At 37.5% G+C, this 72,089-nt stretch overlaps 3 protein-coding genes across 15 annotated transcripts; 1 reads left to right on the forward strand and 2 right to left on the reverse strand.

Moving 5' to 3' along the window:
• Positions 1-10,094: 10,094 nt before the first annotated feature.
• tfap2a (transcription factor AP-2 alpha) lies at positions 10,095-20,415 on the reverse strand. 5 transcript variants are annotated; one of them, XM_055181707.1, is made up of 7 exons: positions 20,338-20,415; positions 16,266-16,685; positions 15,297-15,348; positions 13,882-14,110; positions 13,657-13,775; positions 12,165-12,306; positions 10,095-11,521 (listed from the first exon to the last, which is right to left on the reverse strand). In XM_055181707.1, the coding sequence occupies exons 1-7, from the start codon at positions 20,398-20,400 to the stop codon at positions 11,233-11,235; spliced, it is 1,314 nt and encodes a 437-aa protein (XP_055037682.1). In that variant the 5' UTR covers positions 20,401-20,415; the 3' UTR covers positions 10,095-11,232. The 5 variants fall into 5 exon arrangements, with proteins under 5 accessions (XP_055037682.1, XP_055037684.1, XP_055037681.1 ...); XM_055181709.2 differs by lacking the exon at positions 20,338-20,415 and adding an exon at positions 18,703-18,850; XM_055181706.2 differs by lacking the exon at positions 20,338-20,415 and adding an exon at positions 17,774-18,106.
• A 2,824-nt stretch (positions 20,416-23,239) lies between these two features.
• On the forward strand, positions 23,240-24,644 carry tmem14ca (transmembrane protein 14Ca). Its single transcript, XM_055181712.2, has 5 exons — positions 23,240-23,353; positions 23,547-23,631; positions 24,063-24,164; positions 24,296-24,383; positions 24,480-24,644. The coding sequence occupies exons 2-5, from the start codon at positions 23,553-23,555 to the stop codon at positions 24,535-24,537; spliced, it is 327 nt and encodes a 108-aa protein (XP_055037687.1). The 5' UTR covers positions 23,240-23,353; positions 23,547-23,552; the 3' UTR covers positions 24,538-24,644.
• Positions 24,645-24,648: 4 nt separating this feature from the next.
• On the reverse strand, positions 24,649-55,670 carry mak (male germ cell-associated kinase). Of its 9 annotated transcripts, none has more exons than XM_055181698.2 (16): positions 55,548-55,670; positions 52,596-52,836; positions 46,847-46,901; positions 42,823-42,944; positions 41,890-41,972; positions 41,059-41,191; positions 40,204-40,375; positions 39,832-39,999; positions 39,434-39,694; positions 37,922-38,091; positions 37,564-37,706; positions 37,270-37,395; positions 31,544-31,612; positions 31,277-31,396; positions 26,672-26,767; positions 24,649-25,340 (listed from the first exon to the last, which is right to left on the reverse strand). In XM_055181698.2, the coding sequence occupies exons 2-16, from the start codon at positions 52,694-52,696 to the stop codon at positions 25,180-25,182; spliced, it is 1,980 nt and encodes a 659-aa protein (XP_055037673.1). In that variant the 5' UTR covers positions 52,697-52,836; positions 55,548-55,670; the 3' UTR covers positions 24,649-25,179. The 9 variants fall into 9 exon arrangements, with proteins under 9 accessions (XP_055037673.1, XP_055037672.1, XP_055037674.1 ...); XM_055181697.2 differs by having other exon boundaries at positions 55,422-55,600; XM_055181699.2 differs by lacking the exon at positions 41,890-41,972 and adding an exon at positions 42,606-42,685 and having other exon boundaries at positions 55,422-55,600.
• Between the last annotated feature and the right edge of the window lie 16,419 nt (positions 55,671-72,089).

The following is a 72,089-nucleotide window of genomic DNA, read 5'->3' on the forward strand; positions in this document are numbered from 1 at the left end:
CAACATATTCGTGCTATGGTAAATGAGTAGGTCAGTTAAAGGGCTTATGTGTGTGTGATTCTGGGAGTATTTGTATGATACATGTGTGCATTGCATGTGCATTTAGCACTTAAGAGTAGAGAAAGGGCCCTCATATGCAGGTTTCAGAATAGGTTAGTTAAACACCTGTTTGCACTGACTAAGAACAGCAGCAGTTAATGGCCGGTCATAAATCTATTGTGCTGTCACCAAGTTGCATTACCACATTTTTGGTGGCCTGGACTTTCAGTTCAGTCGAACAGTGTTTTGAATTAAGATCACTAGGGGAAAGGGTGTTTCAAGGACAGTTCGCTTACTAAATGACTGGTCAAAGGCCTTATTTAGAATTCAGATTCACATTTTTATTTAACATCTGTGTTTATTTGTGTCTTTGTGTGCCTACAGTTTGACTATTTGTGCTAGAAAAGAACTTAATCTGACAAAACCTCCTTGTGATAATGTTCTTACAGGGAATAATGACAAATAAAATAAATTAATGTACTTGTAAAGTTGCAGGGTAGGATATTAGTTATAATTCATTTGTAATTATTATTATTATTAGATCTTTTTGCCAGCCTTTTAACTATGCTATATGAGATTTGTTTTCTCTAATACTCTTATCTTGTATATCTATGTAGGCGATGTAATAAAAGTGTATTACATTTTTCTGTATTCATTCTCATTTGAATTTTTAACCCTTATTTCATGTGAGAAAACATTATTTCTCACATAAAAGTAAATTCAAATATTATACTGATTTGAATAACAAACATTAAACAGAACTGATATTGCTTTGGGGCTGGTTAAATTTGACTGCTTATATCCTATGTTAAACACATGTGTTTGCATTAACACTCTATGTTCTTTGTGGCTCTTAGTTCATGTTTGCACTCTACTAGCACCACTAAACGTTGGAAAAGTTCACATTTAGCAGGGATGTGCATTTGTAAACATGTACCGTTTTGTAAATACAGAAAAACATATAAACTTTGATGACTTATATTATACTAGAGTCATAATAAAAGTAAAAAAAATATTGATTGCATAAATGTAACTTTAAGGCTACTGCAAAACCATCGCAAACTCTGAAAAAGTCTTCTGCATTAGGTAAGAATTATTTTCGATTGAACGATTAAAAGATTTCTGCAATTGAATATTTGCACATGTGAGCCTGTAGGCTCCTTCTGTCTGTGTGTAAACACCAAAACTCCCCTTAAAGACTATTAAAAAAGGATCAAGTCCTCTCATGACTTCCTGTTTCAGTAGATAATTCATTATCAACATAGCAATGAATACTGAGCACTTCTGCTTTGTATTTCTATTTACAGTACATAATGCATTAATATAACATTACATTATGGAAAATATATACTATATTCTTATTGCTTGCATTCATTTTTTTCAGATTATCTGGATTTAACCTAATTGTGTGCTTAGATGTAGTATAATTTCTTTTTTTAAACAAATCATTTTAGACAGAAAGATACTGAACATCAAATTCAAAGAAATGTAGGCAAACAGTCTCAGTAAAAGAGCAATTTGAAACAGACGGCCCTCTCCATGTGGTTAACGCATAAACACAAAAATCAGCAGCATGCTCTCTTTTGTTTAGTTGTTTTCCAAGTCACACAAAAAAAATAGAAGGAGAGCATGGAGGGCGGTGGAGTAAAGCAACCTCAGATATGAAATCAGCTGTATACGGTCGCAAGACCTTTTGGGCCAAGCCCTTTAAAACTCACATTAAGGGCAGAGGTAAAAAACAGAGAGAAAATGGGAGGGGTTTAAGGGATGAGAGGATGCAGGGGCTGCACAGACTCTACCACATTCTCTGTCTGGTTAATGCGGGTAGGCTGTAATAAAAAGCCACCATGTGCCAATTGAGCTTCCACAATTAACAGATTAGGGTGATAAAGAGGTGCATGACTGCAAGGCAGGGCTGCCCCTAGGCCTTCAGGCATCATGGGTAGGGAGTGGGCTGCTCTCCTGATGAGGGGCCCAGATAATCTTCTCTCTCTCTCTCTCTCCATTCTTAACCTCTCTCCCCCTCACAACCTTGTGCCCTAGAGCACCTTGGCAAATACCTGCTCAATATTCAAGTGCGTTTAGGGTGAGTGGCATGTCTGTGAAGGAGAGATACAAAAGCCAGGCGGAAACAAAAAGCGTGACATCTGCTAAAATGATTGCGAGTAAATATGTTTGACAATTATTGTTTACAGTGACAGTGGTAACAGTTCACGAGATCCTACCACATTTCTGTTTGCATTGAGGCAGATGGGCCTACAGCGATTCATTAGCAGACTGTCAAAAGCTTCATTCCCAACTTACTTATTTCATGTGGATCTGTTCAACAGTGGGAGGAAGGAGCTTATTCTTGATAATGATTGCGATCAATTTGCCTGGTATAAATCAGTTGTTTGTCTGTCATTCGTTTATCTGTCCTTTTTAAATCTTTTATATGTTCTTTTCTTCCTCCCACTCTTTCAAGTCTGCAACTGTAAATATTTACTGTTCAGTGATGGTTCCTTGATTTTGTGTCTTTGGGCTGTAAGTTAGAATTTGCTTTTGTGTGACTGAAGAATGACTTTAACCTTCGAGAATACTTGGAGAGGGAAAGAGTCATGATGTTGTCCTGCGGGAAGCAACAGAATCTGTCAGCAACCAGAAATATTTTCCAAAATCATCCGTAATCAACCAAGGTTCTGGCTTGCAATGGAACGGTTAGACTGCCTTCCCTAGACTCTTTCACAGCTAAACCATCTCCACAAAGTACCGACTCCAGGGAGTTTGACTGCACCAAGATACTCTGCTGCTATGTGCTGTACTGTATCCTAAAAATATCCGATTATTATAAACAACATGGGCAGGTGCGTGAAGTTATGGAATGCTTGGCATGATCTACGATAGGATGGAGATATTTAGACTCAATTTTTAACATTAAGGACACAAATAGAGGCTAATGAATGAGTCGCTCTCCCCTTGAGTCTCCATCGCTGCTGAACTGATCCACTCAATCAAATGTGTTAAGTCATAATTAACCCCAGCTCCCGTTGCTCTAATTGAAGCCTATTAGATGGTGCGTGTGATAGCGGTACAAACAGAGACAGACAGCCGTTGGATTGGTAAGTAAAGTACTGTGACACCTCACACAGTGAGAAACCAACACTTAATTATCAATGAGCTTTTCCAGTTTTCAATTGCTCTTTCTTTCTCTATTGTTCTCTCTTTCTTGTTTCCCTGTTGTTCTCTTTTCTCTTTCTCTCTCTCTCGTGCTGCTCTCACGCTTCAGGTCCTCATTTCTTCCATAAAAGTAATGGACTCTTTTAATAAAACTTGTGTTAAACACAGTGCTCATGTTTTTCTGATAGGCCACCAAAAGTGGAGGATGAGATTTTTATTCTACATTTAATTTCAGAAAATCATCCAATGAAGCGCTTGGTAAGTAAGTTTAACTGTATGTTTTAGGGGAAAGTTAGTGACCATGTCAGAAGGATGAGTTACAAACCAAAATCGCATTGCTACAATCAACCAACTTTATAGGTGTTTGGTTGGATCCATGCAGAAGTTCCCATGTTTGGCACTTGTTGGCTGCTTTTTTACAATTACTATTTTAGTTTAGTAAATAAAACTCACATGTGTATTTGTCTACAAAACTAATTTTAAGCATAAGCTTTTGAATCCGGATTTTGAGACTGTAAAAAATTAAATTGTGTTATTTGAGTCTATACTTTTTATTGGTAGAATAAATATGGTATTTATGTCCATTTTAATCTGAAGTTGATTTAATGGAAAACTTAACTTTATCCATTTGACTGCATGTTTTAACAAGTGACATATGTCTGATGACAAATCTGATCAAATAGTGAACCAAAATTCGTCTGTCCTTACACGGACTTCCATATTTGTAGAATTTGTCTTTCTGGTGTTTCATGCTGTTAAGATGGTGCAATAGATGAGGTGTGAGTTAGATGAAAACACCTTGACTAAGGATTATTTCTTATAAACATCTTCTGTTTGTGCCCTAAACGAGTTCTGGCAAAATAGCAAGAATTAAGAGAAACAAGTTGACAAATAAAATTTATTTCAAATTGGCCAGTGCAATATTTCATAATAATAGTGAATCGTATATCGTAATGTGGTATATTATTACTACACTGCAGTAGTTTGGATTCTGTGTTTCTCTAGTAAATGATCCTAAGAGCCTGAAAATCCAATAGACAGCCCACTATCCTTACTCTCAGATGTCACATCCAACACAGATAAAGTGTTAGGCTGACTATGTCACTTATGATTCATCTACCCAGTTATTACGGCCTTGATTTCTGACTGGAACCTGGAACGTTATAAAAAGGCGTGATCAGCTGTTCTGCATGATGGGGACTGAAAATAATTGTATTGACAGTTAAACACCAGTTTTTATAGAGTACAAAGTATATAGCAGTGTCTCAAAAAATCAAAAAAAATCATACTCCATGTTGTCGCCAAATGTGGCCAGGGTCAATCAAACATGAAAAGAAAAGTTTGAAAAATGTTGCGGTAAACTTTTTTGAAACTGTGTTTTGCAGAAATGTTCTATATCTGCTTTCAAATTCATTGTAAAATTAGTGACATCCAAAAAAATTACAACAGCATTAGGGATTAGCACTTTAAATTAAAATAATGTTTGACAGGAGTGCATCCAGCCTTGGCAAAGTGTTTAAATATATTCAAGTCTCCTGATCAAGCTCTTTTCTTTGAGATGTTTGGTATGTTTAACCTGTTATGCCGACATCATGAAAAGGTTTTCATTTTGATCATGATATCTAATTTTACTATCCATGGCATTATCTTTAAAACACTTTACATAACACACACAAAAACCTATTTAGCTAAATTTGACTTATATTTTGCTGATTATATGCAAACCTAACAATTGGATTTTGGAGCTGCCTGTTTTGCATTTATGTTTCTTATTTCTTTTCTGTTAAAAGGTAAGTTTAGCCTTTCTGCAAATGCCATAATTACCTAATAACATAAATGCACATGTACCTGATGTGTAGCTACTTTCGACTCGCTTGACTGCATAGTATAAAATTCATTGGAGTTTTGATATATGTTCCTGATACTGGAAAATAAACTTGAATAACATTTTGATAAAATTATAGTATCAGCTGTTTGTGGCAAAAAATATATATATTTCAAACCACCATTTAGAAACTGATTAACATTTTATTTATTATCGTCGTTAATATTGACCAGTGTTCTTAGGACAAAAGAAAGTTTTTTTAATTTCCGGACGGTGCAAGCGGTCACATTTACATTTGGACACGTCATGATATTTAATAATTAATTAAATATACTAATAAGCGTATGCAGATTTTTTTCAATTACAATATACAAAACAGTGTTTTGAAAAATGTGTTACCTTTTTCTGAAACGTCTTTAGTATGCTGTTTAATCTGCGGCTGTATATATTTTGGCAATAACGGCTGTATTGTTAAATTGCATTTCTGTAGGTAAAACTTTATTTTTTTGTATAGTATTTATTTTGAAAATTTATTTTGGAATATATATATATATAACTTTTGAAAAACTATGAGAAATGAAACGTGTGAGGACATTCAAATCTTGCATTAATATCACAATAAGAATGTCTTTTCCACTTCAATATAAAATAGATTCACAATGTTTATACTGGACCACATCCTCCTTAATGTTTGTTTAAATAACCAAAATATTACCGCTAAAGGTACCATGAACCAAAGTGTGCCATAATGGAGTTGTGTGTATTGTGAAAAATGAAAAAGGGGACACAGGCGATCAGGCGAGCCTCTGTGTGTTTAAGTCGTTTATCAGGGTCGGGCACTGGCGCTGCCTGCAGCTATGAGTCGCCTGGAGGAAAATTCAGACCATGATCATCAAACTTCATCATAACAGCACAGCTGCTCTCTGATGGGACAGATAGTCACATGAAATAGTATTCTTTTCAGTGTGGAATTATCACGTCTATTAATTTAGTCTCACTTTTGCTTCTTTCCAAACAAATGGATCATTTAGCTGCAGAAATTTTTCATAATCGATTTGCATAAAAAAGTTAACCCACAGTAAACAAATTGCATTTAAACGCATTCCTCATTATCGTTGCATTTTTTGTTAAAGTCAAGCAACCAAAATTAGTTTTTACAGTCTGGTGTTGAAATGACCAACTTGTATGAAGAATGGCATGTTACTACAATATTGCTTTAACTATGTCGAGCTAAATCACAAGGAAATATCTCCATTCTATTTGCTATATGTAGTATGTCCAAATTCGTATAATTATTATATGGAATTAACAGTTTCTGTGAGTTTAGTTATTTTTGAAAAGTTATTTTAGTTATTAATAATAAAAATGCAACAGAAGGTTTATCATTGGTGTGTGTGTGTGTGTGTGTGTGTGTGTGTGTGTGTGTGTGTGTGTGTGTGTGTGTGTGTGTGTGTGCGTGCGTGCGTGCGTGCGTGCGTGCGTGCGTGCGTGCGTGCCTTGACACTTTTTTGTAGAAGAAATCATTGACGTTGAAATATTTAATAATTTACCGTTTAAGACACCAACAGGCACTAAATACACTGGAAACAAAAGAGACTCTGAAGATGAGCTCTTATTAAGACTATTGTTAAGATTGAAGACCGAGACTTCCCAGAGTTTTTACCATCCTCAAAGCTTAGGTTAATTAGTATATAGCTACTACAATCTTGGGTCAACCTGACAACTTTTGTAAACTTTAATCGGTTATGTGTAAATTATTCTTACTGCTAATTTTGTTTTTATTTTGCTGTCTCATACGCCATAGTAATTTTAGCTTTTAGTTCAACATTTCTCGGTACTGCCTCTGATGAAGTGCAGTGTACCAAGATTTGGCATTTGATAATTTACGGTGATGCTGGATAAATTGACACCATTGGCATTAGTTTGACAATGGATATAAAGGGAGATGAGCATCTCTACAAGCACACAACTCCAGCCGTTGAGCAAATAAATAAACATAAGAATAATCAGTCGATCATGAGACGACGGGTCCTTTCGGACGCAATGTGCTTGCTGTTGATGAAGCGTGAAGTGCATTGTTACATGTTCACATCATTGACGAGGTTCTGAGGTTTGATAAAAAGAGACAGCCCTCAAGAGCAGTTGATTGAAATGGCGTGTGCCTGGCTGACGGGAGCCAGAGCGGGACAAAGCCCTGCAAAAGCACGGCCACTCCAGCAATTATTCCTGCACGCTGAATTTGGATTAGTGCAATGGAAAGAAGCATATGTTTGGCCTGCGGCGACACTCCCCCCCCGGCTGGCTTCAGAGAATGAGAGAGAGAGAGAGAGAGAGAGAGAGAGAGAGAGACTAGAATATCAACTATTTCAGAAATAAGGGCGAAACATAACACAGTGGTGAGTCTTTATTTTGGGGTACATGCGATGCAAATATGCTAAGACCTTGGCTTGGACGGAAGTCAGCATGTGCAGCCTACAGTTCGCGCCATGTTTAATGAACAAACAAAAAAAGAAGTATTTGATATTCAATTGATGAGTTATGCGACATCCGAGTTCAGAAAATTCCACTTGATGTTTATTTTTTATTTTTCAGACCTTAGACCGTTCTTTATTCACTTATAGAAATAAAGAGAGAGAGAGAGAGAGAGAGAGAGAGAGAGAGAGAGAGAGTCCTAACTTTATATCTACACTTAAACATGTGCATTAAAAGTCCACCTATTTAGGATAATTTGTTTATTTAAAGTCACTTAACGTTATCTAATCGATTACCTGATGGCTCGGGTAATTTATGGGTGATTTGATGAAGCTTTTGACCTTTTTTGACATTAAGGAGGCCAGCTCTGTTTAGTCGGGTAGGGTCGGTTGTGCGGGTGACAGGAGGTGTGGTTACAGAGCGCAGCGCAATTAACCATTTTGCGCTCCATTGGAAACAATCGCGTAATTCGATTGTGAAGTTGTTGTCGTTTGTTACACGTTTGCGATATTTCCTTCCTAAAACATTACTGGCATTTATCAGAATGATAGAATGCATAATGCTATCAGGGCTAAATATATACAGTTATTTAATAACTTTGTAATGTTGAATTTATATGTTTTATATATTTATACGTTTTATTGATATTGTTGGTCAATTGATAGCATTTGTAATTATAGTAGTTTTCTTACACATCCACACAATGTGAAACCATTTAATTTTTACCTAAGGATTCATTTTCACTCATCTAATCTTTAAACATACATTGTTTTGGTGTAACTTGTAAGAATGAAACATAAATAAAACCAGTAAATTTATGTTACCATGTAGCAAGTTATTTGAAAAAACATTTTACACTTACCTAACATTCAGACATTGCAATAAATTTTATATATTCGTTATTTACAGACAACAGAGCCACTATATTACCCGATTATCACTTTAATAAAAGGCCGAGTTTCCCGATTCGTTTTCACATCAAATCAAAATCTCAGCATAAATCGATTATTCACCAATCCAGAAAAGTTGATTTCCCAAAACCACCAGATCGCTTGTGATTAAGTAAAACAAGTAAAACTGTGCACCCCCGTGCACAGGTGCTGAACTAAGGCCAAACAAGTTTGTCACACAAATGCCGCCAATGGTGCCAAAGAACTCATTGAAACATAAAATGCAGATTTTAGGTTAAACATTATTCGGTTTTACTACTTACTACTTCCACAAGGCATTATTTTGTTCTACTAAAATTGGAAATTGTAACATTTTAAAGAAAATTTTAAATATAAAATTAACAATTTAAATGAATTGTGACATGCGTGTTGTTTTCGTTATTTATAAATATATTGCTGTTTTTAATGGATTCGTCCCGCTCAAGCAAAAATTATTAGACCTCTAATACATTTGAAAAATAAAATTTGTGTTAATGACACACAGGCACGTGATGGAATTTCTAATTCTTATATGTACTATTAAACATGATTGTTTTCCCTTAAAATTCATGCCTTTTTTTCTGCCTGTACAGGAGGAGCAGTCGGGTATCCTTTTTAAAGAGAGCTATTGTGCCCGAGGTTAAAATCCCACACACAATCTGAGAAGCAGCCAACAAAAACAGTCTTGACAGACAATGCCTCGCTTCACCTGCTGCTGCACTGTGCATTGCAATTATGCCAAGGACATGTACAGTTAGGCTTCATTCATGCTATTTGAAAACAACTACATTTAAATCGAACAGACTCTCTAAGCAAAAAAATTTTTTTGAAAACGACTGGCCACTATAAAAAATATTATGCATGCAAATATTTCTGTAATGCTGTGACAGGCGTCGGTTGTTCTTGATCAGTATACAGCCAGCAAATCCAGTACGCTCCAATGGAGATTGATTTCCATGCGCGTGCTATCAATAAGCAATCAAAATGCAGTTGAATCTGAGTTATGCAATGAACAAAATAACCATACGTGTTCAGACACGGTAATATCGGCATGTATATTCAATGCATACTTAAACTGAATGAGTTAAAATGTGACCGGAATTGAAACACTAAAGTGGGATGCAAACATCAACTGTAAACATCAACTAGTGATATAGATTATAATAAAAATATGTTTCTGAACGTGGATGTATATTTGGGTCGCAATCCGAAAAACTAAGGTGGCGTCTATGAATAAAAGCATGGAAATAACAACTGCACTAACCTTCAGCTGGATTCTACATTTGACTGATTTTAAACAGCACTCTCGCTCGAGGGCTGAACTACACACATTCACTTCAAACACGAAAGAGAATTCATTGTTTTCTGTGTCATTTGGCTTGGCACAAAGCTCCCTGCCATATTTGAATGATCCTGTGCTCTGAACTAGGAGTTGAAAGTAAGTTTTTATATTATACTTGAGGGAAACAATGGGTTCAACTGCTTATTGCAAGGAGCAATCGTCAAGGGAGAGTTAAACTCAATTACAGTAACCGTGCTGAATAGAGAGTGAGAGAGAGAGAGAGAGAGAGAGAGAGAGAGAGAGAGAGAGAGAGAGAGAGAGAGAGAGAGAGAGAGAGAGAGAGAGAGAGAGAGAGAGACTCGGGCGCAAAAGTAATGAATAAAAATCGACATGAAGCGTATCAAATATTTATTTTTTTTCTGGGCAACAGAGAACTATAATACATCGACAGGCATGGGAGCTATTGCCAGCACAGGTTTATACAATACAGATAAAACCGCCTCCAATTTAGACAGTGGACATACAATATCGGATGGTCCCAAATGTTGTGAATTTATTCGAAAGTAATTCGTAAGACAATATCCATTTATTGCTCTTGTGGTGCTTTGAGGGAAGAACAAGAGGTGATTGGCACAACACATAAAAAGCTCGTATAAAAACAAGATAAAAACACAAAACTAGCATTTTAATGGTCTCTGTAACAACCTTTTCGTTCTAAAACCGAATGGCATAAGTATAATATATATAGAAGTTGATGTTTACTTATTTCAATTTGTTCACTTGCTTCAGTGTCGCCTCAACATGCTACAAGAGGGCTGAATTGAAATATCCCAGAGAAGAATACCCCAGACTTCTGTTTTCTAAGAATCATAAAACCACATGAAGAACTAAGGGAATATTCAAACCCACTAAAACAGGAGGCACCAGATAAATAAAAAAGAAATTTTAACAGACGTACCATATTTACAATTCCCATTAAATTACACATAAATAAATATATACATACATGAACACAGATTCCCTCATATAACAGTGAATCGTGTTAAAATTCAAAGTTCAAGTTGGTCGCTCAGAGTGAACTTGAAGTCATGGCGTAGAGCTGCAGGTTTGTTTTTATTTTAATTTTTTGTTTTGTTTTGCTTTTTGTCAAGTTTATTATTCACAATACTGATAAAAAAATCATCCTCTTTCAGCTTCTTGTCACATGGCTACAATCGTAAATCAGATATTGAAGGAAAACGCTGATTTTCAGTCCATTGAACTCATAGAAAGCAGAGTTCATGTGAACGTCCTGTTGTGGCGGGTGTGTACTCCTCTCCGTGCCACTATGATTTCATTTTGATTTAGAGAAAGGCATTTTCCACGAATCCCAAGGTGAACTGTTTAATTCTTTTTTATTAAAAAATAATAATAATAAACGCGTTCAAATGGTCAAGATCAGGAAGTGGCGCCTCAATCAGTCATCTTGTTCACTAGTGTGTTCGTTCTATGAATTTTGTCATTTCATTTAGGAATGTGGTGGTTAAACATCACTTTCTGTGTTTCTCATCTTTGTCCCCTGCTTTAGAGCCCGTCTCGTTGTGGCTGTTGGGGTTGTTGTTCAAGTACATTTTGTCCATGGCTTTAACAGCCTCCGTAAGATAGTTCTGCAACGCCGTGAGGGCCGCGCACATGGCAGGAGTCCCGAATCCGTGAGAAATAAGACTGAAGTGGGTCAAACAGCTCTGAATCCCGGGCTCGAGAATAGGTTGTGGACGTGAATTCCCCAAGGGCGAACGGTCTTGCGAGAGCAGGTCCGTGAACTCTTTGCAGATTTGTCTAAAAGGAGACACAATGCAGGATGCGTGTCAGGGTGAAGCTAATTACAGCTGAAGGTATGAAGTCAGAAATGTATTAGTAACACAATGTGCTCCTTATGTGTCCCATAATCAATAAGACACAAATTCCTTTTGACAGCAACTGACTTAGACAAGGCAGAATCACAGGAATGGGAAACATTTTATCAAATTGAAACGAGAATCGCGTAAGTCAGTTAACGTGATATGTTAATGTGTTTATTTTAAACGTTCTGTATTTTAAAAATTGAAATCTAAAGGTAGTGCATCTTCTATAGCCTACAGCTTTCGTTTGCTGAAAATCTAAGACGTTCAAAACATTGCCAATTAACAGGTTGGGAAAATAATGTCAGCCTTTAGACTTTGCTAATATTTTTTGTAATTCCATGTTGTCATATTACGGAAAACCACTTCATGAAGTAAATTCCAAAAAAGTCATCCTTATTTATTACTAGTTGCATAGATATTAGCACATGTAAAACCATTTGACAGCAATCTAATGGAAAAGAATTGGAAACAGAATGTTGGTATATAAACCACCTCGATTAACTGGTTCACATTGACGAAAATAAGAACTCGTAAATAGTGAAATTCGTTTGGACATTTATATTCAGAATTGCACTTACTTCGTTGCCAATAACATGTTTTTTCTTTGGACTTGTTCATTTGGGTCTGAATGCTGTCGGTTCACGTATTCAGCTACCGCCTTGGCTGGAAACTCAGTCTCACATACATAACCAAAATCTCTGGCCAGATGCACAGCTTCACCTAGGAGAAAATGAGAATCAGTGTGCGGCCTATTACTTAAATATACTGCCACCAAATGTAGAGCAATTTACATATTTTATCTTTTTATCTTTTTATCTATTAACAGGACACCGCTCTTTGTCAATTTCTGATATCGCAGCACCTTCATTTCATAATAGAAAATATAATTCTGTCAATACAGAATTGTATATTTCTGACATAAAAAAGAGTGAAAGATAATAACTGCAAATGATAATGACACCGTGCAAATGATTCGTGATCTTTATGAAGAAAGTTCTACATAGCTCTTTTAAAAACAGCAAAGAGAAATCCACCTTCTTATACGTTAGCTATGAAATTTAGGTTACTCCAACCAGGCCTATGTGTTGGTAGATTTTTCCCCAAGTCTTTGGTTTTAATTTCCTGAAACAGTTGGTTTTTACAGCGGGCCTTCCTGTCATAAGCACAGAGTCCGGAAGAACGCATGCGCCAATTAGCATCAAAGCACAACTGCACTAAACTGCTTTCCATAAAATGGAGCAGATCATAAACAATAACAGCACTTCAGAAAGCCAGTGTCCTCTAACTAAATCAGCGTTTGCTTGCGTGTCCGTCAACCACCCACCCCCCGCCCTTATCTCGCAGGAATCATACATTTCTTCAGGCTCATTACCATACAAGACTAAATTTCAATGAAGCACGATGAATATTACATTCAGTCTTCAGCGGCAATGATTAACAGGAACCAATGAACCGTCTCCAGCTTTCACCTTTAAAACCCACGGAACACCAAATACCACTGCACGGAATAATCACCTCCAACTTTGCAAGCAAAATGGATTTATTCAACAGCAACGAAATCTTCACAGTGCAAAATAATTAACTCATTTATTTTTTATAATTGGCTTTCAACTTACAGGTCAACTCCATCAATTCAGAAGGCATAAAATTGACACTGAATATAATAATAATAATAATAATAATAATAATAATAATAATAATAATAATAATAATAATAATAATAATAATAATAATAATAATAATAATGCTGTTAGGCTATACACCCTCTGGTAACTGCACAAAATTTTAAAACGCCATTGAGGCCATAAAAATCTATCTGAGAAATTAAAATGTATTATGCTTCTCACAGGTATTTAAAGGCCCCTGTAATCAAAATTCTTTAAGAACTGTATCTTTAGATTATATCCTGTAAAAACAGCCCTTTCCTATCCTTTATTCATTGTTGCTTGCAAGACAAACTCTCTATTTCACGGATGAATTCAAATCCTGATTTAGGATCCTGCTGTAGCGGCATTAAACACCTGCGTTATCATTAACCATACACCTACATATATTAGTCAAAAACTTCACCTTCCACCAGTGACGTCAGTAGGGTAACGTTGGCGGCCTTGCGTCTTCCTGCAGGTAGATTTAATCCGATTTTGTCCAATTTCTCCCTTAAGGATCTTCCACCATTCTTGGATTTTGCTCTTTAGAGGTAATAACAAAAATTTTACTACACACACACACACACACACACACGAAAACGCTTATCAAGATGTAATTATTGGTCTATGTAATGAAAGTTCTGCTCACCTTCTCAAGACCCCACCAAGCAGAGAGGCGTTTAGGCATTCAGGCGGAGAGAGGCGTCTCTGAACCTCCGCTACTGTGACCTTGTACTTTGATGTTGAGCTGAGAAGTGAGAGACGACCCGGGACCGAACAAAACACTTCGTTTGGGTTTACCACACCGCCAAAAAGCCCATCCTTATTTATCTGTATGGCAGAGACGTTGCTGTTGTTCTTGGATATGGAAACAGGACCTAGGGGAAAAAACATAATTAGGTCCCTCATTCCAGTCTACAGCACCAACCAAATGGAAAAAAGATGAATTGTTATGCTGCAGACAGCTATTGAGTAAGATGAAACATATGCGCTTATATGCACATCATCTCGCACGCCTATTCTGAATCAAAGGCAATATGGTCTTATCAAAATGGAATGAAAATAGATACCACAGCAATAGCTTTTCATTCAGCTCATGAATGTAACTGCTGAATATGCCCCGAGTAATAAAGTGGCCTAGACATCAAATATTTCACATTATCACATGGTTACTCCGAACTCAGAGATGGTGACAGCTGAACATGCATGGCATTGCCTATCGTTCAGCACTGACAGCACAGTGCAGCAGTCAATGAATTGCGAAACTCGTGTATAATATGCTGGAACTTAAAACAGACAATGAATAAGGAGAATCAATTCACAATACACTGGTAAATGTAGATTTGCCGAGTGCATGAAATGACTATCACAAAGATTCATATAAACAAACACACAAGCGTACATTATATTGCGTACAAATAAATGTTAAGGCCTTAATCCTGCTGCAGTGCCTGTTGTTTCTTTATGTGCTAACCGGAAACAAAAGCGCAAGCACTTCTGGATGGATCAGTAGCCTAGTGACAATAATAGCTCAAGGGAGACTAATAGAGACAATAGGACATAAACAAATTTGTGAGATTGCAATTATCACGTGTAGCCTATGTTCAAGGAGCATATATGTAGATTTATACACGGTGCGACAAATTTAACTTCAAAGACGCAAAAATCTCATTTTACAACAGCTGAAAAAAACAATTCGATCTCACCACGTTCTTCTACATCCCTCTTTAATCAAATAGCCTACATTCTAGACAAAACAAAAGGGGATTTCGATAAAAAAGATTTCTATAAAAACATGCAAAATAATTCTTGCACTATAGGCTATTATCGTCCCTTCCGCGTTTCTCACTTCTTAGGCTGTATCATATAAGGTAACCATTTTAAATTTAGTCTGAGACAAGCTTCGATTAAACAAACACCATCGCATTAACACATCGTTACCTATAGAGCCCGATGTGGAAACTTGGTAAAATTGTTATCTTCAATCAATCACAAGGCTTATAAAATTTACCATGAACAAGTAGACTTTACAAGCAGAGGGTTCTAGTGGAATAAATGTCTTACCTTTCTTGATTACAGTTTGGTCTGGGATGTGAATTCCTTGATCTTCAACATGCTGCAAAGATTAAACAGCCAATAATTAATGAAATCTAGTACATGAAGACTGAAGACCTTGGGCCCTGTATCTGGTTTATTTTTTATTTATTTTATTAACAAAATAAAATGCTCACACCCTGCATAAAAATTTTAAGATTACTTATGGAAACCGTCACTCGTAAACATAATAATCAAATAATTAAATGTTGTACTTATACATTTTAATAATATAATTGATTACAAATTATTCCAAATAATAAAACAACAAATACATTTTGTTGTGGAACATTTTGTCTTATGTATTGTTCTCACTGATATACTATAATGTTCTGCGATTTATGTAGCAGGCAGACTACAATTATATTACTGGCAAAATAAGAGGGAAATACAGAAATTTAGTAAAAATTAAATAAAGACAACATTCATCTAAAAGCTTAAGTACTCTATTATTTTTCTGTTACTGGGGTAAAAAAATAATTAATACACAAAAAAATTTGTATATAGCAAAAAAATCTAAATGTAATGTGTATGTATTTTTCTATATACATACATATCTACATACGATATAAAAATGTTCATCAAGACTAGCATGGATAAAAATGTTAATGATGGAACATAAATTAGCGGAATCTGCAAAATTCAATTCAAGATATTATGCTAAAATTTTGTAAAAACTGCTGATCATTCGCATAAGCTTTTTTCTTAATTCAGCGAAATTTCTTTTTACCAGTCAGAAATAAAATGTTGTGCTTTTATTTACCGAAATATTCAGCAAAAAAAAAAACTACCTAAATAAAATACATTAAATATGTGACTCCAGTATTTAATTAACCAAGATAATTGTATTACTATTTTAGTTGCTGTGACTATTTAATGTCACGTCTGTGTATAATATTTATCTTTATTTTCATTCATTTTTAAAAAATTCCTCTTTACCTGGACATCTTCTAAAGAGTGAGGTATTCCATGTATAGGGATTGAATCCGTGAGTCCGGTCTCAATACCGTGACCCGACGGCAGCAGCACTTCTCGGCGGTACTCTCGGCACAGCTGATGCGGTAACCCGCGGTGCTGGTGCAAAAGGCTGCTCTCCTGACTCTGCCGCTGGCCGGGCCATCCCGGGTGCTGTGGCTGCGGTTGTGCGTGCAGAGAGTTGATAGAGTACGGGTCGTTAACGTGAGAGTAAGGGTCCTGAGATTGTGGGTAAATGGGCTGGTAAGGTGGCGGAAAGTATGGCGGCTGGAAGTCTGAGTTGGGCGTGTGAGAGAGTGGAGGAGCGCTGGTGTACGGCGACTGACCCACGCTGCCCAACTGGGGTAACCGAGCTGTGCCATTGCTGGTGCCGTCGTGGCGATCCTTGGGAAAAAGAAAGATACATCATTTAAGTGCTGTTTACTTTTTTCTTTCGTTTCTTTCTCTCTTATTCCCTTTTAAAACAAAACTAGAAACAATATGTCACCGCACTTGACGGAAATAGTTATTTAAATAGATATTTCAACATATTTTTTATTTGGCTAACAATAATAATTAGAGTTACAAGAAAAGCTTATAATACAAGTTATTACAATTTAAAAATACAAATAAACATATAGCTATTGTTTTAGCAGTAAAATATCCTACTGAAAGTCGAAGAAAATAACCAGTGCTCACATCAAGTATAAAGTCTTTGTAATAGCCTTTGATGCTACCAAGAACAGCTTGCATGATGGTACAGACAAATGACAGGATAAAAGCAAACAATCGTAGAGTAATTGTTGAACGCAGTCCTCAGTTCTTTACCCCCAATAGTCACTCACCATCGCGGAAAAACTGTGCACTAACATCTGCGAAGATTCCCGGGGATTTCAAAAGACAGGAATTTCGAAAGAACAAAACGAAAACGAACGAGTAAATGAAATAAAACAAATGATAACTGCAGGACAACGTGTCTGTGGTCAGTGTTCAAATAAAGCGATAATCCATCAGAATCTAGGTAAATTCCAACTGTTCTTCATCAGCTCTTTAAATGCAGTGCTTTTCTCTAAAGTTTCTTAGATCCCTTTTGGCGTCTTCTGGCTCTGTCAGTGAGCTGTTCCCTCGCTTGAGCTCATGTTAGCACATATCTGCCTGTTCCTCTGCACTCCTAATAGTAGATATTCATGACTATTAATATTACACGAATACTTAATAAGGAAAGAATGGTCGGAAATCGAGCGTGAAGCGAGGAAGCAACTCAAGGCAGACTGCACTAAATGACGTCCATTGAATGAGGAATCAGTATATCTAATCAGAGATGAGGAGAGAGTGAGTGGGAGAGAGAGAGAAAGAGAGAGACAAAAAGAGGGACATTCTCCTGCCTCTGACGAATCAGAAAGGGGGGGGGGTTGAAAGGTTCGAGGGCAAGCAAAAGTGAAAGAAAAGCAGAATGAAAGGGGGAAGAACACAAGCAAGAAAACAATGTGCACCTCTGATTCTGTTGAAAATCCAGCAAACGCTGAGGGCATCTGGACCGGCACATTTTTACTGATCAATGGATGCTCGTCTTCCTTATTGTTTTTTATATTAGTCTTCGACTGTTCGTAATCCATGGCCCACAAAAATCCTTCAGCACGAATTTAGTCGCAGGAACGAAACATCAACACACTCCGATGCAGCTCAACTCATCGCCGAAGCGAATATTCAACAAACTTTAGGCGTTTCCACTTTTCGTATACATACGTTTGTCTCAACCAAACGCGATTATTATATTTATTTCGATCGATGCGAAAGAAAACCATAATGAGATGGGAAGTCTAGAGGTCTTTCCTGCTAATAGGGTGTGCAATCTTCAGAAACACGCGAAAACACGTTTTACTGGCTTCGCCACTCCGAAACTAGTCGCTTTTTATTGCATTCGCCACAAAGAAATCAGACAGAATATTAGAAAATTATGAAGAAGATTTACAAGGATTTTTAAAACTATATTTATATTAATTTAACAACTGTAATCTATTTTTTTTCCCAAAAATGTTTACCAATCCTGCGGTTTTTGTAACCTACTTTTTGTCTTTAAAAACAATAATTTCGATATTAGAACATTTAACTTCGAAAGGAAATCAACGCGTTAAGGTTTATTATTATTATTATTTTATTAATATTCTTATTATTATCATAATTATTATACTATTATAAGTATATAAATAGTTTAAATTATAGGCATGATTGAAAAACTTTAATGTGTTTTAAAGCATGCATTACTGCAGATATTTTCCCACTTGTGCTAAATTAAACAGTGCACACAGCAAAATACTCTAAAATTTATAATAATAAAAGTTGACTGCGGGAAAGTTTTACCGTGCGGAAATTTGGTAAATATCATGCAAATTTTGTATTAAAATGTGGTTAATCGGCTTACCTCGCAGTCTTCATATTTAATATTATCAGTTAACTTCCAAAGCATTTTCATTGGTTGTGTGTAGAGTGAAGTACGCCTTCCTTTGAGTTTGACACAGTGCAGAGGGCTTGAGCTGCGCGCTCAGATCTCCCTCTAATGGTGGAAGAGAGAGGCTCGCGAGCTACTGTAATAACCCTCATTAGCATATCAAGAGACCAAAGCCAATGAATATACACAGGTAGAAACTGCAAACAGAATTCCAGTAAGAATACTTTTACTGGGTTTCATTTGCATTTCAAAAGGTGACAGCAAAAACATGGATTCATAAGGCGTCTGGTAAAACTTCTATGTATTTTTCAAAATTAGTTTGATTTACGTAAAAAAAATCAGGCCAAGATAGTATGCAATAAATATCTGAGCCATTGAACCTATCTGACGGAGGCTGGATATTTATCATAGGTGTCACTCTTTAGTGCACGCGCTTTTAAAACTGTCGTAAACATATTAAATAATATAAAACCAATACAACAAGAAACAAAAGTGTCTGTATTTCGTTGGGCACTGTATCAAGTTTCAAGACTATTGTAAACTGTTGTCTTAGTCCTATGGTGTAACTGGGCCTGCAAAACACTTACAATACTGTTATGCAAACATAGTCGATTCTACAGTAGACATACAGCTCTATTTAGACCGTGTAACGGCGCAATTTGATAAATGTAAATAATTAACACAACAACACGGCTTGTTAAATGTGAATAAGGTCAAGAGACAGGTCGCGGGGTCTAAGGCGTTGTCCCACTCTTAACTCCATTACCATTTTTGGTGGGGTGAATCCAGTTGTCATTAATGAGAGGCCGAAAGAAACTAAGACACAAAGACGATTAAAACAAGCAGAGAACCGCGCAATAGAAGTGGATGGGTGTGTTGCTTTTTGTGTGTTTCTTATTGATTGGGGTCCTCATTGAAACTATTTGCAAAAAAGGAAAACTTGTTTTCATGTCTGACACTTTACAGTGGGAAAATGAGCGTTAAATTGTGTTAACAGCATATTTACGCACGAATCACATCTAACACTTTGTAGAAATTGAATAGCGTTAATTTTAGAAAATAAACAATTTCTGTTTGGAAGCTGTTCTCCTTTATGTTTAACCTAATGAAGCATAATGTAATACCTTACAGAAAAGACACGGCTTATCATATTACATACATAAACATTTTTAAGACGATTTAATACATATCTCTTTCTTGGTAATGTAAAACTCGCTAAGATTTACGTAGGCCAGGCCTGCACAGAATTAGTAAATTTAGTAAAACTTCCCTAACACCCAGTATTTGTTAAAATAAATAAATAACAACAACGATTTATCCGTTCAGTTACCTCGAGGATGCTATATTTTAGACAAATCTGTTCACGACAATATTTTTACCTGTTGTTTCGCAATTGCCTGAACTGTAAAATTAATGTCACTTTTTCACAATCCCAAACACAAACCATGGTGTACAGTCATTACAACCAATTTTACTTCATTTTAACATATACCTTTATTGTTTAAAAAACTTTGTTAAAATGTTCCGTAAAAATAAAGAAATTAATGCAAAAGTAAATGCGTTCTCTATCACCCTCATAGCCTATACATTATAAGGAAGGGAACGTACCTGCCAGTCTCCCATTCTGCCTATAAGTGACATTTTCGTGTCTTCTTTCTGAATATGGTACATCACACAGTGTTATCTCATTGGGTCTACTGTCCCTAAGCAATATTCCACTTTACCTGAACCAAATCTATTCACCTGGCCATAAAAACGGAGCGCCAACTCACTGCGCATGCGCACTGTTACGGGCATGTGCAAGACAGGGCAGCGGGACACCTTAAAAAAGTAAAAATAAATGTTGGGATTCGTACTACAGAAGCGTAAAATTACCAGAACGCTTTTAGATTATGTAGAAAAAAATGCAACGAATCAACCATTTTTTTTTTGTTAAAAGCTGTGATGTTTTACGTTTTAAATTGAATATTTAAAATAATTCACTGTTATATTTAAATATGTGCTAATGTGTCGTATTAAAGCACTTATAAGTTAAAACTCATTTGACTCACAATGGCCAAAGATTTTTTATTTATGAGTATCATCATGTGTATCATTCTTTTCTAACACAGAGCTCCTGTGACGTGAGAGTGGTTGTGTGTGTGTGTGTGTGTGTGTGTGTGTGTGTGTGCGTGTGTGTGTCAACGACCATCTTTAACAGTTAAAAAGTAAAAATGTGCAGATCAGTAAAACAGAGATTTTGGTGCTGCTACCACACACAAGCACACGCACGCACACACGCACACATTTTTATTTTATAAATAATAAAAAACTAATATATTTACTATGTTTTTACAAATAGCTTACATATTTAGAAAACTAGAAGCGCGCGTACATAAAATATTAATTGGTTAACATTTTTACAATTGGTTATTTTCATGTCTTTAGATTTCCCCACCAATTTAAATGATGCTCCAAAAATGCTTCATAAACACACACAAATACAGAACTGACAGTTAAAATATAAGATATGGTAAAAAGAAAACATGTCGAGAGCATTTTAATTGAGAACATTTTAAGAAAGTAATCTGTGTTATTATTATTAATACTAATAATAATGCACACACGTCACTGATGCATATTAACAGAACATCATATACTTAAATGATCTAATGTACTTTGCAGCTTCATTAAAATTATGGGGAAAAGTTATTTTTTTATTTTACTTACTTAGGGCACCAGTGAGTTCTTGGCTAGACGTTGACATAACTAACCTGTACTTAACCTATATTTGCTTTTTGAGCTTAAGCGTGAAATGTGTGAGACCTTTCCTTGGGAATATGATCAAATATATTCTTTCTCCGACTAACCTGCTGTTCTCTGGTGCCCCCTTTTGAACAAAAAATATGCTCTCTTGTACAAAAGCCAAGTAAGCCTCTTTCTACCAGCTGTAATTCCTAACCTTTGGACACTTCATTTAACGATTTATGTCACTCATTTATATGATCTCCAAAAATAAATAAATAAAAAAACAAATAAAATTGATTAGCCTACATTTTGCTCGCTTTTGTGAGTATACTGATTTAGCATTAACAATGTGATGAACATCTATTAGGTCTATTATTGCATACTTAAGAGGCTACAGACAAATATTCGCCCATGCCAGAATACATTATTAACCATGATGCTTTACACTGAACGTACATTTAGCAAAGAACCTGGTGAGGAAAGACGACAAATGGAATTTAACTTATTTGGTAATCTGGCTCCATCTAACGATGGCATTTTGAACTGCAGAATCTATATTAATTTTCATGAATAACATGCATATCCTAAATTACAAAGGTGTATAGGCTACTTCTATTTTAAAAGTTACATACATTTTTTAACGTTAATAAAACAGACCTTAATAAAAATAAGACCTGTCTTGCTTACCCTAGTAGAGCTGAAAATGTAGTAACTAGTTAAAACACATTGCTTAAACTCCTAAACTAATAACTTCGCTCCTTGTACGAAATTGTGTTTAATATTTTTAGTACCTAGATAACAAAGTTTGTGGCATATCATAGTTTTTAATGGCTATAGAATAGCTAAATTTATATTTCTTCATAGTCGCCAGTTGTGATGCTCTGTAATTAACAATTAAACCAATAAAAATAAAAATAAAACATAGATTTATATTCAAAACAAACATTTTTGTTTGTTTGTTTTAACGCTAGACAAAATGTACTCTAAATAAACTCCATTTCCCATAATAAAACTCGCAACGTCGCACGTTGTGCGTGCCTTTTCTGTGGAGTTTGAATAGAGCGTATGCATTGACGTCACTTTTCCACGTGACCACGCGAGAGCTTGCCCGGTTGAGTGGCAAATGGTTCAACAAAATGGCTGGTTTTCATAGCGGCTGCTGCGAAAATTCCAGTAAAACTGACTATTATCAGCTTAAATTGAATTTATGAACGAGGTGGACAACACTTCGTTACATTAGTTACATTTTCCAAGCATATGTGCTTTATTAGGGTGTTTGTATTGGGAAAAATATTACTTCACTACATTCTAAAGCATATAATCATACTGTGTATTCTTTAATATAGCATATTAAAATGTATTTAATACATAATTACTTAAAATTTTGTATTTTTACTTGAGTACAAGTACGTTGTACTTAAATATTAAATGTAAAACAACAACTTATATTTATGAAATGTAATAGAGTAAAAATTATGATAATATGCTTTGGAATGTAGTGTTTAAAAAAACTCTGCTTGATAGTGACCCTAGCAACTTATCAACCCACCTGTGGTCTGTGGACGTTGGAATGAACGATAAATTTACTCCTCCTTTCGGTGTTTCTTGGCAGTCTGTAAAACGATAGCTCCGAATTACTGTTAATCTGTTAGTACAGTCTATACAGCACAACAGCTTTTTCTCATTTAGACACGTTTTCCCCGTGTCTTCGCAGATTTCACACTGTACACAAATGCTGCCGCTCTGTCTTTTGCCACTCAGTGGGTGTAACCGCAGTCATTTTCGCTGAAGGTGACGTAACGTGCATACCCTATATCTATGGTTTGAATTATTGTGACGTCATAAACAACTTACGAGCACGCACAGCAGGAGCAAGGACATCGTCCACAGTCAGCGAGTATGAACATTTTCGCATTTTAGTTAATCGCGTTGTAGTTTATCACTGCGTGTAACTGTTTGTTGGTCTGGTTGGCTATACTCGTGTCCTTACAAATTTGGTGAAACATGTCGAAACCATTTATATTCTATACACTCTCCGTAAGCTATCAGTCAATGTTTGTTTGTGTTTCAATGTTTATGTATGTGAGTAGGTATTGATGATGGCTGTAGATTGGGCTGGATATGGATATGCCGCATTGGTGGCATCTGGAGGAGTTATGGGATATGTCAAAGCAGGTAAGTGCATGTAGCTTGAACCAGGACAGGCTAAAAGTATTCTGACTTTGATAGACCTCTGTTGATAGAAAATGTCTGAATTTTGCAGTTTTTTTGTTGCTGATTTGCAGTTCAACATCACGAGAGCTATCCGCTAAATCTGTTCTTTCAAATGTTCTAAATCAGGACCTTTACCCTATTTGTCTAAACCCTCGTTGTCCCAACAATTTAGAAATCACCTTAAAGGAACAAACAAAAAAATTGTGTTATAGCTTGATTTGCAATGCATGTACAATAATGTGTCATGTACACAAAAGTTTTTTTTTTGTGTGCGTTTAAACAGGGCAGATTTGATATTCTCCTTGCTTGCTGTTGCTATGTATCCAATATTTAGCAAATGAGGCCCATTTTATAACAAAATTGTAGTTACTTGATTTGTTTTATTCGTCCAGGCAGTGTTCCATCCCTGGTTGCAGGGTTGCTGTTTGGTGGTTTGGCTGGGTTTGGGGCCTACCAGACATCACAAGATAACCAAAATATTTGGGTGTCTTTAGGTTTGCAGTTTTCCACATATTGTCATGATACAATTATTGTTGAATTAAGCGGCAGTAATGTGTTTTATACTTACTAAAAGCAAAGACTAAGAAGGATTACACAGGTCTAACTGAACATCACTTTTTCTCAGCCACTTCCGGGACACTTGCTGCTGTAATGGGAAAGAGATTCTACAGTTCACGCAAAATCATGCCAGCTGGTCTTATTGCTGGATTGAGGTAACATTTGTGCATTTAGTTTTATTTACGTTCTGAAGGTTTAGTTCAACAAAGAATTTAATTGCTGTCATTCTTTACCCTCATGTCGCTTTGTAGTATCCTGATGGTGGCCAAGCTTGGAGCCGGGATGCTACAGAAACCACAGCAATCATGATACATAAAATCATGTTCTGCTTTTCATTAAATGTATATGCCTTTCTTACAGATATGGTATTTTGTATAAAATGTACAAAATAAAGTATTTCTTGTACGTATCAACAACCAATTACAAAATATTTTTTAATTTCAGCTAAGTTAAACCCATTTACAGTCACTAGTATCTACATATGTTCAAGTGACAGTTTACATGACAGTTCTTTGGATACAGAAAAAACTGGTAGAAGGCTGTTTAATAATACATGAAAATATAAAAAATAACCTTGCAGGAAGAATCAAAATGTACATTTGAAATTTAGAAAGAAAAATAATTATAAACTGCATACTTAAAAATGCCAAAAAAGTTTATATTACAAAAATATTTGGGTGCATATACTGTAGTCTACCTATTACATTGTAAAAGAGAAGAACATGGAATGCAGGCATTAGATGCATTGACGGAACAAGAATGAACCGTGAAGAGTGAATTTTTTTTGTCAACATTTCACAATCCATTTGAGCGGCCATGAGCCTGAAGTTTAGAGGTGGTGTGGACCTATCCTAGCTGCTTCTCTCCAGAACATCATGATATAAGCAGCCAATGTATTTATTCAGTATTCACGAGTGTTGAATGGGCCTCAGTCCTCATGGCGTGGAAGCTCTATCGGTGACTTCCATATTTTGCAGCCCAGTCGACCCGTCCATGCACTGACTGAACCGGTGCGGCACGAGAGACAAGATTGGCAGAGTTTTTGCCCAGAGCTGAGTAAATCGATCCTTTGAGTTGGGTTCTGTCAGCTCTCCTTTTCCATCCATCATAATCTGTGAAGACAAACAGTATCTCACACTCTGGCAAACTCACAGAAGCTGAAAGTTGCTTTTGATGAAATTACATAATAAAGATACTGGGTCCAAAATGAACACTTGCAAATGTGAATAAAAGAGCTTTTATAAAAAAAATGCAAATAAATAACCTTTTACAGTTGGCCTGAAATTGAAACATAATATATAATGAGTAAGGTAAGAATTCAGATCAAACTAAAAAAAGCATCGGACAACACCCTCATGTCTTCTAATTCAATTCGAGTTCATTTCTGTGGTGCTTTTTCAGAATGGTGCATTGTTGCAAAGCAACTTTACAGTAAATGCATACAAGTAAAGACAGTACAGACAAAGAAAAAATGAAGATATATAGTTCACATATACTCTGAAAATAATTGTCTGTAGGTTTATATTCGAGCCGTTATATTTATAATGCCATTTATATATTTATATTTAAGCATGTATGCGTATGATTTGTTTTAATAAAATGAATATTAGCAATACTAACTGTACAATTAGTGACTTTAATATAGTGGGAAATTTTGGGAAATCAGACAGTGGGCTTGTTCGGCTTCGTGCGGCGCCGCGGGGGCCGGCGGCCGGATGGCGTCAAAGTTCCGCGGGAGCAATTTTAAAGCAAACTCCTCTGTATGATTTCGTGAATCGCTCTTGCGGTACCTTGACGCCATCCGGCTGTCGATTCTTGCGGCGCCGCATGAAGTCGAACAAGCCTAGTAAGCTATCCTAGTGATAGCCTAGTGATAGTACTGTTTGTCATTAATGTGCCAAGTAAAAATAATTACATAGTCACAGGGACAAACATATTTTAATTAAAAATGTTGCATTATTTTTGATCAGTTTACCTGTCATTAGCAGGTGTTATGTTGGACCATGTAAAGAGATACTAGCCGTTTCTCAATGTCAAGGATATTTCCTTGGCAGGACTAGTCCTTACGAGTCACTTCCTTCAGAGGCTAGGCGAGGCTCCTCTTAAGCATTCGGAGAACATGTTAAATGGAACAGGCTAGCAAGTGCACGTCATTGCATCATTGAAAGGTGTGCTTTCGGTGCTGCGCGCATAGGATTGTGGGTGATTTCAGCGCGTGAAGAGCGCGAAGGATACACATATGCATCCTTTCCTGTATATGGGATATTTCTCGAACGAAGGACTCAGTCCTTGGCTGAAATTTCAAGGATCCTCGACATTGGAACAGTCCTTCGACGGATGTTGATGACGTAGCATCCTCGAAATTCTGGCTTCCGAGGATCCTTCCTTGACATTGAGAAACGGCTACTGGCTAAGATAGACTGCTACTAATCTGAAGTTTTACCTTCAGAGCTTTCAGTGAGCGAAACTGAAGAGGAAGGTTTGGACTTTGTAGATTTAGCTTTGCCAGCTTTAGAATCAGCAGTGGCAGAGAGATCAACTAAAAGCAAATATAAATTATTTGTTGACAGGCAGACATGGAAGGAAGGAAAAATGAATGAACAGAAAAGAGACATCATCTCAATTTACTAAGCTGAGAGCTTTAGCAACAGAAAGAAGTTTATGATGGTGTAAGAAAGTAAAGTAATAACAAAAGTGATTTGGCATACAGAATGCAAAAAAGATGCGTTTTTAATAGAAATGTTATTAATAATATTATAAAATTATTCTCAATCAGCTCCATAGGTCGTGAATCAGTATATTGTGTGTGTGGGTTCAGGTACTGGTAAGAACACTAACTACATATTGGGACACTGGTGACTTATTTTCCAGTGACGTGACTACAACTACTTGAATATCACTACTGATTTATCAACAACAGGCAGAAACGGTATCTTTCTAAACAAGAGAGCTAACTGAGACGCACCCAAAGTGATAAACCATCAGAAGAACTGGTCTCTGTTTAAAAAGTCTGCTTACTATATGTAAACATCAAGGCCTGCATTCATTTTTTAGTCTTCCAGCCACTTTTGCTTTCCAAAGCCATAAAGAATATTCACTAGTCGCAATTTTGTTCTTAGGAAATTACATTTTATATAATTAAAGCTGCTGTGAAGAACCTTTAAAGCACCTTTATTTTTAAGAGTGAGTGTCCTGCAAAACTATAAAAATATTTCATCCCTGCGGCACCCTATAACAATACACATAGCGTGTTAAACAATGCGAAAGAAAAAATATGGTATAGAAAAATCACAAACTAAAAGTCCATGATATTCCAGAAATTCCATCACCCGCGGGAACCCTGTGTATAATACTTATAAGTGACCATCGTAATATTAGACACCAAAACCAAAGTGCAGGCAAAAATGAATATCTAACTTTTATCTTTGTCTGTCATGGAGTATATCTGTATGCTTTCATACGTTTTTCAAAAGTACAAAAAGCAGACTGACTGCCATTGTCTTTCTTTCGGATGTGTAAACGATATCCACAGTGACTCACAAAAGTAAAGGAAAACAACAAAGCCCGAATACACCACATGAAATTCATTCTGCCCAAATAGCTAGTGAAAGTGACTGTGTTACACACGCCATAGCTAACACCCACCCGCATTTGGCAGGTATTGGCTGGCATTAGCTCTGGTAAAGATTGTTATTAATAAAAGCAAACTAACAAAATAAAAACTTGCCCAAAAAAAGTATCTGCCCAAAAATTGTGTGCACTGTGCTAAACTCTACTGGAATAAATTTGAGTAAGTCCCTAGCAAACTTCACATGATGGGTGCTATGTGTATGAAAGGCAGGCTTGCCATTTATGCGATGTGTTAAATTCAGTCACTTATGTTAAAGTCCCACTGTGGTGATAATCAAGTTTTGATAACTGCTGAATGTAGCATCTATTTATAAATATATGGTCTAAGGTGGTGGACAAAAGAGAAGGGAGGGCTTAATTCACATATCTATCTATGGTCTGAGCTGTGTGACTGAGTAGAGATGGGGATATTATTAATTGATCTGCATACTACATGAGGGAAGGGTGTAGAGCAGTAATTCTCAAAGTGTGGTCCGCCAAACCCCCCTAGTGGTCCGCCAAAAGATGACCTAAACTAGGCAAGTGTTTATACAATCGTCACTTATAGTAGATTTTTAATGCACTTGCGAAACTGTGATATCAGTTCTTGCCTTTCTGTTTTAATAAAGTAAAAATGGATCGGTTGGCTAAACCAAAGAGGAGTCAAAATAAAAGATCAAGCGTCAACTGAAAGCAGCTAAAATCCACAGATCTATTAGTTTTGTAATGTACTAGTTTTTGTTTCATGTGTAAAATCCCTGTAATTTCAGTGATTTTGGACATTAAGGGGAATTTTTTTTTTAGTATTTTATTGTTACCATAGTTACAACCATAGACTTCATATACCCACCACCTCAGATTTAAATGAATGGCTCTTTGGAATGACATTAAGTGGAACCTAGGCTGTTATAGTATGTTTAATTGCATTTTTTTTTCACATGTGCAGTTTGTTGTTCATATTAAGCTGCAACTCATTTCACATTTACTTTTTCAAATGAAATAAAATTCATATAATAATTTCTGAAAATAGCATTGCATTTGTTTAAAAAAAAAGTTTTTGACTTGAAACAGTTGCGTATTAAACTTAAACTTAGCTTATCCTTCATATTTTGATGTTTTTTGGGGGAGTGCGCGGTATTTTTCACACAATTTACTTATCTGTATTAGAGATGCACCGATCCGATATTTTGGATCGGTATCGGGGCCGATCCGGCCTTTTTTGCTAAATCGGATATCGGACTAACAGGACCGATCCAGTTCCGATACTGCGTGTTACCCATGGTTGTTACTGACAAGCGATTAAAACATCAAAGTATTATAAAGGCACCATAAACGTTTTTATGCATTATAATCAAAGTCATCTTACACTCAATAGCTTCATGTGAAGGAACAAACGCACATTTAAAGATATTTAAGTTCACAGAAACATTGTAACTTGCTTGCAAACTGAGTTAATACACTGGTGAAGCGGACGGAAGAAACGCGTCATTTAACACACACACACACACACACACACACACACACACACACACACACACACACACACACACACACACACACACACACACACACACACACAGCATATGACTGTAGGCTTTATTAAAGATCTGATTTTAAGCTGTTTGATGGATGCAATTCAGTATGTGCTGAGCACACGATGCATCTAATCTCTTTGTGTTTAAACAGCTATGAACTTAACTTTCCACTGCGGAACCAGGATTCCCATGAGAGGATGCTTCTAAAGCATCAATGCTGCACCCAGGAAGCACAGGATTGCGCACTCAATATGATTTAGGCGCATCAAATCTGCACCCGGAATGTGCATAAAAGGTCCGGTTAAAGGCGGAGTCCACGATGTTTGAAAAACGCTTTGGAAAAGGAGACGGGCCGACTACCACAACACACTTATAGCCAATCAGCAGTAAGGAGCGTGTCTACTAACCGACATCCTTGCCGGGTTGCGTATGTGTGGGGCGGGTCTATCAACAGAAGGTCCAGATTCTCGTGGGGTAGGGGCGTGTTTGTTTAGGTGATTTCAAATATCAACATTGGCTTTTAAACATCGTGGACTCCGCCTTTAAGTGCATAATTCCCAAAATTACCATCTGCACACTAAAGCTTTTTACTGTGACATTTTGCGCAATTAAGGAAAATATATTTAGCATACTTATTTGATCAAACGTGCCTATTTAATTTTCTCCTAAACACTGCCATGGTTAATAATTACTAATGTTCTTGTAACTAGTAAATCATTTAAAATTATTGGTTTTAACATTTAAAATTATATTAGATTTATCAGAAAGCTGTGTGTGTGTGTGTACCTGGTAATTATCACGTTGTGGGGACCAATTGTCCCCACAAAGATAGGAATGCCAGTGTTTTTGTGACCTTGTGGGGACATTTTGATGTCCCCATGAGAAAACAAGCTTATAAATTCAACAAAATTATGTTTCTTGAAAATGTGAAGTAGGAAAAGGGTTTCTGTGAGAGTTAGGGTTAGGGAATGGGGTAGGTTAGGGGAATACAATATACAGTTTGTATGGTATAAAATGCATTACGTCTATGGAATGTCCCCACAGAACATGGAAACCAGAATGTGTGTGTGTGTGTGAATTCGGGTATCGGAATCGGATTGGAGATGGAAAAAGTGGTATCGGTGCATCCCAAATCTGTATAGCGCTGTTTTCACTGTCCTCAAAACAGGCTGATGTCTTCCTTGTTATGTGAAGTCCCTCCTTCAGAAATACGTAACAAGTTCTGATTGTGTAGTTTGTTTAGTGTGCTGTGATTCGATAGCAGCTTGGCTTAGCAGAGCCGTTTGAGCCAAAGCTGGTGACTGACGTATTCATGTGGGCAGAGTTTAGTCAACGAACTGTTTTACTGGCGTCATTAATGCAGGAAATAGAGGGCTGTAGTACAAACCGGCCGTTCGTTGTAGGCTTTTAAAGAGGAATTCTATTGAAGAAAATATATCGCCTGGCAGTGAACTTTGAGCTTTATCATTTTACAGGTATTATTTATGCTATTATAGCAACATTACACACTAACTAGGTTTTAAAAAATGGTATCAGGAAGAATGTGACCTTTAACAAACAAAAAAAAACTTTTACACATGCTAATATGATGCTCAAAGATGACTTTTAAGTTATCGACTATTATCGATTATAGGGGGACTTTGAGATGTTGCCTTAAAACAGGGGTGCCCAAGCTCAGTCCTGGAGGGCCAGTGTCCTGCGGAGTTTAGCTCCAATCCTAATCAAACACACCTGAAGCAACTAATTAAGGTCTTACCAAGCATACTAGAAACTGAGGACCGAGTTTGGTCACCCCTGCCTTAGAAGGTATCTGCTCATACTGACAATAGACAGCAAGACACCTCACTAGTGTTTGGACAGATGTGTAAATTCCTACATTTTAAATGGCAAAACTGAATTCTTACGTGCATGCTGGTTTTCGAGTGGGGTGAGTTGAATTCTTTGTCCTACTGATCCCACTTCTTTCTTCTGGAAAGATGGGATATATCGTCCAGATAGATTGTATGTGGTAGTTACAAAGTTTCCTGTAAAAACAAAACTTTTTTTATTACAATATAAACATCTGGTAGAAAATGTATCATTTTATTTTGTTCTTAAAGTGTCTTGTTGAACCAAACATATGCTCATTTTGGGAATAGTGAGAACAATGCAGAGAACAATGTTGTGTGTACCTTTAATCTGTTCACTTTTCTCTAGTGTTGTTTCTTTAGCTTTATCTGTGGCTTTACCACTGCTTTCCACTGAAAATATGTTAACAAATGAGGGAACAAGTGCATGTAGGGAGAAATAATTGACACTATTATTCCAGAAGTAAAATGCGACCTGGAGTAACATCAAATGTCAAGCATTACAAGCAGGACTGGACAAATAATGGATCTCGATGCATAGCCTGCGGTACAATACATTAAAGATATATATAAAACAGCTGCCGATGCGCTTTACCCCATTACGATGCATTGTGGTCCGATTTCAATTAGGCTGAACACAATGTCATTCATTGCAGTATGATGCAATGAAAACATATGATTTTTTTACATTTTGATTGGATTGAAAGGGGTGGTGTAGTCCTATCTGTGATCTGATTCCGATCATAAAATTCTGACTGTAAAAGATGGACGATGCCCGTTCGCTCTCTTCCATTGGTGAAAAGTAAAGCCGCTAGTGTCCCGATATTGCGCTGACATCTTGGGTCTTGAGTCTGCGCAGTAGCGATTTTGGGACTAGTCCTATATTAGGACCAGTCACTGGGGGGCGATGGAGGCGTTTTGGCTTCACTTTTTAGGACTTGGAATCAAGCATGCCGCACGATCAGCATGTAAATGCGTGAATCGTAGTATTTTTTCAATCGGATGCAAAAATGCATTGTGCACATGCGCAGAAGAATTGTGCTCAAGTTCACAATCTTATATTGACTTCTTATTTACGTATCACACAATTCTCATCACAGAAACATGCAATAGCACGCATTATTAAGGTAATGGGGTCACACACTGTACATTCTGCATCGTTCATGTGTACTTTCATAACATTAGGCTTGTGCCTTTGAAAATTGTGTTTTCATTGCCTATCACGAACCAACAACTTTCTCCTACTCAGCTTTGTACATACAGTTGAAACTAGATATTTATATACACTTCAGAAAAAAGCCATTTCGTCACATTCAGTTTGAATTTTGCCGCTCACCACCCCACTCGCAGGTCTCCACCCCCCAAGGAGCTAGAGAGAGCACACAGCAGTCAGTCACTTCGCTGATACCCTGCTGTTATCATGTCTCACTGAAATAACAGCGCTATTTGGATATTATGGATTATACTCCCACATACTTTTAAAAACAAAGTTTTAACGCGTGGTTATTGGAACCCGGAGTAATACGACGCAAATAGTCATCAGATTGTAGGCGATAAGACCTTCATGCGAAATCTGATGTAAACAACAGACTATGTATCTATCTTTCACGGATTATACGCATTTGTGGACAAAAATGGTCATTGGATGTATTTTATTGGACTTTCATGGATCATTCACACATCTGAAACAGACTGGATTCGATTCGCAATCGTTATATCAACACAAAAGGTAAGAAGTCACATTATATTATGCATGTTGTCATCTTCTGTCACAAAATACTACATTTATGATGCTAAAGCATCTGTATCTCAAAACAGATCATACATTGATGCTAATCCCATAAATTATACCTTTTAAATGTATAGTGATGTTAAAATTGGTTGTAAACAGTAGGCTATATAGATATTTTTGCAGGCTAGATAGTTTACAGCATGGTTTCGAAAGTTAAAAATTTTTTACGGCTTTATTTTACAATTCTACGAGAACTAAGTAATAGTGCTTTGCCAAACTAACCGAGACCGGGCCTTGCCACCCCGGCTTTTCTGACGAGGCTAACCCCCGAGCCTCTTATAACTTTACGGTCCGGACCTCCCGCTAGCTTCTAGCAATTAGTACGTGGTCCACAAGCAGTATACATCCCCCGCCGGGTCTTAATTTCTGTAATTTGCGAAAATAATGCGTTTGAAAATGTTTTATAACGGGAATATGTTAGTATTGTCCAGGGAAAACGAGTGTATTGTTGAGACTGCTACATCACAATTTACATGTCATGAGTTTCTTCTCCTGTAGTGTACTTATTAGTGATACTTTTCTGCATGATTTGTCTGTTGGCAACATAAACCGTTTGGTCTGTACTGCTCACGATATCACTATGCACGCGCACATGACGTTAGTAGTGGGGCGTGATAAAAGGAGCAGCAGCTCATAAATATGTAATGACTAGCTCAAAACGGCACAATCTGAAATGCCCTGAAACAGAGGCTCCTAGAGATGGGTAACAATCTTTTCCTACAAGCTATTTCGAGCAAACATCTTTTGAAACATGCTTTATGGAACTCATACACCTATTTAACTTGTGGAAAAGCAGTCATAAGATGGGCACTTTAAATCATGTAAACTGAGTTTATTCTGCTTAGACACAACTGACACGGAACCGAGTGGATATTAAACCACAAAACTGTATAACACTTGCATTAGATGCGAACGGCCCCTACGCTAATAGGATTTTGTTTCTCTTTCCCCGTCTCGTCCTCGATCCTGAGGACATTGAGACTAACAGAGCCAGTTCCTGCACTGAAAAAAATGATTCATTGAATTTAATCAATTTTTTTAAGGTAAGTGGTTGCAATCAATTTATTTAAGCTACATTTAAACAAAAAAGATTAGTAAAGTAAAATGAAATATAAAACTTTTGTTTAAATGTAGCTTAAATAAATTGATTGCAACCACTTACCTTAAAAAAAAATTGATTAAATTCAATGAATCATTTTTTTCAGTGTGCTGCTGTGAAGGTCATCACACCACTGATCTACTGGCCTTCCTGCAATGTGATGCCCAGCCGATGCCTGACCAACAATCACCAACGATCTATACCAAGAAAGTGACAAGATGAAAACCACTATTTTCTGTTACAAACTTTCACATAGCATCTTTAGGTTATAAAAACATAAAAAATTCAAATCCATATCTTGATTTTCAAAGATTTATTATAAAAACGAATGATTTTTTCCAGAAAATGCAATAAATTCATGACATCATCAAGTTTTTTTTTTTTCAAAATTCTATAAATCTATTCAATCAATGTATAAATGTGCATTCATTTTGCCATTTTATATTCATTTAGTTGAATAGTTGTACACACTGATTGAAAAAAATAAACATTAATGGCATTAATCAAAACACTTACTTTGTCATATTAGGAACACTGGCATTGCTGCGCGGTGATACTTGACGTCGTCGCTTATTACATTTTTCACAGCGATCAGCTGTGATTCTCATTGACTTTGAGTAAAATTATGGAAAGTTTTTCATAATATCCCCTGGGGTAAATGTGTTAGCACGAGAGAAGCTATATGCTGTCGGGAACACAAGCGATCGTCTCCCGAGTGCCTGTCGCGTAAATTATTAGATGTTGATGGCTTACGTTTCTTTCCCGTCACAGAAAACCACAGGTTTATCAATGCTATTAAAGTATTATTTCATTTTTTGTTTGTTTGTTGATCACGAAGTACAAAGTAAATGAGGAAAATTTATAAAAATTGGATGTTATATATATATATATATACATACATATGAAGAGTTTGGTTCCAAAACGCAATAAATCCATTTTGACAAATTTTGGTAAAAACGTGTTTTCTATACCAAGAAAGTGACAAGATGAAAACAACTATTTTCTGTTACAAACTTTCACACAGCATCTTTAGGTTATAAAAACATAAAAAATTCAAATCCATAAGTTGATTTTCAAAGATTTATTATAAAAACGGATTATTTTTTCCACAAAATGCAATAAATCCATGACAAGTTTTTATTCAAAATGCTATAAATCTATTGAATCAATAGCCTATATAAATGTGCATTCATCTTTGCCATGTTATATTCATTTAGTTGACTAGTTGTACACACTAATTAAAAATATAAACATTAATGTTATTAATCAAAACACTTACTTTGTCATATTAAGAACACTGTCATTGCGGTTACTTGACGTCTTCGCTTAACGTCTTTCACAGAGATCAGCTGTAAAATGTTTTTGGTCCTGCTCGATTTTCGTTGACTTTGAGTAAAATAATGGAAAGTTTTTCATAAGATCCTCTGGGGTCAATGTGTTAGCATGAGAAGCTTGCTGTCGGGAGAACAAGCACCCGTCTCCCGAGTGCCTCTCAGGGAAAATATTAGATGCTGATGGCTTACGTTTCTTTCCCATCACAGAAAACCATCACAGGTTTAGCGATGCAATTAAAGTATTATTTTGTTTTGTTTGTTGATCACGTAGTACAAAGTAGATGAGGAAAACCAGGACTCCGTGGACTCAGCGCGTCCGCCATTGTTTGTTTACATTGCGTGAACGGTGGGCTGTATTATCAGAAATGGAGTTATTGCGTTCTGTAAAAAAGGGGAAGTGGCGTTTGTCGCATTTTGGGAAAAAAGGGAGAAAAGATGACAGAATAACACGGCGGATATTGGATTTTGCGTAAAATTAAGAATTTACTTTTAACTACTGACCTGATATAATGCTGATTTTGGCAGTAACTCATTTTTTTCAAAAATGGCGTTTATTGCGTTTTGGAACCAAACTCTTCATATATACATATATACATATATTAGTATTTCCTCTACAGAATCAGCTATGTCTGGCTCTCTCTCAAGGTTTTTTTTCCTAGGACTTTATCAACCCCTAGGGAGTCAGCTGACATTGGCTTAACTTAACACTCTTGTCTATACGTTGCATTATTACTACGCTCGCTAGTATGGTTTAAGCTGCTTCTTATGTTGTCCTTCGATTTTTCTGTGTGTTCTCATGTATTTATTAATGTAAAGCTGCTTTGAAACAATAAAACAATTGTGAAAAGTGCTATATAAATAAAAAAACGCGTCACAGACTTTATATGAGTTCACAAACAAAGATTCTTGGAAACCCAAGCAAAAAGCACATGCAGTAAAAGACAGAATATACTGTAATGCATGCACTGTAAAAGATTTTGCCACAAACTCAATTTTATGCTGATATCAGGAGACAGCATTTCACCTCCATGAGAAATCTCATCGCACAAGATCTCTCGAGGTTTCTTTTTTATTTCTATTTTTGATCTATAGAAGTTAAGGCATACCAGTTTATTGCATACTGTAGCAACTCAATAACAACCATAAATACAAGCTTAATTTAATCAAATAACTTTCAACCTAGTGATTTTCTAGTACCAAATTCACAATTTAGCATTACTTAAGGAGACGGTAAGACAGAGTGATGGGGGCTGGAATTGGAGCATGACTAGATCTTATATAAAAAAATTCCTGTTCAGTAGTGAATGGTCCTGTCTATACATTGCAATGGGCTAAATGCCACTGTTGAAATTAATTTCCTTCCAAAACAGCACAATTTATACATTATTTTAAACTTTTGACCCCCAAAGCATATATTCTGATTATAAGGAATGTTATAAATTATTAATGGTGGAAAATCGAATACATTTTCTAAAATGTGAATGTGTTTTGTAACCATAAGTCGGGTGGGTGGCGGGCAGATAATTTCATATTAACAGCAGATTTGAGTGATGATAGAACTGTTGTGTGCATCTCTAGACCATGCCCCAAACTCACACTGTAGGCTAAACTTGAAAGGGATGGGTGGGGTTGAGCAGGCTGCTCACTGTTTTTATAGTGCCTGAAATGCTCTTCTATAAATGGCTTACTAATAGTTGTATTTTGACAAATTATCTGAAACACTTCACTTTTAAGCACTTAAAATGGATTTGATATGAAATAAAAATCACAAAGAAAATAAGCAATGGGTACCAAAGGAGTTTCAGCATTGTTATGTTCTGCTCACCTGGAATAATTCTGGACATGGGTGCTCCTCCAATGGGTGCGAGGGGTTTGTGCATAACCGACGTGTCCCACAAGTCTTTATCCATCTCCTTGTTGCTCACTGATGATGTGTTTTTGCTTATTAAACCTGGGATTGATATAATTTTCATGAATGATCTCATAGCAATGTCATCATCATAGGAATGTATGTGATAAAAGATAACATTTCACACACAACTTGCTGTTTGTATACATGATGATATAGCTTACTCTTTTTCTAAAAACAACACAGCTGAAAAAGAAAGCTTGATCTTGCCTGGCAGGTATCTGGACTGCCGCAGATAATGTTCTTTGGCTAAGGAGGTGGTTAGTTGACAAGAGTCCGGCTGGTTCAGTTTGCTGGTGTTTGGTAGTTTAGTAACAGTGCTAAATGTGTAAATGGGTTTCTGGTCCCTGGGCCTAAAAAGGTTTCAGTAACAGAAGCGTACAATGTAAATTTTGCTTTTAAAATTGTGCAATAATGCAACACAACAGCTGTTTACAACCTAGCAAGCTGCCGGTTTGAATCCATTTATTTATTTCACTCATGCATATAGAGCAATATCTTTGTTGCTAGCTTTATTTTAGAATAGAGCTGAAGTTCTGAAAAAAGCTCTAAAATAAAGTGATCATACTGTGGAGGAGTTTTCTCATCAGGGGCTTTTTTGCTGGGTTTTTTTGAGATGGATACTGCCGTATCAGAGCAGTCAGACTCATCCCAGCTGTCAGAGGGTTTCATGTTGGTCTGTCCCCACCTTCTTCGTCCATTCTTTAACCCAATCAAGCTGTTCTCACCTCCGACCACCTTGTGTGAAGAACACAAAGTCTGCTGTAATCTGCTGTTATATTACATTACGCTGGGAATTGATTCAGAATATTTTTTGATTCCAAGGCACTGGGAATTGAGAGGCGATTCCATCAAAGCAAATTAATTCCTTTATAATAGCTTCTCTCTTAATGAGTTTCAAGTATTGTTTTATTAATATATTGGAATTCATCAAATCATGAAACTTGAATTCATCAAACTAGTATCACATATATTAATATCATTATACTAATATTATAGTTTATAATATTATATTATATTAATATTAGGGGGTTTAGTATTTACTGTATGTTTCTACAGTCTTTAGTGAAAAAAATATTGAAAAATAATTGATTGATTTTTAAAGAATCAACTCCTTTGATTCCAAAACTAGAAATAGAAATCTGAATTGATTCATGCATTTTTAGAATTAGTTTTAAAAAAGAGCGAATTGCATATTGAAAATATTTATTTATAATACTTTCACTTTAACAGTAAGTGCATTTAAAACTGTAACCCAGATGCCATGATGTAACAGTACTAATTCCACTGTAAATTTAAAGGACTGCTAACCTAGGTGTTTTCAGCAATATAAAAATAGTCTCTGGTATCATAGAATGTGTCTGTAAAATTTCAGCTCAAAATACACCACAGATCTACGATGCTGAACATGGCCATTTGAGGCTGCATTGAAAAATGCGCTGTTTTTGTGTGTGTTTCTTTAAATGCAAAGAAAGCTTCTGTTCCCCTTTCCCGTATGCAAAGTAGGGGGAAGAGTGCTTACACTTGTGCTTTGGACTACATCAAAACATGTGTCTCTGGCAGAAGGTTAAACTATGCACTCATAAGGTGGAGTCTGTGAGTGGTTATGGTTGGGACGTAATCAATGTGACATCACATTGATAGGGGATCCCCAACAGCCTGTTTTGTGTGACTGTTGCGGTTTAAAAGAGATTACACAAAGAAGAATAGATGGATGGTAAAATAAGTTATAAAAATCTTGGGAAAAAAGACAGCTTTCGTTGCTCTGAAGTGGTTGGGTCGTGTCTGCTCTCAACCCTAATACAACGCCCACTCGCGGGAAAGCTGCCGTTTCTCTTCAGAAAAAATTTCAAATTTGAATTTACAGGGACTTTAATAACCCTTCAATGAATTAGGCAAAAAAAACCCAAAAATCTTGATACTGGAAAATCTAATAATTTCCAACTATACAAAAAGTCACAAAATGAATATGTTGACAATAAGATGAAATTTATGGATTTTCTTTTAAAACAATGTAGCGCTATAGTGCAGCAATAAAAGGTAAAATGGCACAGAAAGCTCATTTTAGGTGGTTTTGTACCTTTTGTTTATATGGAGCGAGAGGGTCAGCTTGCCGCTCTGTCTGAGAAAGAGATTGAGGCAGAGGAATCTGCTGAAGTGGCTGATGGGAGCCTCTGCTCTGAGCTTTAGCCTGAGATGGGAGCACTGGTTCTGAAAAAGACTGCAGCTCTGATCTGTGTTCACTTGACCCTGCCGTCTTTATCTGAGTCTTCGGTGCATCAGGGGTCATGGGACGGGGGCCCAGAACCTGTCCGACTTGGAAGTATGGGTATCTGAGTGCCTGAAATGATATTTTACACCAATTATTTCTATATTAAATGCCTCCACATATACCTATTAAAGTTCTCCTCTCCTGTTTTGATGAATAAATGTTTCCAACATTTGTCAGTGAACACCAAGTACAATGACAATATTTACCTTTACAGCAGACGGTCTTTTCTTTGGATCCCACTGGAGAAGATCTCTCATGAGATCTAAAGCCTCATTGGTGGCGTTGGGTATTAGGGTTTTTAGAGGTGTAGGAACACACTGAGGAAAGCGGAAGTTCATTGTAGCAGCTAACTGATGACCCTCTGGCCAGTCTGACTGCAGATATTAATGACAGACAAGATTTACTATACTTTGCTCTCTTTCACCATCAAACTATAAATACTGTAATAAACTGATCACAGACAAAAGCACCACACCACGGATTTACAAGATCAAGTTTGTGAACTCCTCATACAGGAGTTAGCTGTGTGACAGCATAACATTTCATAAACAATACATTAGATTTACATGTTACAATACCTTTCTAACTGTACCAAGAACCTGGCAGATCTTAAAAATCTCATCCACCTCACTGTTGCCCGGAAACAGTGGTCGCAATGTGTAAAGTTCAGCCATAATGCAGCCCACTGCCCAGATGTCTATAGGCGAACTATACACAGGCGATCTCAGGAGCACCTCTGGAGCTCGATACCTAAACACATACAAACAAGGCAAAGCTTTCTATGTATGTATGTATATTTATAGTAGACAAAGTAAGTTCACCCTTGGCCTTAGAAAAGTATAAATGAATGATGGGCATTCTGCATAATTGTCTCTGACACTGGCTTGCTAAGATGTTTGACCACTTTTCCATGCAATATTTTTGCTACTTTTACTTTTTGCTAGTTTTTCTTGCATTACTGCCAGTGGTGTAGTGGTGTCTGGAGAAGTGGGTATACTCTTAATGTATACCCCCAGTAGAAGTAGGTATACCCCATGCCATCAAATAAAGAGGTGGGTATACTCCGTTTACCTGCGTATACCATGCACTACACCACTGATTACTGCCTAATATCAAATTTCCTCACAAAACTTCACTGGGATTTAAATTTAGTCTTGTGAATTGTATGTGTCATTTAATAGAGTAGGCCCTACATCAACCAGAAAAATGGCATTGCTTCAAAAAGAATAAATCCTTGTTTATCTCAATATGCCATAAGTGTGTCATAAGTGTGCTCATTTCTGTAATATAACAAACTTTTTTTAGTTGTAGTATACCTGACAGCTAAAACAACCATACCGGGGACTATAAAAGTAACATAAAGGTAAAAACTGGGACTTATACCAAAATGTACATGTTACTTTAAATTGTGATACTTTATTGTTACTCGATACCATCGAGTAGAGACATAGTCTGTGTAAGGAGGCCGAGAGCGAATCTCTCGAGCCAATCCAAAGTCAGCAATTTTCACAAGTTCTGGACCCATACACAGCAAATTCTCAGGTTTCATGTCCCGGTGAAAAAATCCTACAGGATTCATAATGATAAGAATGTTATCATCAACCGACACATTATTATTATTAATATTAGCAATATGTTTATGACAATGCATCTTTATTGACTGAATTCCGTTGCTTTAACCTAGAAAAATACAGAGACTTTGAGCCTTCATAACAACATATTAATAAACTATACTAAAAAGTTGTTTTTAAATGATTATTTGGCTAAAGTGAAAATGTTGTCATTATTTATTTACTCCTATGTCACTCTAACCATGCATGACTTTGTTTCTTTTATCAAACACAAATGAAGACCTTTAAACATCAAATGCCAAAAAAGCACTAGAAAAGTAGTCTATATGACAGAACAGTTAGTGTTACGAAGACATATGACCCATTTCAACGAGAAACAAACCCAAATTAAGAAAGAAATTCACTGATATCATGTCAGTCTGCCCAATATCTCTTTTGTAAAACCACACTAAAGAAACACAAAGTTAGCAGGTTTTGGAACATGATGGAGAATCAATAATGACAGTTTTTCATTTTCGAGTAAACAAATAAATAATCACAATCTATAATATATGTATTTATGGATTACTTGATAAAAAAATCTGCAAATGTAATTGGGAACTCTCAAATAAAAACTAAATGCTGATTTGATAACTGGCTAAAGAACACATTAGAGAAGAGCAAATGAACATGCAATAAAAGAGAGGATCTTACCATGCTTGTGCACAAATGCCAAACCAGAGAGAACTTGAAACATGATGTTCCTTATTTCATTCTCAGTAAACATCTTATTTTCCCTGATGTTAGAAAATTTCACACAAGAAAGAAAGAGAGAGAGAGAGAGAGAGCAAAAAAGAGAAAGAGAGGCAAAGGATAAGAGAGGAAAAGCCCCAAAAGCGTTTCATTTTTCAGGGTGTGTGAGAGTCAGGGCTGTACTGTTTCATTACAACTTTTGTAAAGGTATTACAAGCAGTTTCATCAAAGACAGCTGAACACTGTCTCTATTTCATAAATTGCATTTGTTAAAATTTGCTAACACCGTCCCTATTTGAAACAAGTATGTGTGACCCGTCTGTGAAATCCAGGCTAAAGTCTCAATCTAAATATGAGATTAGGACCACGGATTTCAATCTTTGACATGATCTTAGTCAGTCAAAACTTAAAGATATCAAGGTTATATTTACCAGAATGATTATATGTAGAAAACAGTAAATCACAAACAAATTACTTTAGCTGGGTTTTCACAGACTGGGTAACAATTTTTTTTAGCTATAATTAGGCGATTTGCAACTTAGATTCCCACACATCCTGACACCTCTTAGATGAAAGAACAACTTCAGTCTTTAGCAGAGAACGCTAAATCAGACATCTGATACCAGACTAAGTTGTTCTCGTTTGTTGGACATGAATATGACGGCCCCGTGACCTACCATGCTTATGAATAAATGATAATCCCTGCAATATTTGAAAGCTTATATTCCTGATGACTGACTCTGGGAACAATTTGGTTCTGGAGATAAAGAATCAGCACAGCTGTCAAATATTCAATGGCCACAGTGACAATTTCAGAATGCTTTGACCCGAGAAAAGCAACATAGGTAAAAAAACAACAATGGTCAAAGGGGCAGATGAATATGGATTCAGTACCTGTCTTTCATGAGCTGGTAGAGGTTTTCTTTCATGTATTCAAAAACAAAGTACAAGTGATCGTTCTCGCGTATCACCTCCTTTAACTTCACCACATTAGCATGATTCAGCTTCTTCAGTGACTGTAACATACAATTAAATAAAAACAGTTAAACAGTACAAGTGCCACACTGTATATGTAGTATAGTGGACTACAACGTATCTTATCTGTAATTGTATTTTAATTTAAATGGTTTATCCTATAGCCTCTGCCAAGCCTGAATTACATTGTGACAGCATTCATGCTAAAGTCACCTACTTTATTAAGCTTAGGGCCAGATTTACTAAAAGCTTGCTTTTGCGCCTTTTTTGGCCATTAAAAAAGTCAGGATTTACTAAAAATATGTGCAGAAAAGGTGTCTTTGTATATGCAGGAGTGTCCCTTTCAGATGCAAACTTATTAGTTTTTCAAATGATTCAAAGAACGTGATTTATCAAGGTTTGTGCTCAACTGCTATTTGCAGCATTGTCTTATGGCTAAAAAAGCATGTCTTAAACCCTGCGCTAATTTAGGCTGTTGAACACTTTGCCCTCTTCAGGCAGTAACCACAAAAGACATTGAAAAATCAGAAACTTGGATGTTTAATAAACATAGTACATACATATAAGCAGGAATGTTTTGGTCTCCTAAAGATGTGGTTACAGCTTTGCTGCTGTTGGAGTTGGCATATTGCATTGGTCATTATGGAAATTAAATTTGTACCCGTGTTCTTTAACATGCGCCTTGTTAGTAAATCAACACAGCAATTTCCCATTGGCACTTTATTGAAATTGCAGGCTCACTCTAATTTACCCTCTGCAGTAAATCTGGCCCTTACACTGAAATAATTATGGATAAGACAAACTCAAAAATGGTAAAATATTTAATGAGTGCTTTTCAAACACTATGCAGAGATAGATGCTACACACAGTTCTTCTTACTGGATTGGGAAAGAAGTTACACATTCACACAACAACAGCAATAAAGGAAAAACATTTAACAGTCATGTTTCAAAGCACCAAATACGTTTTTTATTTTCACACACAACTCAGTTATTATTGACAACTGCATTTTTCTGTTTCCTTTGTGTTTGGATAAACTTTCTGAAAAGCTGCTTTACAACAATGTAGATTGTAACATGCCCCAATGAAAAAAATTCTTAATGAAAAATGTCATACTGTGAGAGAATCACTGTGGACTGCAAATATGCATATATGAGTAGTGTGCCTTTGGAACATTTTAGATTTATACAATTAAGGTTTAGATATTTTATGATGCTGTGCTCGTTATTTTTACATAACACTTCCTAGGATGCTTACTGTTGCAAGCATTATCCTAATTCTTTCAGGTTCTTATTGAGCAATTGCAATATGGTGGTCAAAGCCTCAAAAACTATTTTAATTCAATTTAATTCAAATGCATTAATATAAGGGCTGGGCATAGATTAATCTAAATTAATCTCATACAAAATAAATGTAATTTTTGCATAATATATGAGTTTGTGTTGTGTGTAAATATTATGTATATTTCAACACACACACACACACACACACACACACACACACACACACACACATATATACATTTGAGAAATTTTATTATTATTATATCTTTTTTTATTTATATATAATATAGAATATATAAAAATATAAATAAATAAATATACACATGTCAACGTTTCTTAAATACATACATGAATGTGTGTGTATTTATATATACATAATAATTACACACAACACAAACTCATATGTTATGCAAAAAAACTTTTATTTTGTATGAGATTAATCTAGATTAATATATGCCCAGCACTAATTAATAAAGTGCTTTTTGTAATTTTGCATCGTTAAAAAAGCAGCTTTATATGTAAAGTGCACTTTTTTGAAAAAACAAAGTCTCATTTTCCAGCTCCCCTAGAGTTAAACATCTGAGTTTTACCGTTTTGGAATTCATTCAGCTGATCTCTGGAGGTCTGGAGATACCACTTTTAGCATAGCTTAGCATAATTAATTGAATCTGATTAGACCATTAGCATCGCGCTCAAAAATGACCAAAAAGTTTCTTTTCCTGGGACTTGACTCTTCCGTAGTTACATAGTGTACTACTAAGTAGGGATGTCCCAATCAGTTTTTTTTCCGAGTCTTTTGATTTTTAATATCTACCGATACTGAGTCCAGATCCGATACTTCTATAATACATAAATAAAAGAATAAAGACGAGCGAAACAACAGATCCAGGATGTTCCTTATTTTTTTATTTAATTCACCTTATTTTAACATTCAACAACTCTGTGAACATCTCTGCAACAAAGTTATGTCATACAGCACACGTTGCTGTTTCTGTGTGGAGTCAAAAGGGTCTACTCTATGCCAACTATAGATGTGTTAAAAAATTATGAGAATATATAGTATATACATATATGTACAGGGGATTTGTTTTGTGGGGAGGCTCTGTTGGGGGGGAGGGTTTGAGGGGTAACATGTTTAATCCTGATGACAGCAAAGCCACTGGTGTGTTTCAATGACATTTTGGACCTCTGATAGGATTTTATAAGTTTTACGTTGACCCAAACTTTAAAACCTGAACTTTAAATGATGCAAATCTATGAGTCTGACACCCTATATGCATTTGTTGCACATGTCATTATGCACAATTGATCAAACTTTGAAGGAAGTTATAAGACTCAACCTCCTTGACTAATTCTAGGCATAAGATAGGCTACCCAAAAAGACTCAATTAACCACGTGATCAGGCCCGATTTCCGATCATGTGATCGGATTGGAACATCCCTAGTACTAAGATCGACGGAATATTTAAAGTTGCGATTTTCTAGGCCGATATGGCTAGGAACTATACTCTCATTCTGGCGTAATAATCAAGTAACTTTGCTGCCGTACCATGGGTGCAGCAGGCGCCATTATATTACGCAATGTCCGAAAATAGTTCCCAGCTAGGTAACATTGAAAGGATATTTTCGGGTGGAGTGTTCCTTTAAGTTTTTATATTGGTGATCTCACTCTTCGACTCGACCGTAACACTTTACAATACATTTTCATTGTCATTGTTTGACATCATGCGTGCTTGCATAGACTGGTTGGTAGGGGTGTAACGATTAACCGTGCAAATGCGCGTTTTCTCAATGAATGAATTTGAATGAATTACGGTGAAATCCAGGCACATTCGAACGCCAGGGGGCGCTCCCGTGCAGAAACTCCCTTTGTGCCACAGAAGAAGTAGCATTACGAATGCTATTCCAGGAAATGTCTACAGGAATATTTATTTCACTGTTCTTCAAACTGTTTCAGGTATTTTCATGATAATAAAGAATATATTAAATGATTTGGTTTAACGAGTGTTGCTTTTTTAAATGCACGTTATAAACGACTCCAACTCGTTATGGTTTTAGATTGATAAGGACTTCCTACTGACCAAATGCTGTAGTATACGCACAAGCTGTGCATTAAACAAAGAATCGCAGCCTTGCGATTCAGAATCGATTTCAGACAGGCATTTTTAATGGGACACACGGTTGAATCGATACATCCCTACTGGTCGGTTTAAATATCTGCAAGAGAGATTTAAAAGCCTATTAAAAAATATAACGTCATATGCCAATCGATCCAGAGTTATTTTGCTAAGATTTTGATGCTAAAAATAGCTTGTTTTGTCATTAACACCAGATTCTGCAGTACTTCCAGTGCGCTCACGGTGCAAATCCACTTACTCGTTTTCATTAACTCATTCAAATGGACTATATTAGTGAACTAGTCTAGGAAATAGTAAATGAGGGTATAGGGTGCCATTTCAGAAACAGCCACTGATTCTGATTCATTGGGAATATAAAAAAGGAGTGTGTGGATATAAACAATTAAAGGATGGTTGTGTACTGTACACACACAAAGGACACACATTTATATTCAAACACCATTAAAAAGTTACCTTTGCAAGTCCTCCTTATAGAATAATGCATGTCATGTTCAAATTTGTCATGTAAAATGCAGTTCTTACCTTGACCTCCCTCAGATTAATGCACTCCTCCCAGGAGTAGAACTTCCTCTTCATTCTGTGAAAAACAATGACCAAACTCATCTCCATAGTTTCATTACTAACAAACAACTCGCATAAATCAGTCCATCATCTGAATTTACTACTCTATTATTAATAGAACAATACTTCTACATATGTACATGTGATGCCAAATTATTCATGATCACTAAGAATTAGTTTTGTTGGCCTTAGAACATTTAGGTCCTAGATCAGAAACTGCGATGTGGTCTATATATATATTAGGACATTTTATTTAAATTTGCTTCTTTTACCAAAGTCTCATACTGGCATTTCCATGAGGAATTATGTAAGAGTGAGAGCAGCTGTTAGTGAGACACAGGCTTGCCCACTTTCACCTGAGTATCAGTTTGCATAGTAACTACTTGGACACATTTATAATTTACATCACCTGCTGCCACTCAAAAAGCAGACGTTTGTGTGTGTGTTTGTGTGTGTGTGTTTGTGTGTGTGTGTGTGTGTGTGTTAAATGACGCGTTTCTTCCGTCCGCTTCACCAGTGGATATTAACTCAAGTTTGCAAGTAAGTTACAGTGTTTCTGTGAACTTAAATATCTTTAAATGTGCGTTTGTTCCTTCACATGAAGCTATTGAGTGTAAGATGACTTATAATGCATAAAAACGTTTATGGTGCTTTTATAATTCTTTGACGTTTTAATCGCTTGTCAGTAACAACCATGGGTAACACGCAGTATCGGAACTGGATCGGTCCTGTTAGTCCGATATCCGATCCAGCAAAAAAGGCCGGATCGCAAGTGACTTTGTGAGTGGATCTTGGGCGCTGTTGCTATTTTCCCGGCGGGAGAAATAAGTCTTGCGCCAGGCGCAAATCAATAAGGGGTTGGTCTGAAGTAGGTTCATTATTCATAGGTGTGGTTTGGGCGTAACGTCAAATAAACCAATCAGAACGCTATCCAACATTCCCTTTAAACGCAAGGGTGCAAGTTCCATGGCGGGTTGCTATTATTATGACGGATTTACCAGGCGCACGCCAGGAGCGGTTCACAGCTGAGGAGACCGACGTTCTTGTAAGAGCAGTCAAAGACAGAGAAGTTGTTTTGGATGGGGATGGGAGAAACCCGCCCAAATCAGCGTCGGTTAAACAGGCGTGAGAAGAAATAGCCGCAATTGTCTCATCAGCTGGCATTCCCCAGGCCGTTGCGCCACACGCGCTACAATGATGTCAGGAGACGGGGGAATCCAAAGCTTGCCAGCATAAATCGGGCACGCCGTGTAACGGGAGGTGGATCTGCCTCTACACATGACCTGACGCCAGCAGAGGACATCGCTGCGTCCACCCTCACCACTGAAAGCCAAGAAACGCAAGCAAGGTCCAACCCCTAAGTACACTTACAAATCAGGTTCACATACATTAAGGTTTCTTATGAAAACATTTTAATTATTATTTACATAAAATAAACGTAATACAGCCACACAACAAACTTATGAAAATAACGCAGCCACACAAAAAATAAAAACTATCACCACAATGCTGTAACAATTTATGATTTGCAAAAATAACTGTTGCATTTGTGTAGATTAGATAAGCAAACTGTGTGCGCGTTGTGCACGCTATGGTCAAGCATGCGCCCTTAAAATAGCATAATGAACCACGCGCAACGCGCCACTGACTAGTTTTTTTTTTGGTCAGTGGCGCAATTGTTTTTAGAAACTGCAAAATAGCATCAGGGATGGTTTGCGCCGGAACACGCTGAACCGCCCAGGGAGCGCAAGTTCATTCCCTAGTTTGCCGACGTGGGTCTATGGAGGGAAAAACCCGCTGTGCGCCGGTGCAAAATACGAATGATACATGCGTCACTGACAAAGTCAATTGCGCTGGGTGCAAGATAGGGCCCTGACAGTGTAAACGAGGCCTTAGAGAATTACTATATCAGAATACAATCATCACGCACACTACGGTCGCAAAATTCTGGTCACTTGATTATCCCTAAAATATCAAAAGTGTCTAAAGGTGGAAGATACTTTACCTACTTAGCCCCTAAGCTCTGAAATGATTTACCAACCGATGTCCGAGAATCAGACACAGTCGATAATTTTAAATATAGAATTAAAACTTTTCTCTTCAACAAAGCATTCACATAATTTGTCTAGTAAAGGTACTTAACTCGCAATTGTTAGTTTTTACGGAACAAAGCACTCACAGTCATAACATAGACCAACCTAATAAATAAATAAATAACCTTATCAGCATGAACACTTCAAAATGAATTGTGCTAAATAGTTTGCCACCGTTTGCCACTAAACCTGCATTAACAACGACAGTGGGGCTTCTGGCCTTAGTCAAACGGGCCGGCATGTTTCATTTTCATCGGATGGGGACCCATAGTTACCATAGATACCTTTGCATTGGGCCCCCAATTAGCTAAATCCTCAACTGTGGGTAACATACTTATGCCGCAATAGTTAACCTGTCTGGAACTGATTTAAACCACATCACTGTGTGACACTTGCATTACATGTGAACGGCCCCTACGCTAATAGGATTTTGTTTCTCTCTCCCCGTCTCGTCCTCGACCTCGAGGACAATGAGACAAACAGACCCAGTTCCGGTAAATGTGAATGCCGGCACACCTCTGATCTACTGATGCCCAGCTGATGCCTGACCAACGACCACCGGCAGAATCCACAAAATTTCCTTATCCATTTACATGTGTATATATTAGGGCTGTCAATAGATTAAAATATTTAATTGCGATTAATCGCATGATTTCATGAGTTAAATCGCGATTAATCGCAAATTAATCGCACATTTTTATCTGTTCTAAATGTACCTAAATGTAACACTTTTTAAGTTTTTAATGCTCTAATCAGCATGGATTTGGGTAATATATATGCTATATGCAAATGCATGTTTGCAACAGCCTGTTTACATTTTCAACAGAACCATCAGCCATAGTTTTATAAATGTTTTTGCCTTTAGAAGACTTTGTTCTTTCTCCATTTCTGTTTGCTGCTGCATCATTTGTGACCTGTGCTGGCAAATTCAGTTGGGATGAGCAAATTTTCAAAAATGTGTCATTTATATTTTAACATTCTCTATTAAAAAACTTAAAAACAATTGGAACAATTGTTGGAATCTGACATGACAGAACTATACCTGTTAACGCAGAGCAAAAACAATATCAATATATGTTACATATATGTTTTTCTTTTATTGTTTAATTTTGACATTGAGACAGACCACTTTATGATACTGTAGGATAATGCAAGGGTTTAATATAATGACACAACAGATACTTTTCCTTAACAGTTAACCAAACATTCACTTCAGATATAACAGATTATAGGTCATACCCGCGTGAATTCTTGTCAAAAAATATATTTTTAAACCTGTAATTTTGTGTCTATATATATCAGGGTCACGCACTCGCGCGTTTGTGTGCATGCGCTTGACGTCTGCGTCAGACATCGCTTTTGAGCCTTTTCACTCTTAATAACTCTTTTAACATCAATCAGATCCCGAACTTCATCTCTCTTAATAATTATTTTAACATCAAGAAAGTCCTGCAGTTTATTTTCTATCATTTCTGAATGCTTTAAAAACGAAACTAAAAAGTGAAAGACGCATCTTTGCTTTACATGGATTTGGGACGGTACACCTCACAGAAAACGTGCAGATAAAGAAAACTGCACGTGCAGAAAACGTGCATTTTAGATGTTTAATGACCATTTAGAGCATTGGATTCACTAGACGAGAGCTTAGTGTTCTTATTTTTATGAAAAGCACCGACTGATCTAGACAGCGCCGGTCACTTGCTGCGTCTCAATTCATCCAGCTGTGGGTCAAACAGAAATTGCGTGTTGCGTTAATCGCGTGTTAATAAAATTAGTGCCATTAAAATGAATTTGCGTTAACGCGTTTATTTTGACAGCCCTAGTATAATATATATACTTAGCACCCTCTTCTATAAGTTACATTAATATGCTTGCTTATAATGTTGATTCCTAGCCGCAGCAAATTTAGCTGCTATGCTATCGTGTATTATGTTGTGCTATCTGTCGATTTTCTGTGCTTTTCACTGCTTCTAGTAATGTAAAGCTGCTTTGAAACAATTACCAATTGTGAAAAGCGCTATATAAATAAAATTGAATTGAAAAAAAAAAGTGCTCCCACAGACATCCACTGAAACTCTATAGATTTCTGCAGATTTGACATGCATACATACCTCACAGGTGCATGTGTTTGTGGGTAGTTAGTGGCATGTGTGGCCTGCATGAATTATTTGATGTTTGAGATGTGTTAGGCTTTATATAGTTCTATAATTTTTCTAAAGTTCTATATTTACACTGTATTGTAAAAAAAAATTATCTAAATCCAGCATGAGCTTTTTTATTGTGCTATAAAATATAATGATGATCAATAATGTGCAATATGTAATTAAGAAATAATATGTAATGTAACTTTATTTTTTTATATAATTCTATGGTCTTGACTTCCAGAGTACTCATTTGGTTTGTTTTATTCAGTGGTAAATTAAATTTGATTGGTAAATATAAATAAATGTTAATATTTTAGTAGGGTTGCACGATAAATCGCACAGGATTGTCACACCCATCTCGTCTCGGTTCCTTGATTAGTAGTAAATCGGCATCAGCTGCTTTCATATGGAGTGGCATTTACTACAAAAAGCTGTAGTTCACAGATAAGCGGCAAAGTATCGCATTCATAATCACGGATAAATCGCCAGCGATTATGAATGCGATATTTCCTCGCTTGTCAGTGAACTGCGGCTCTGTGTAGTAAACGTCGCTACATCTTGATGCAGCTAATGCCGATTTAGGGACAATCTCATTTCTCTGTCTTACCCCTAACCCCTTCGTCTTCCCCTTGCCACTCGAAACCGAGTGAAGGGGTAAGACAGATCGTTCCTCAAAAAACTCGATTACCGTTTGCGCTATATACCGCTAACTGGCTGCTACGTCAACAGAGGCAACAAGCGTTGACATAAACAAAGAAGATGCCGTCATCTCAGGTTGTGATATCGATTGCATGAGCTGCTCAACAAATAGTGCATAACTAGCGCTTCAAAGCAAAAACATTATAATTAAAACCGCTTGACATTGTATTCAAAGTATCATAAAACACGAGTGTCATAATATAATATCAATTAAACTGAAAATCCTACGTTAATGTTAACCCTCTCTTTCAAGTGTGGTTCTCATCACACTTCGTTTCAAGGGCTATGTATCCCTACGCCTTGGCCCTAGCCCATGATCAAAATGAGAACTGAACGCTTCTCCTCACATGAACGCACAAAGCCGAGGGGAAGGGGGAAGACAGAGAAATGAGACGCACCCTTACTACTAATCAAGAAACCGGCTTTACTGACGTGATGCGTGTGACAATCGCATGCGATTAATCGCGCAGCCCTATATTTTAGAATTAATTTGTCATATTTACAGCTCCTATCTTCTATCAGCTTTTTTTTTCTAAACATTTGTGCAAAAAGGTTGGCAGATTCCATCTGGCCCTTCTAATTCTATTTCGACTCACAGTTCAGCATTGTACCATAGTTATAACCGTACATATTACTGTAGTACCATATATTTTCAATTAAGTTTGTTCCAGATCATTAAACTTGATGTTAAGGTGCCTTGGAAGCCAATGTAAAACCAGTATTCTTAAAAGGAGCTACCTTTAGTTTTATATAAAGTCCAAAAGTTTGACGCACCTCTTTATGGCCACTAGTTCTCCAGACTCATTGCTTTTCCCCATTAGGACGCTGCCATAGGTCCCATCGCCAAGCTGCTTGAGTGTTGTATAGCGGTTCATCCTGGGTCACCGTCACTCAGAGAATCACAGTACTAATAGACAGCCCTCTCGTGCTTGGATCCCTTACTCTCTCATTCCTGTCCTGTTGATGATCTTAAGAGAAGTCAAGCAATGAACTCCTCTCCATCCCACTGTTGGCACTAAAATGGGGAAAATTTATTTAACATTGTTTTCTGATGAAAGAGCATGACACACAAAGGGTCTTCACCTTCACTTTTGATGGAAATAGATCGGACAGGACTCAAATCAGATCGCCTTATACAAATAACATAAGCCAACAGCAGAGCCAACCAATTACGTTTAAGCAAGACCGGAGAACAGAGGAGCATGTGTTGTGGTCAATGTGATTAACTGTTTTAGAATTTTTAGAAGCTGAGGTGACTGGTTGCTGAAACCACGCCTGCCTAGCTTGACTAAACAGTGACAGCAGTGGCTGTTCAACCATCACTCAAGTGGCCACACCCTTAATTATGCAGAACTTCAAGGCTTAATATAATTTAAACGGATAAGTTACAAAAAAATTATCCCACATCACAGTTGTCATGAAAGGTAAAATTAGCTATACAGACCAAAAAAAAAAATGTGTACCAGGCTGTAAATATATTGTTTTCTACTGTAAAGTTGGGCATTTTAACATGGAGGTTATGGGCTATGGGAATTGACTCCCTTTTGGAGCCAGCCTCTAGCGGCAAGTCGATGAATTGCAGTTTAAATCACTTCCGTATTGACTTCATCAAAAAGATCGGAAGGTTGCCCCTCGACGTGAACCGATCCGGCATGGGAATCGGGTGCTCTAACAAGGAGGCTAAAGGCCATGACCTACAGCATCTTTCACTAGAGCACCTCTTGATCTTGACCTCTTGGAGTGGAGTTTACTTTACTGCACAGCTTTCACTGACTACTAGGCTAGCCTCTGTTACACAGACATTTATTTGATGTGATGTCACTTTAAGATCTACATGTAATGCACAGATCCAATATACTGTTACCATGCAGGTTTATTTACGTGCACAGTCTAAAGCTTTGTGATGCAGCTTTCTGGGCGAATATTTAAACTAGCAAAGCCTAAAGGGCTCGTTATAGTCGTGCGTAGGTCCTACGGCGTTGCCGTGACTGCGTAGGTTCCGCGTTAGTTTTCATTTATACTTTTGCGTCGTCCTCCGCATCGACGTGCAAACACACGCGCAAACCGCTGGTAGGCAGTATCCACGCGTGTAACCACAGTAGCAGCGCGACCGTCAGAGAAGAAGAAGCTTGGCAAGTTAACCCACAAACGAAGAAGAAACAGCAACTTGTTGTGTATGATTTGAGAAGACCAGCAATGATGGAAGTAAATAAACAGTGACTTTTGTTGCCGTTTGCGTTAAATCACTCCTCAACTTGGCTCATCTTTGTTTTCACCGTTGCAAACGAAAATTCCTATGACGCAGTTTTTTAACCTGACAGGAGGGGTTCTGGTGGACCAGTCACAGCGCTTGCGGTCCGCGTAGAACTGACGCGCTGTTAAAATTTTTGCGAGGTGCATGTCAGGCCACATAGCTACGGCGTAAAACTTACGCATGACTATAAATCAGGCTTAAGCGTAATTTTGAATGCCTTCATGAAAGTGCCGCGCTGGCCAGATCTGGCAAGTTACGGGTCTCCCAACGGGCCCGAGAATTGTTTATACTTCTAGTCATTCTTTTTGTGCCTCTGAAAGTAAAGCACGCACATTAAAGGCGGAGTCCACGATGTTTGAAAGCCAATGTTGACATCTAAACAAACACGCCCCTACCCCCAATAGAATCTGGACCTCTTTTGATAGACCCACCCCACACATACACAACCCAGGCAACGATGTCAGTTAGTAGACAAGCCACTTACTGCTGATTGGCTACAAGTGTGTTTTGGTGTTAGGCCCCACTCCCATTACCAAAGTGTTTTTCAAAAATCATGCACCCCGCCTTTAAAGATCTTGAAAGAGCGTTTAAATGCAATAAAGGCAAAAACACATCATGGCCATATCAGTTCATTCCTTCCAGTTGTAACAACACAGTGTGAACATACAGTAAAATACCTTACATTTAGTTTAATGCATTACAAAATATTACACCAAAGGTGTAAAAGTAAAGCATTAACAGAGAGAAAACAGAAAGAGTGTAACTTAGTTCTCCACCAGTAATCCGATTTAAGAGGTATTAGTGGGTCTGTAGAGGACACATGTAGCCAAGATGGCTTTTGTTGGTCACTTAATAGGCTAAACACGTGCGAATCAACATTGGACATGTAAATAAATGGAGAAAAACATATATTTGTTGACTCTGCTTGTGAAAATTGTACATAAAACGCTCTTACATTATACACATTCTATAAAATATAACGGATTTATTTAAAATTGACTTACGACTGAATAAAAATTTAAATAAATTAAAACGAAATCAATGAGTCAAATCCAACTTTGATGCTCTTTGTCTCGTAATCAGTTTCAGAAACCTCAGCCTGGATTTCACAGACAGCTTCAATACAGTATGCGTGTTCATAGCTTGCGTTTAAACATTGTGAGTTATTCTAGAACATAGATAATTTCTTAAGACAACATATTAAATACAGACATTTTAAATCATTACACCGACATTACTGAGCATTAATGCTATCGCTCGGTATGTAACGTTACCTAAGAAGTGTTTACATCTGATTACAGGGATTGACTCTGACAGTTTTGCTTTTTGCTCCATTTGTAACTCACCCGTTGTGATGGCACTATTTCCTAATCGTCGTTGTCTGGGTGTATAGATATGCGTTTTGTGATGTGTTTTAGAGAGATAGAAATGTGAGTTTATCTATCTGCTAAAGAGGTGTGATCCATCCTCACCCTGGCAACCGACACTCGCGACAGCCAACAACACAAAGCAAGCCGGAAGTCTTCTTCTTCTTTTGTGTTTATTGGCGGTTGGCAAACCAGCTTTTGGTGCATTTCCGCCACCTACTGCGATGGAGGGTCAATACCATAGACATTACATACGTAGACACCTCATGACGTGCTGGAACGCATCAAGCGCCGGCGCCATATTGGATGGGTCTCCTCATTGCACGCTAGCACCAGAGACAGACGCTGCGTCCGAAACCGCCTACTTCCATACTATATAGTAGGCAATGTAGTGCTTTTTGCATACTATATAGTATGGTAGTAGGCGATTTCGGACGCAGCAGAGTCAATGGGAGTTAACGGAAAGAAAGCCATACTATGGCCGTATTTTGTGCAGCTTACGGTTAGTGATGGTCAAATGAAGCGTTTCGTTCATTACTCGAAGCTTCATTCAAACAGAAAATGCACACCACCATCTGCTGGTGAAGTAAATGTAATGCAACAAAACTGACAATGCAAGTAGGCTAATGTTACCGCCCCATTTGGGTTGTCAGAGCTGACACTGTGTTCATGTTTCAAACCCTCAATAAAACATTGAACCTGACATGTGTTTGTCTGTGTGAATATTAGTGTAGGATACAGCACTCTACAACTAACTGGACATTTATTTATATAAAAATGTATTTATAATGTGGCAGAGGGCAACTGGACACGGCTTGGACAATGTGGAGGAGGGTATTCATTAAATGTTGTGTTTTTTATTCAGAAATATAATTTTATATTAATTATAATATATTTTTAAATAATTTTATAATATAGCCTAATAGGCTATACATTTGGTGATGTGGGCGATTTCTTTCTTCTTCTTTTTTTACAAATTCACCAGCTTTGGAGAATATTCTCTCGCACGAAACAGATGATGCTGGAGTACACAAAAAATGTTTAGAAAGCTTTTCTATGGTTTGGCTTCAGTTGCGTGAAAAATAAAGCCGCCAAGTTTCAAATCTGTCAACGCCGGACTGGGCTATCAAAGCAGTCGTGTGGTTCACTACAGAAATGAACCAGTGTGTTTGCTTCAGACGTCGTATTTCACGTGACTAGTGACGTAACGATACAAGCTCCGAAACAGTGGTTCATTGCAAGGACTTTTCGAGTCTGAAGCAAGCATCGAAGCTTCGGTGTCAGACGTAACATCACTACTTACGGTTGCAATAACCGGCGCAGTATTGATTCCAGATCACATGGGATTACATTTCACAAGTATGATTGAACAATCATTTTGGTTATTTTACGTTATTAATTATAATATTCTGTCAATGTTCAGCAGGAACTGGTACTCTCTCTCATGATCTCTCGCTGTTTTTTCTTCACATTTGAAGGTTTCCCCGTGATACAGGCATGAAGAGGCAATGGGAAGTTGCTATAAAACGGGAGGGTTTTGTTGTGACAGAGTCGTCAAAGCTCATAGAAGAACAAGAGGGGAAACTCTGATTCGTTTTTGGAAACAGCCACTAGATGGCGCTTCAGTAGCGCGACCGCCATTTAGGCATGAAAATTCTCACAGTCATTCTCAATTCATTCATATTAAATTTATTTAATACCTAATTACATAAAATACACAAATACGTAAAAATTACATAAACATTTTGTACTAAAGTTCTTTTTACTTAAGTAAAAGTAAAAAAGTAGATGTTAAATATAAACCAAAAAATTGAAATTATGAAATGTAGTGGAGTAAAAATTATGATAATATGCTTTGGAATATAAGTTTTCCAAAATAAACACTGATTAAATACAGATACTTGAAAATTTACTTTTATGTAGAAAGTAAAACACTTAAGTAGTGTCTGCCTCTGTCAATATGCCATACTTAAAGAGCATAATACAAAGTATTTTAGGATGAAAGCAGTATTTTTCAATGTGTGGCAGCGTCCTGTATCATAACTAAATCTCTGCCGCTTATAACAACTCAAACCGTGTTTTAAGCTAAATCGTGCCCACGTTTTAGTAATTCGTTCCCTCGTTTAAGCTAAATCGTGCCCACGTTTTAGTAATTCGTTCCCTCGTATAAGCTAAATCGTGCCCACGTTTTAGTAATTCGTTCCCTCGTTTAAGCTAAATCGTGGCCACGTTTTATGAATTAGTGCCCAGAATTTCATTTAAACCATTGAGACATTAACACAATCTATTAAAAGATAAAATTCACTATAGACATTATTAATGACGCATACTAAATGCAGTTGTATAACATCCTGCCAAGAATTTCATTAAAATCATCGGAATAGTGACGCTTATCGCAGCTCAATACATTAATACATTGCTATTAAGTATAAAATTCATACACCTTATGGCTCGTGTATATATATACACAGTTTTATTAACTCCTTCCCAGAATTCAATAAAAAACATTGGGACATAACATAGCTAACGCATTGTTACAGTGCTATATCATATAAGGATCATATCATATATAAGGATCAAATTCATACATCTTGGGTCTTAAACCGTTTTATTCATTCCTGGCCGGAATAATTAAAAAAACCATTGGGACATTAACATGACGCTTAACGCATAAATACAGTGCTATTTAAAGATCAAGATTACTATATACCTTATTAGTTTATTAATTCCTGTGCAGAATAAAAAAAAACTTAACACAACCTTAGGGACATTAACATGACTATTAAGATCAAAATCACTTTATTAATAAGTCATATACATATTCCGTTTTATTTATTCCTGCACAGAATTAAAAAAAACATATTGGGACATTAACGTGACGCAGTAATTAATTTTGTCATTTATTTTGGTTTGTCCAACTAAAAAATCACCCAAAGGAGATAGAGATTTATTTTAGTTATATTTAAGCCACTGAATTATTTAGTTTAATTAATTACTGCGTCACGTTAATGTCCCAATATGTTTTTTTTATTCTGGGCAGGAATAATTAAAACGGAATATGTATATGACTTATAGACCCCTTCAAGGTTTGTAAACATTGAATGACTATCGGGTGCGCGCGCAGCACGGGGTCGAACTGTTCATACCATTTAGGCTTTATAATTTAATCTAACCGTGCTGAAAAATGATGACTTACCTCAAATGAAGTGAGCACTACAAACACAAGCCTCTTTGATCTTTGCATTGTCCCAGTCTGCACGTTAATTGCTTGCAGACGCAGATGTTGTATTTTTTTGTTTTTGAGATTCTGCATGACTCGCGAAAACTTAACGGAAGACCTGGTGCGATTTTCACAGTCCACGACGTAAGTACGCATTTTTGACGATACCGAATAATACGCAACTGAATCTGCTGTAATGACTTTTCTGACCCCGACATGCGCAGTGGGAACAGCCTGTGACGTGAACCGTGAAGGGGTCTATTGATTTTGATCTTTTACTGTATTTAATGCATTAGCATGCATTAAGTGTAATGCCTCTGAAAAGAGGGAGAAGAAAACTCATAAAGATGCTGAAGTTTCCCCACTGCAAACTTTATGTGTAATAATTTTCATAGCAATTGACAATAAACTTTACAAAACAGCATCAATTGTCTTTTTCTTTTACACATTTTTTACACAAACTGTCAATCAAATACAGTTTTAGTTATTTATAATCAATGATGCATGAATTAATACAGCTTTTTAGAAATATCTGATACAGACAATTTAAAATAACATGTACTCTTCAAATAACTCTCATTTAAACATACATTAATATCTTAAACTGTAATTCACTTTTCACATTCTTCAATATATTTACTTTTTTCTAAGTAAATTAATCAGTCAATACTAAATTAACAGAAATAAACATTAAATGTAATACGTAAAAATACACTAAACTCTCGATATATGGCCTCGTGTTGTTATGGCCCACCTTACGCCATTTCACGCCTGGGCTCATGTATCTCTAAACTAGTACACATTTAAACATTTCCCCAAAACACAATCAGTATCATTTTAGCATTTATATACTTTTAAACCTTGTTCTAACATCATATTATTCGATTGTAACATTTTATTACTTGGGTTAATACCTGAAAAGAGGGAGAAGAAAACTCATAAAGATGCTGAAGTTTCCCCACTGCAAACTTTATGTGTAATGAAGAAACCCCGCGAGTTCTCTCCCAGTGAAGTGAATCAGGCAAAAGCAATCGATCGCCCCCTGCGATCGAGCAGGCAAAAGTAATCGATCGAACACCTTATTGTACCCAATACATAAATCTAATAGGACATAGATGAACTAAAATAAAACAAATTACATCATTAAATTTTATAAACAGTTATAAACTTAAACAGTTACGCTTCACAGAATGATGACTTGTAAACAGATACTTCACAGAATAAAGACTTAATAATTTCAATGTAACACATATTTCAAAAGATAACGGTATATATGAATTATAAACATATTCACACCATATGTAATGTATTTTCACTGTTTCACAGATTAATTAAACCTTAGATGAATTAATATTTCTATGTAAATACAGATCTCAATTCTTTTACATTTCTAAATTCTTTTATATTTCTATGTAAATACACATTTCAATTCTTTTATATTTCTAAATTCTTTTACATTTCTATGTAAATACACATTTCCATTATTTTATATTTCTCTGTAAATACATATGATTTATAACCATTTCTTTGTAAATACATATTTCAATCTACCACACACTCCCCGACAGAATAAATGTCGTCTTGACATTATATTTCTCTTTTTCAACAAAAGTCTTTCACTCACGAAAAATGTTTTCAAGAGTTCTTTTAACGGTTTTCCGTTTTAACAGTCCATAGATTGTCCCAAACTTGTTCACTTTCTGAAGCAAGTAAATAGTACCTAAGTATTTTAAGTGCAAAACTTGAAAGAGGTAAAGAACAACAGTCCATAGTTTCTTTGAGTTTCAATGTTCAACAGTCTCTCAAGACTGGTTCATAAGGCACACAGTCCATTGTTTTCTCAAAATTTCAAAGTCACAAAACTGTTAAAGGCAATTGTCCTTAGACAAAACAGTCCATACTTTTCAAACTTTAAAAGTTCAAAGAATTTTCAAGGCAATATTTCCAAAACAGAACAGTCCATCAGTTCAAAATGCCAGACTGTAACAGTCTATAATGCAACTAGCAAATTTTACAGTTCGTGGTTCCCATTTAGTGAACTCAATACACAAAAGGCATCTGGAAACAGTATTGCTGAACAGGTGGCAACCATGTCGACAGTCCATAACTAGACACATACGGTAAGTTTGGTTGTGGTATTTGTAAGATCCCACTTAGTTGCCTAACATTATAAGTCGGTGTACCCAGTTCATCATAGGTAAGTAATCTTGGTGGGTATCTTTGCCTTCTAGGTAGCTGGTTAGTTTCCTCTCTTTGACTCTCTTGGTCACTTTCAGGGGATGACATGGGAGCAGAGACTTGTTCATCAACAGGTAAGTTTAACTCTTGTTCTGTCTCTTGGTCTGTCCCCGCAGGTGGTTCTTGATCCTCTTGGTCGCTCTCCTCAGACGACATCGAATCAGGAACTTGTTCCAGGACCCAATGTTGCTGCTCATCAGGCTCTATGGTAGGTAGTGATTTGAGACTTTCAGGTTCAACGACACAGTTTGGTTGAGATACTTGTGGTTGTATATAATGGAAATTGAATTCATCGTCACTCTCCTCATCAGATTCCACATGGCTGCTTTGAGGCTTTTCCAATGCACATTTGGGTCTGACTTTTGCAGGTGAAGCATTTTCAAGCGGTAGGTGATCACAAGGCATTAGTAAGTTACGATGGAGGACTCTGGATCGTCCCTTTCCCTTTTCTGGCTTTACTTCATAAACTGGGAGCTCACCACCCATCTGTCTCACAACTACATGAATGTTATCTTCCCAGAAATTTCGAAGTTTTCCAGGGCCCCCTCGTGGTGTTAAGTTTTTTACCAGAACACGATCACCTGGCTGCAGTGTGGTACTTCTTACCTTACCATCAAAATTCTTTTTGCTCCTGTCAGCAGATTTTTTAGCACACTCTCTGGCAATTTCATATGCCTCTTCCATTCCGCGTTTCCATTTCTCCACATATTCTTTCTGATTACAGGTAGACATTTCTGAATTCAAGCCAAACAACATGTCGACCGGCAGTCTTGGAGACCTTCCATATAACAGGCAGAAAGGAGAAAATCCAGTTACTTCTGAGCGGGTACAATTATAAGCATACAGTAGCTTATTCAATGAGTCTTTCCAGTTCGACTTTTGACTTTCTGTGAGCGTTCTTAGCATTTGTAACAATGTCCTGTTAAAACGCTCGGCTTGGCCATTGCCTTGCGGATGGTAGGGGGTCGTTCTGGAGCCGATGATGCCACAGTACTTTTGAAGCTGTTCAAACAACTGATTCTCAAACTCTCCACCTTGATCATGATGGATGTGAGAAGGGAAACCAAATTTTAAGGCAAAGTCATTAAAAATTCGATCTGCAGCTGTTTACCCTGACTTGGAAGTAGTGGCGTATGCTTGGGCGAATCGGGTGAAATGATCTACGACCACAAGTATATACTCAAAACCTCCTTTGCAGCGGTCTAAGTGGAGAAAGTCTATTGAGATCAGTTCACAGGGCTGGGTCGTATCAATACTTGTTAATGGGGCTCTTGTCTCATGACAGGGCTTTTTCTGCTTCAGGCATCTGCATTTTTTGGTGACATAATGCTCAATGTCTGCTTGCATATATGGCCAGAAGAAACGTTCACGGATGAGTGAAAGAGTGCGATCTGTCCCTTGGTGGCCCATTTCATCATGCAGCTCTCGCAAGACTGTTCCTTTAAATTTTTCAGGGAGGACCACTTGTGTGCGTGTGGAAGTGATTCGGCAGAGGATTCCATCCTTGTTAATAGTAAGCTTTCCCCATTCCCAAAACAGGCATTTTGTTTTTAGGCTGTATGATTTGAGATGTTTCACTTGCGGTTTGGTGTTGGATAGTTTGCAATCATACACAGGACTAATACTCTGGTCATTAGTTTGCGCCTCTTTGATCTCATTCACAGACAATGGAGTAATTGTTGGGACTGCTGGACGAGCTTCAAGAGATGAACAGTTGGTTGACACTGACCAGGGGATGCTGGGACCTTCTTGAGCTTCTACAGCTTGAATTGTTGCACCTATTACATCAGACGACGACTCCTCAGAACACTCTTTCATCATTGTGCTGATGTCAAGAGGTAATCGGGACAGTGTATCAGCATCAATATTTTCACGGCCGGGCCGATATTTGATTGTAAAGTGGAAATCTGCCAATTCAGCGACCCACCTGCGACCTGTGGCATTCAATTTGGCAGTTGACAGGACATATGTAAGGGGGTTGTTATCACTATATACGGTGAAAGTTGGGGCATAATACAAATAATCACGGAATTTTTCGGTGACTGACCACTTTAAAGCGAGGAATTCTAGCTTGCCTGAGTGCAAGTGGTAGTTTTTCTCAGCAGCTGATAAAGTCCGGGATCCATAGGCAATCACACGAAGTTTCTCACTTTGTTTCTGGTATAATACTGCACCTAGACCTTGAGCTGATGCGTCGGTATGCAGTATAAAAGGCTGTGAAAAGTCTGGGAAAGCTAATACAGGAGGCTGAAGCAAACAGTCAATCAGTTGGTCAAGAGTGTTTTGATGTTGTTCAGTCCAAGTAATGGGCTTACTCGAGGGAACAGCAGTTTTCATGCACTTTGTCTTTAATCGTTTCTTGCTTTCTTTCAGGTGAGCATTATTTTCTGGAGTACTCTTTAACAGGTCATATAAAGGACTAGCAATGCGAGAGAAATCTTTAATGTACTGTCTGTAGTAGCTAAGTAGACCAAGCATTCTTCTCAGCTCACCAACATTCTTTGGTTGTTTGTCTTTCAGGGATCGGACAGCTTCTGTGTCAGCAGGATCAACTTTACTTCCCTCTGCTGAGACTATTCTACCCAGGTAACGTACTTCAGGTTTGAAAAGCTCACACTTACTTGACTTAAGTTTGATGCCGTGTTGCCTAAGTCGTTGCAGTACTTTTCTTACATCCTGGACATGGTTCTTAAAGGTCTTACTAAACACCAAGGTGTCATCCAGGTAGGGGATGCATATCTCATCTCGCAAGCCTTCTAAACACTCTTCCATACATCGCTGGAAGGCTGCGGGCCCATTCATCAGGCCAAAAGGGACGCGGACCCATTCATATAGGCCCCATGGTGTCACAAACGCTGTTAGATGTTTACTCTCCTTTGACATGAACCCCTGGTGGTAGGCCTTCCCCTGGTCTAATGACGAAAACCAAGAATTACCACCAAGGCTGTTTATAATATCCTGTACTCTCGGAATTGGCTGCCTATCTGGGTGAGTCTTTCGGTTCAGGTCCCGATAATCGATACATAACCGGAGACTGCCATCTTTCTTTCTCACACACACGATTGGAGAAGAGTAGGAAGAGTTAGATTTTTCAATCCAGCCTTGGGCTATAAGGTCATGTAAATACTCTTTCATCTCACGATAAAGAGGCTTTGGTACTGACATGTAAGTACGACTGACTGGTTCATCATCTTTAAGGGAGATACTCAGTTGCAAGTTCCGGATGCACCCAATGTCATTGTCTGACTTAGAGAATGAATGGCACTCTTCCTTCAACATTTGCTGTACTACCTGTCTCTGGTGTTTACTCAGGTGGCTGACATCGACGGGTGGGACCCATTCATCGGGACTGATGTTATCGGGACAAGTATTTGCAGTCTGGATATTACATACCCCAACAGAGGTAGGGTTTGTGGGCACATCAAACATACTAGCAGGGAATACATTCTTGACGAGCTGTACTGTACCCATCGGGGTCTGTCCCATGAGAGTTACATCATGATCTGTGTCATTGTACACCTCAATCACGATATTTGTTGGAGCTCCTTTTCTCAGCCTCACTAAACTGTCTGTGAATTCAAGCCCCTCTGGCCACTTGGGGTTTACATCAGGTTAAAAAATGAGTGTGCTATCCTCTTTAACTGGCTGCATGTACACTCGACATGAGACCTGCACAGTACTATGTTTGGGAATGTTAACATGCACTTTTGTAGTTTTCACTATGTATTCACATGAATTCTCTGCACTCACCAGTTGGATGAATGTCTGAACTTTGCTCGTTTTTAAGCTGGGGAATGCAGCTTTCACAGTTTTCTCCAACATTTTGTTGACAGTGTTTGGTTGTTTTTGCTCAATGGAGTCCACAATTTGCTCTATCACATTGAAACCTATTATAGGGTGTGAGAGGTTCTGACCCCTAGCTACAAGCATAGGAATGACAAGTTCAGTTTGGTGTGATGTCTGTGATGATAATCTGAATTTCACTTCAACATACCCGATATAGGGCAGCTCAATGCCATTGGCAGCCACAAGGTTCAACGTATTTGGAGCCTCCAGGATATTGGAAACATCTCTCAACGGGACTTCTGGTAAGTGTAGCACCCTCTTCCCTCTACAGACTGTTATTTATCTGAGATATTAGGGCGGGCACTCGGGTTCTTAATAAACAGTCTCTCGACTAAATTGGGACTTCTTTTCCCTTGATACAATAACTTTATATAAATTTTCCCTCTTTACTTTATTAACTGTGATTTAAAGATATCTCCACTTAAGTAATGAAAGTAATGACACCCCTTTATATATACAAAATGAAAATGTTTAATATAACAGTTAAATGATCATAACCAGTAGAAAAGTATTCTAAAAGATAAAGAAAAGATGCTCAATAAACAAATGTAAACTGGTATACTATACCAGACTTTTACAATATAGTATAGCAAATCTTACAAATGACTTAACTTTGTAAATAAACCAACTTTATCACAATGACATTTATATCCTTTTGAATTTCCTGAGCGAACCAAATGAATTTACATTTTTAATACAAAACACTCCCCGTAATGAAAACACACATAGCACATGAAAGACAGTGGGCCCACATTCACGCACACACATACACACACAGTCTCAAACTTCCCCTCGTGGCAGGCCTGTAGCGTGGCTCGGGTGCGTTGTGGCCTTGAAATAAACAACAACTGGCCGCTTCACTCCGAAGAGCCAAACAAAAGATATCAAATCGTACCTCAAACTCCTGCGTAACGCACGTGAAATTTCAGCACCGTGACGTTTCGTCCCAGACGAGCTCATCCATGCCTCCAGGCAAATTCCCCGTTGCCAGGGAAACCGTGACCCTCGTGGCGATTACAAGCACGACCCGAATGTCTTCTTCACAGCGTTTTAGATCGTTGTTATTCACTTTGATCCGTCAAACTAAACTGTTACTTACAGTCCGCCTTATTTAAATGCTGAAGACGATCATCTTTAACGTTAGTCTATGGCAGGCAAATCACTCAGCGAGAGGTAGATTAACAACAAAAATAATAAACTGCACAGCGATCTGCTGAATCACATTTTACACTTGTTTGGAGTGAATCAATATCAACAATAATCAAACTGAATTACTATATCAACCCGGGTTGGATTAATTTACAGCATCAGCAGGTTCTAGCGTGAGCGAGCTGCTCGTTACTTTCGCTTTCTCTGCTCGCACCTGCGTATTCTCTCTCCCACTCTAAAGACCCAATAAAACATTGCGTCTTTCCACTAGGAGGCGGGCTTAACAACTTAAACACCAATAAATGAAAAGAGTTCAAACTTGCTTGCAAAAAAACACGTTTTCTCACATGTACATTGCAACCAAACAAGACATTTCTTAAAGGAACAGTCACACACATACATATAATGAAAAATTCCAAACCACAAACACACTTAAGAGCATTACATACTTTTAACCTCATTTAAATTAAATGGGGTTACATTCTCCCCCCTCTACATTCTCATGTCCCCATGAGATGACCAGAAGAATCAACATTAGATTTACATGATAGCTACAGTAGCTAAATTTGAACTTACTTTTGTACCCTTTGCACACTGCGCTAAGGGATGACACCACAGTGTACCACAAAAGGATTTCTTCCTAGAAGAATTTTCAATATGTATGACCATACCCTTATACACAATAGACAAAGGTTTGTCTGAAGGTTTACCAAAGGCATCATAACTAAGCTTTATGACAGGTTTCACAGTCCTTTTCGGACGACTGTCAGTAGATGCTGCTTCTACTGTTGGAACATTAGTGACCTGAATTCCTTTCTCTTTTGGTAACTCTAACTCTCTTAGTGAGTCTAAGTCTTCCCCCCTATCCTCAACTAGACTTGTGTCAATTACACTATTTCTAGGAGTTCTAGTATCATTAGTATTGATCACAGCTTCTTCAACTGGAGGTTTGTGGTATGGCAGCATAGTATACAGATGCTCTGTGGATATTTTCCCTCTGTTTGGTACAGAGTAGCAACTGTCCTCACTATCAGATGTTTCTACCTTGTCAAGTTCACTTGAGATAGCTACTTTGCCTCTTAACTCTCTTTTCTTTACAGTTTGAGATCTAGTTACAGGAAAGTTTTGGTCTTTTTCCCTAATACTTGGGGCAAGCAGTCTCACACTGTCTCCTATTGACAAGAGATGGTCTCTGTGGAGAGTCCTCAGTCGCCCAGTTCCAGTTTCAGGTCTCAACTTGTATACAGGTAAGTTCCTGTACTTTTCCACTACAATGTAAGGCAAAGAATCCCATCTGTCCTCTAGCTTATGTTTTCCTGTATGAGCCAGATTTCTTATGAGAACACGATCTCCTCTTTCCAGCATTTGAGGTTTTACCCTCTTATCATAACGCTGTTTACTCCTTTGATGGTTTTTCAAGGACATTTCTGTGGCCAATTGGTAAGCCTCTTGGAGTTCATGTTTCATCTTTTCCACATACTGCAGGTATGTTACTTCTTTATCCTCATCAGGTGATGTACCAAAGCAGAGATCTACAGGTAAACGTGCTTCCCTTCCAAATAAGAGGTAGTAAGGCGAGTAGCCTGTATCTTCATTTTTGGTACAATTATAAGCATGTACTAGCTGGCTTATATGTTGACTCCATTTTGTTTTCTTTGTAGGATCAAGGGTACCCAACATGGAAAGCAGGGTGCGATTGAATCGCTCAGGCTGAGGATCTCCCTGAGGATGGTAAGGTGAGGTACGGGATTTTCGGATCCCCAACATCCCAAGGAGCTCCTTAATGAGACGACTTTCAAAGTCTCGCCCTTGATCTGAATGTATCCGTGCAGGAAGGCCATAGTGCACAAAGAATTTCTCACAAAGAACCTTGGCAACAGTCAGTGCTTTCTGATCTTTTGTGGGGAAGGCCTGTGCATATCTCGTGAAATGATCTGTTATCACTAACACATTTGCAATCCCTTTGGAATCTGGTTCAATGGAAAGGAAATCAATACATACAAGGTCTAGGGGCCCACTGCTAGTAATGTGATTAAGTGGGGAAAACTTCTGTGGCAATGTTTTCCGGGTAATACACCTCCCACAAGACTTTATATATTGCTCCACATCATGGTTAATTTTAGGCCAGTAGAACCTATCTCTTAGAAGCTCAACTGTCCTTTCCACTCCCAGGTGTCAAACATCATCATGAAGGGATTTCAGTACTTGTTGATGGTACTTCTCAGGTAATACCATCTGGCTTTTTTCTTCTCCATTGTGATCTTTTGTTACTCTGTAGAGAAGATTATCTCTGATAGTTAACTTTTGACTCTGTCTTTGTAACAGCATCACAGCATGATTTAAGCTTTTGGGTATGGCATGTATTGTGTTTAAAGCTATTCCCCTTTTCACTGGGGCTATAACTGGGTCTTGATCTTGAGCTGATATCAAGTCTGCTTTTGTCCACCTCTCCAGCTGACCAATTTCTAATTGAGTAGGACAAGAATACAACTGGGGAATACTTTGTGGAGTGACACAGAGTTGGTCAATCAACCTTATTGGTGACTCATCACTTTGGGAGTCTGTCAAGTGACACACAGCTTTCACTGCAGAATGTGGTATCTCTTTCCATTCATCAACCTCCACACTGTATGGACATCGAGACAGTGCATCTGCATCTACATTTTGTTTGCCAGGACGGTATTGCAGGCTGAAATCATAAGTGGCTAAAGCAGCTAGCCATCTATGTCCAGTGGCATTCAACTTGGCGCTCGTCAGAATGTATGTGAGAGGGTTGTTATCTGTTCTTACAAGAAATTTAACTCCATACAGGTAGTCATGAAATTTATCAACCACTGCCCACTTGAGAGCAAGGAACTCAAGTTGATGAGTAGGATAATGTTGTTCTGTAAGACTTAGCTTTCTACTTGCATATGCCACTGGACGCAAGCCCTCTGGGTATTCTTGATTCAAGACCGCCCCTAAGCCATTCAAGCTGGCATCAACATGAAGCACGTAGGGCTTAGTAGGATCGGCAAAAGCCAGCACTGGAGCATTAGTGAGACAGTGAACAATGTGCTTGAAAGCATCCGTGCATGATTGATTCCAACGTTCACCAAAGGGTTCAGCTTCTTTAAAGTACTTTCCCACAGCAGCAGTGCTTCGTGTTCCTTTCACTGGGGAATAACCCTTGGTAAGATCTGTCAGTGGTCTTACTATAGCTGAATAGTTCTTAATAAAACACTGGTAAGACCCAAAAAAGCCCAAAAAAGACCGTAGGGACTTAAGGTCTGTTGGCATCTTCCATCGGGTAACTGCTTCCACTTTGTCAGGATCTGGAGAAATTCCAGCAGCTGAGACAATATGTCCTACATACTTGACTTTCTCTTGGCAGAATTGACATTTATCAATGGACACCTTTAGTCCAAATTCTTCAAGACGGTTAAGCACTTTGAACAGTCTCTCTTCATGTTCTTCCAGCGTACGTCCGAACACAATCAGGTCATCCAGGTAAACGATAACCTGAAGTAGATGCATGTCTCCCACTACCTTTTCCATGAGGCGTTGGAACGTAGCGGGAGCCCCAGTCACGCCCTGTGGCATTCGTTCGAATTGGTAAAATCCTAACGGGCATATGAAAGCTGTTTTATCCTTGCTCTCCTCTTCCATCTCCACCTGATAGTAGCCACTTCGCAAGTCCAAAACTGAAAACCATTTGCTACCCGAAAGGCAATCCAAAGCTTCATCTATTCTCGGCGTGGTATATTGATCAGGCACAGTTCGGCTGTTTCAGGTCCGATAGTCGATACACATCCTTACACTCCCATTTTTCTTCCTAGCGATCACAATTGGTGATGCATAAGGACTTCTAGACTCTTTTATTATGCCAGCAGCCAACAGATCTTTTATGTGTCTGTGCACATCATCAATATCTGCAGGAGCTATGCGCCTGGATCTCTCTCTGAATGGCCTCGAATCATGTAACTGAATGTGGTGTTTCACAGCCTTGGCTACTCCAACATCCCACTCCTCCAAAGAGAAGACGTTGCTCCTTTCACACAACTTTTGACGTAAACGTCTCTCCCATTCAACTGGAACAGCAGATGTGCCACAGTTAAACAGGGATGGATTAATCTTCTTTGGTACAGTTTTCTCTATGCGAGGTTCAGTGACAGTATCAGTTGGGAACATGTGAGCAATAACAGTGCCTGGGGGAACAGCAACCTTTTTGTATGTTTCGTTACGCACAGGTAACTGAAAAGTATTTTCATTTACAGCTGAAGATGGAAGCACCACTGGAGGAATAAAGAGCCCTGCAGGTAATTGATCCTCAACAGTGGATTCGACTACAAAGATATCCTTTTGTAAAGGCTCTTCTGATTCCATCGTACAGTTTGCAAAGACCTCTCCTCTTGGGGGAACTACAAGGGTGCCTGGACCCACCCATTTGACTCTTCCTGGTTTTTGCACAGAACATTCCTCAGGTTGACGAGTCTGAATCCTTAGAGCATGAACTACATTAGAAGTGTCTGACTCTCCACATAACGCAGCTAATCTGCCAAAGAAACTTGCATTCGTCCCAATTATAACAGGGACTTGCTGGAATCCTTGAGGCTCAGGACAAACCAACGCCAGGATGGAGATAGACTCATCCTTTCCAGTAAGAGCTGTTGGAAATGAAACGTCAATCACAATGTAGCCCTTATAAGGGTAACTTGAAGAGCTCAATCCCCAAATTGAAAGTCCATCCAGGGGCTGCAAAGACACATCAGGCAGGTATTTGGTATACCAGGAGTCAAATACGATTGTCACCTGAGACCCACTGTCTAGCAATGCTGTACATGGATGTCCATTGATCTTTAAGTCGACAGTGGATGATGGACCCACCAACCCTGTTGGAAGACATTTTGCTTGAGAAACATCAACTTGGCTCCTCACTGAATGACAATCATGAGCTTCAGCCTTAGAACTGTCAATAGCTCCTTCAATCCTTCCACTCTTAGCTTTCCTTAGTGAACGGACTAATTTCTGAATAACCAAGGTAGAGTTTTCAGGAGCTTTACACTTTGTGGCTATGTGCCCATTTTCCCCACAACGGTAGCAAAAATACTCCTCCTGGTCTTTAAGGGCTCTAGCCCTTGGCGGTACAGAAACAGGTCTAGGTTGCCGTTGAGCCTGGTCCACTGGCTTACCATATCCAACACTCAGTACTCCTATCTGTTGCTGCAATTGTTGTATTTGTTGTTTTAGAGTTTCAAACTCCACATCCTTTGGTGTCTCTACATTTTTCCTAGCAGGCTTTAATTTTGACTCCTGGGGTTTGGCAGTGGTGGAAATCTTTACAGGCTCATCCACTAGTTTTGCTCTTAAATCCTGAATTTCCGCTCTTAGCTAATTCACTACTGCAACACTGAGTTTTTGTTCTTGACACTGCACTGATTTTACTGTAGCTTTGATTTTTTGTCTGGCAGCTTCACCTTCCTCTGCTTCTCGTATCTCATTTAAAAGAGTTAAGAAAGTAGGTGGTTGCATTTTTCTTTCTCGCAGCCTTAGCTGTAGAAGCATCATGTCAGACTCTACTGCTCCTCTAATCAGTTGTTCTACTCTCACTCGATCTACCATCTGTAATGACAATCCTCCCTTTTGCACTACTTTATTTAGTGATTTTTCCATTCTGCGCAGGAAATCAGACAGAGCTTCACCCGGCGATTGGCAGAGAAGGCGGAAAGCAAAGTACAAATCTTCGCCTGATTCAGAGGTTCCAAAAGTATTTTCTATAGCCTCTATTAGGGGTGGGCGATATGACCAAAATCTTCTATCACGATAGGATTCATTTTATATCATGATAACGATATGTATCACGGTAGAGTTTTTTATGTTTTAATAAGGTTTGAATCTTTAATACCATAGAAATGTTCATAATTCTCACAAAAAAACATATGCAAGCATAGAAAGAAGATAAAAACAAACAAAACTCAAGCTCTCTGAAGATAAACAGTCAATGATATAAGAATGATAATAAATAATTATGCATGTATGTATAGGCCTATATATATTTTTATTTAAGGTAGAAAAGTGATTTAATCAGGAGCAGTGAGAGATTTTCTCTCAATACTGTTTGATTCACACGAGTGACGGACAGGAGCAAAAATAGGTAACTTCCCCTTTAAGACCAAAGCCCAGATTCAATACACTTTTACACATGCGCTTTCTCT

Source organism: Misgurnus anguillicaudatus, chromosome 25 (assembly GCF_027580225.2).
Source record: "Misgurnus anguillicaudatus chromosome 25, ASM2758022v2, whole genome shotgun sequence".
Lineage (NCBI taxonomy): Eukaryota > Metazoa > Chordata > Actinopteri > Cypriniformes > Cobitidae > Misgurnus > Misgurnus anguillicaudatus.

What these genes read in the sequence shown, in the direction of transcription:
- tmem14ca (XM_055181712.2), top strand. Translation starts at nt 23,553, where the DNA reads ATGATGGCTGTAGATTGGGCTGGATATGGATATGCCGCATTGGTGGCA. An exon ending in TATGGGATATGTCAAAGCAG is followed by an intron (nt 23,632 to 24,062) that starts GTAAGTGCATGT and finishes TTATTCGTCCAG; the next exon opens with GCAGTGTTCCATCCCTGGTT. An exon ending in GGTCTTATTGCTGGATTGAG is followed by an intron (nt 24,384 to 24,479) that starts GTAACATTTGTG and finishes GTCGCTTTGTAG; the next exon opens with TATCCTGATGGTGGCCAAGC.
- mak (XM_055181698.2), bottom strand. Translation starts at nt 52,696, where the DNA reads ATGAACCGCTATACAACACTCAAGCAGCTTGGCGATGGGACCTATGGC. An exon ending in GGCATTTGTGCACAAGCATG is followed by an intron (nt 41,192 to 41,889) that starts GTAAGATCCTCT and finishes TGAATCCTGTAG; the next exon opens with GATTTTTTCACCGGGACATG. An exon ending in AAAGACCGTCTGCTGTAAAG is followed by an intron (nt 39,695 to 39,831) that starts GTAAATATTGTC and finishes ATATCATTTCAG; the next exon opens with GCACTCAGATACCCATACTT.
- tfap2a (XM_055181706.2), bottom strand. Translation starts at nt 17,896, where the DNA reads ATGGATTACGAACAGTCGAAGACTAATATAAAAAACAATAAGGAAGAC. An exon ending in CCAAACTGTAATCAAGAAAG is followed by an intron (nt 14,111 to 15,296) that starts GTAAGACATTTA and finishes TTTTTCCCCTAG; the next exon opens with GTCCTGTTTCCATATCCAAG. An exon ending in AACATGTTATTGGCAACGAA is followed by an intron (nt 11,522 to 12,164) that starts GTAAGTGCAATT and finishes GTCTCCTTTTAG; the next exon opens with ACAAATCTGCAAAGAGTTCA.